This window comes from Aquarana catesbeiana, linkage group LG07 (genome assembly GCF_042186555.1).
Source record: "Aquarana catesbeiana isolate 2022-GZ linkage group LG07, ASM4218655v1, whole genome shotgun sequence".
NCBI lineage: Eukaryota > Metazoa > Chordata > Amphibia > Anura > Ranidae > Aquarana > Aquarana catesbeiana.
The window spans coordinates 6,768,416-6,840,504 of NC_133330.1; the positions used below are offsets into that span (position 1 = coordinate 6,768,416).

At 43.7% G+C, this 72,089-nt stretch overlaps 1 long non-coding RNA gene and 1 pseudogene across 1 annotated transcript; one reads left to right on the plus strand and one right to left on the minus strand.

The window, feature by feature from the left end:
* Positions 1–22,824: 22,824 nt before the first annotated feature.
* On the minus strand, positions 22,825–35,649 carry LOC141102639 (uncharacterized). The gene is made up of 3 exons (XR_012235179.1): positions 35,030–35,649; positions 29,471–29,524; positions 22,825–23,100 (listed from the first exon to the last, which is right to left on the minus strand). It is a non-coding gene; the product is annotated as an uncharacterized lncRNA (long non-coding RNA).
* A 1,194-nt stretch (positions 35,650–36,843) lies between these two features.
* Positions 36,844–48,609, plus strand: LOC141102479 (C-reactive protein-like; annotated as a pseudogene).
* The last annotated feature ends 23,480 nt before the right edge of the window (positions 48,610–72,089 follow it).

Here is a 72,089-nt window from a genome sequence, read left to right on the forward strand (position 1 = left end):
AGCAGTGATTTTAATAATGCTTAAAGTGAAACAATAAAGGTGAAATCCTTTAAATATTGTGCCTGGGGGGTGTCTATAGTATGCCTGTAAAGTGGCACGTGTTTCCCGTGCTTAGAACAGTCCCTGCACAAAATGACATTTCTAAAGGAATAAGAGTAATTTAACCACTTGCCGACCGCCTCACGCATATATACGTGAGCAGAATGGCACGGGCAGGCAAAATCACGTACCCATACGTGATTGCCTTCCCGCGGGCGGGGGGTCCGATCGGACACCCCCCCGGTGCCAGCGGCGGTCGGCATTCGGCTAGGAGCGATGAGAGACGAGGGGGAGACCATTCGATCGTGGCCCCCCCCCTCGCGATCGCTCCCAGCCAATGAGGAACATCCCCTGCCTGTGTATAGTACACACAGGCAGAGGATGTGATGTCATCTCTCCTCGGCTCGGCAGTTTCCGTTCTAGCGCCGAGGAGAGAAGACATGTAAGTGCACCAACACACACACACACAGTAGAACATGCCAGGCACACAAAACACCCCCAATCCCCCCCCGATCCCCCCCCAATCATCCCCCCCCTCCCTGTAACACTGACACCAAGCAGTATTTTTTTTTTCTGATTACTGCAGGGTGTCAGTTAGTGACAGTTACTGTGGTAGGACAGTGAGTGTTACCCCCCTTTAGGTCTAGGGTACCCCCCTAACCCCCCTAATAAAGTTTTAACCCCTTGATCACCCCCTGTCACCAGTGTCACTAAGCGATCATTTTTCTGATCGCTGTATTAATGTCGCTGGTGACGCTAGTTAGGAACGTAAATATTTAGGTTCGCCGTCAGCGTTTTATAGCGACAGGGACCCCCATATACTATCTAATAAATGTTTTAACCCCTTGATTGCCCCCTAGTTAACCCTTTCACCACTGATCACCGTATAACCGTTACGGGTGACGCTGGTTAGTTGGTTTATTTTTCATAGTGTCAGGGCACCCGCCGTTTATTACCGAATAAAGGTTTAGCCCCCTGATCGCCCGGCGGTGATATGCATCACCCCAGGCAGCGTCAGATTAGCGCCAGTACCGCTAACACCCACGCACGCAGCATACGCCTCCCTTAGTGGTATAGTATCTGATCAGATCAATACCTGATCCGATCAGATCTATACTAGCGTCCCCAGCAGTTTAGGGTTCCCAAAAATGCAGTGTTAGTGGGATCAGCCCAGATACCTGCTAGCACCTGCGTTTTGCAACTCCACCCAGCCCGGCCCAGCCCACCCAAGTGCAGTATCGATCGATCACTGTCACTTACAAAACGCTAAACGCATAACTGCAGCGTTCGCAGAGTCAGGCCTGATCCCTGTGATCGCTAACAGTTTTTTTGGTAGCGTTTTGGTGAACTGGCAAGCACCAGCGGCCTAGTACACTCCGGTCATAGTCAAACCAGCACTGCAGTAACACTTGGTGACGTGGCGAGTCCCATAAATGCAGTTCAAGCTGGTGAGGTGGCAAGCACAAGTAGTGTCCCGCTGCCACCAAAAAGACAAACACAGGCCCGTCGTGCCCATAATGCCCTTCCTGCTGCATTCGCCAATCCTAATAGGGAACCCACCACTTCTGCAGCGCCCGTACTTCCCCCATTCACATCCCCAACCAAATGCAGTCGGCTGCATGAGAGGCATTTTCTTTATGTCCTCCCGAGTACCCCTACCCAACGAACCCCCCCAAAAAAGATGTTGTGTCTGCAGCAAGCGCGGATATAGGCGTGACACCCGTTATTATTGTCCCTCCTGTCCTGACAATCCTGGTCTTTGCATTGGTGAATGTTTTGAATGCTACCATTCACTAGTTGAGTATTAGCGTAGGGTACAGCACTGAACAGACTAGACACACTTTCACAGGGTCTCCCAAGATGCCATCACATTTTGAGAGACCCGAACCTGGAACCGGTTACAGTTATAAAAGTTAGTTACAAAAAAAAGTGTAAAAAAAAAAAACAAAAAAAAACACATACAAAAATATAAAATAAAAAAAAATAGTTGTCGTTTTATTGTTCTCTCTCTCTCTATTCTCTCTCTATTGTTCTGCTCTTTTTTACTGTATTCTATTCTGCAATGTTTTATTGTTATTATGTTTTATCATGTTTGTTTTTCAGGTCTGCAATTTTTTATACTTTACTGTTTACTGTGCTTTATTGTTAACCATTTTTTTGTCTTCAGGTACGCCATTCACGACTTTGAGTGGTTATACCAGAATGATGCCTGCAGGTTTAGGTATCATCTTGGTATCATTCTTTTCAGCCAGTGGTCGGCTTTCATGTAAAAGCAATCCTAGTGGCTAATTAGCCTCTAGACTGCTTTTACAAGCAGTGGGAGGGAATGCCCCCCCCCACCGTCTTCCGTGTTTTTCTCTGGCACTCCTGTCTCAACAGGGAACCTGAGAATGCAGCCGGTGCTTCAGCCAGCTGACCATAGAGCTGATCAGAGACCAGAGTGGCTCCAAACATCTCTATGGCCTAAGAAACCGGAAGCTACGAGCATTTTATGACTTAGATTTTGCCGGATGTAAACAGCACCATTGGGAGATTGGGAAAGCATTTTCTCACACCGATCTTGGTGTGGTCAGATGCTTTGAGGGCAGAGGAGAAATCTAGGGTCTAATTTTTTCAAAAAAGAGTACCTGTCACCACCTATTGCTATGATAGGGGATATTTACATTCCCTGAGATAACAATAAAAATGATTAAAAAAAAAATATATAAAACAGTTTAAAAATAAGATAAAAAAGCAAAAAAATAATAAAGAAAAAAAAAAAAAAAAAAAAGCACCCCTGTCCCCCCTGCTCTCGCGCTAAGGCGAACGCAAGCGTCGGTCTGGCGTCAAATGTAAACAGCAATTGCACCATGCATGTGAGGTATCACCGCGAAGGTCAGATCGAGAGCAGTAATTTTAGCAGTAGACCTCCTCTGTAAATCTAAAGTGGTAACCTGTAAAGGCTTTTAAAGGCTTTTAAAAATGTATTTAGTTTGTCGCCACTGCACGTTTGTGCGCAATTTTAAAGCATGTCATGTTTGGTATCCATGTACTCGGCCTAAGATCATCTTTTTATTTCATCAAACATTTGGGCAATATAGTGTGTTTTAGTGCATTCAAATTTAAAAAAGTGTGTTTTTTCCCCAAAAAATGCATTTGAAAAATCGCTGCGCAAATACTGTGTGAAAAAAAAAAATGAAACACCCACCATTTTAATCTGTAGGGCATTTGCTTTAAAAAAATATATAATGTGTGGGGGTTCAAAGTAATTTTCTTGCAAAAAAAAATAATTTTTTCATGTAATCAAAAAGTGTCAGAAAGGGCTTTGTCTTCAAGTGGTTAGAAGAGTGGGTGATGTGTGACATAAGCTTCTAAATGTTGTGCATAAAATGCCAGGACATTTCAAACCCCCCCCAAATGACCCCATTTTGGAAAGTAGACACCCCAAGCTATTTGCTGAGAGGCATGTCAAGTCCATGGAATATTTTATATTGTGACACAAGTTGCGGGAAAGAGACAATTTTTTTTTTTTTTTTTGCACAAAGTTGTCACTAAATGATATATTGCTCAAACATGCCATGGGAATATGTAAAATTACACCCCAAAATACATTCTGTTGCTTCTCCTGAGTACGGGAATACCACATGTGTGGGACTTTTTGGGAGCCGCACACGGGACCCCGAAAACCAAGCACCGCCTTCAGGCTTTCTAAGGGCGTAAATTTTTGATTTCACTCTTCACTGCCTATCACAGTTTCGGAGGCCATGGAATGCTCAGGTGGCAAAAAAAAACCCCCAAATGACCCCATTTTGGAAAGTAGACATCCCAAGCTATATGCTGAGAGGTATAGTGAGTATTTTGCAGACCTCACTTTTTGTCACAAAGTTTTGAAAATTGAAAAAAGAAAAAAAAAATTTTTTTCTTGTCTTTCTTTACTTTCAAAAACAAATGAGAGCTGCAAAATACTCACCATGCCTCTCAGCAAATAGCTTGGGGTGTCTACTTTCCAAAATGGGGTCATTTGGGGGGGGTTTGTGCCACCTGGGCATTCCATGGCCTCCGAAACTGTGATAGGCAGTGAAGAGTGAAATCAAAAATTCACGCCCTTAGAAATCCTGAAGGCTGTGATTGGTTTTCAGGGCCCCGTACGCGGCTAGGCTCCTAAAAAGTCCCACACATGTGGTATCCCCATACTCAGGAGAAGCAGCTAAATGTATTTTGGGGTGCAATTCCACATATGCCCATGGCCTGTGTGAGCAATATATAATTAAGTGACAACTTTGTGCAAAAAAAAAATTTGTCACTTTCCCGCAACTTGTGTCAAAATATAAAACATTCCATGGACTCAACATGCCTCAAAGCAAATAGCTTGGGGTGTCTACTTTCCAAAATGGGGTCATTTGGGGGGGGTTTATGCCATCTGGGCATTTTATGGCATTCAAAACTGTGATAGGTAGTGAGGAGTAAAATCAAAAATGTACGCCCTTAGAAATCCTGAAGGCAGTGATTGGTTTTCGGGGCCCCGTACGCAGGCTAGGCTCCCAAAAAGTCCCACACATGTGGTATCCCCATACTCAGGAGAAGCAGCTAAATGTATTTTGGGGTGCAATTCCACATATGCCCATGGCCTGTGTGAGCAATATATCATTTAGTGACAACTTTTTGTAATTTTTTTTTTTTTTTTCTTTTTTGTCATTATTCAATCACTTGGGACAAAAAAAATTAATATTCAATGGGCTCAACATGCCTCTCAGCAATTTCCTTGGGGTGTCTACTTTCCAAAATGTGGTCATTTGTGGGGGTTTTGTACTGCCCTGCCATTTTAGCACCTCAAGAAACGACATAGGCAGTCATAAATTAAAGGCTGTGTAAATTCCAGAAAATGTACCCTAGTTTGTAGGCGCTATAACTTTTGCGCAAACCAATAAATATACACTTATTGACATTTTTTTTACCAAAGACATGTGACCGAATACATTTTGGCCTAAATGTATGACTAAAATTGAGTTTATTGGATGTTTTTTAGAACAAAAAGTAGAAAATATCAATTTTTTTCAAAATTTTCGGTCTTTTTCCGTGTATAGCGCAAAAAATAAAAATGGCAGAGGTGATCAAATACCATCAAAAGAAAGCTCTATTTGTGGGAAGAAAAGGACGCAAATTTCGTTTGGGTACAGCATTGCATGACCGCGCAATTAGCAGTTAAAGCGACGCAGTGCCAAATTGTAAAAAGTGCTCTGGTCAGGAAGGGGGTAAATCCTTCCGAGGCTGAAGTGGTTAAAACTGCTTGCGGCTGTAATGTAATGTCTGGTCCCCGCAATATAGATGAAAATCATTGAGAAAAATGGCATGGGTAACCCCCCAGCCCATTACCTGGGCCTTTGGGTCTGGTATGGATATTAAGGGGAACCCTGCACCCAAATTACAAAAAAAAGGCGTGGGGCCACCAGGCCCTATATACTCTGCACAGCAGTGTACAGGTGGTCCCCGGGTTACAACCAAGATAGGGACTGTAGGTTTGTTCTTAAGTTGAATCTGTTTGTAATTTGGAACAGGTACATTTTTTAAGTGTATCTCCAGCCAAAAAAATCTATTTTTAAGCTTTTTGGATAACATAGGGAAGGGTTATCACCCCTGTAACATTTGTTTTGCTGTCTGTGCCCCTGTTCAGAAGATTTCACCTCACTTTCTGTCCCAATGACAATTGGATTTTGAAAATTTGGGGTTATTAGGGAAACAAGGATTGGTGATAAAGCATCAGCGGAGACACCTTTTTTCCCATAATAACTCTTACAGGAGAGAATTTTCCTTCCTAGGGGTAGATTTCCTCTCACTTCCTGTTGTCTCCCTCTGTTTGTAAGAAGGAGTCGTTTGCAAGTCGGATGTTTGAAAATAGGGGACCGCCTGTATATACTATACGGCCTGCCCTATACACTCTGTGGAAAATTGGGCCTTAGATTTTGTTGGAACCAGAACACTGTAAACTCTCACAGTTACTCTTGGTGGGTGCTGGAACGGGCCCTGCTGTGAAATATTATATCAAGAATTGTAATTACATGCCACTGTTAAACAGGGGCAGAAAAATTGGGCCTTTGGTGGTGGTAATGATGGTGCCACAATAATGTAAGCTCTCACAGTTACTCTTGGTGGGTTCTGGAATGGGCCCTGCTGTGAAATATTATATCAAGAATTGTAATTACATGCCCCTATTAAACAGGGGCAGAAAAATTGGGCCTTAGGCATTGGTGGTGATGGTGGCACAACACTGTAAAGCCTCACAGATACTCTTGTTGAGCACAGAAACGGGCCCTGCTGTGAAATATTAGAGCAAAAATTGCATGTCACTGGGCCCTGCTATGGAACGGGCCCCGCTGTGAAAATATTATATCAAGAATTGTGATTACATGCCACTGTTAAACAGGGGCAGAAAAATTGGGCTTTAGGCGGTGGTGTTGGCACAACACTGTAAAGCCTCACAGATACTCTTATTGAGCACAGGAACAAGCCCTGCTGTTAAATATTTGATCAAACATTGTAATTACACACCCCTTTTAAACAGGGGCAGAAAAATTGGGCCTTAGGCAGTGGTGGTGGTGAACTGAACCAAAAATATTCTTAGAAGCTATCATCATGAAGATTGAGGAGGAATTATTATTATTATTATTAATATTATACAGGATTTATATAGCGCCAACAGTTTGAGCAGCGCTTTACAACATGGGGGCAGACAGTACACTTACAATACAAATCAATACAGGAGGGATCAGAGGGCCCTGCTCATTAGACCTTACAATCTAGAAGGGATGGTCAAGTGGAAACAAAAGGTAATAACTGTGGGGGATGAGCTGATGGAAAAAATGAAAATACAGTTGTTATGTGTGGGTAGGATAGGCTTCTCTGAAGAGAAGGGTTTTCAGGGATGGTCTGAAAGCTAATAAATTAGGAGATAAGCGAACAGATTGGGGTAGGGCATTCCATAGGATTGCAGAGGCTTTGGAAAAGGATTGGAGGCGAGCATGGGAGGAGGTGACAAGGGAGCTAGAGAGCAGGAGGTCTTGAGAGGAAGGAAGAGAGCGAGTAGGTTGGTATTTAGAGACTAAGCTAGTGATGTAGCTGGGGGTGAAATTGTGGATGGCTTTGTACGTAGTTGTTAGAATTTTGAATTTAATTCTTTGGAGGGAGGGATGGAGGGATTGACAGAGAGGAGTGGCAGACACAGAGCGATTGGTAAGGTGGATGAGTCTGGCAGCGGCATTCATAATGGATTGAAGAGGTGATAGACTATGTAGAGGTAAGCCAATGAGGAGGGAGTTGCAGTAGTCGAGGCGAGAGATGACCAGCCAGTGAATTAAGAGCTTTGTTGTGTCATTGGTTAGAAAGGGGCGTATTTTGGAGATGTTTCGGAGGTTGAGGCGGCAGGATTTGGACAGTGATTGGATGTGTTGCTTGAAGGAGAGTTCAGAGTCTAGGACTACACCTAGAACCTTGGCATGTGGGGATGGGCTTATAGTTGTGCCATCGATTTTGACAGAGAGATCAGGGGAAGAGGCATATGGGGGAGGAAAAATTATAAGTTTGGTTTTGGCTAGATTGAGTTTGATGAAGTGGTGTGACATCCAGACTGATATATCTGATAGTAAATTAGTGATACGTGAGGAGACAGAGGGAGTGACCTGAGGGGTAGAGAAATAGATTTGGGTGTCATCAGCAAAGAGGTGGTATTGGAAGCCATGGGAGGCTATCGGTTGACCCAGGGAGGCGGTGTAGCTTGAAAATAGTAGAGGTCCAAGAACAGAACCCTGAGGGACCCCAACAGAGAAAGGAAGAGGAGAGGAGGAAGTAGAGTTATAAGAAACGCTTAAGGTTTAGTAGGAAGATAAGTAGGATAAGTAGGAAGAGAACCAGCAAAGTGTACAGTCACGGAGACCAAAGCTGTGTAATTTTTTGAGGAGGAGGGGGTGGTCAACCGTATCAAAGGCAGCAGAGAGGTCCAGGAGTAGGAGTACAGAATAGTGTTGACTGGTTTTGGCCGTTAGTAGATCGTTTGTTAGTTTTAGGAGAGCAGTTTCTGTGGAGTGTTGAGGACAAAATCCAGACTAAAGGGGATCAAGAAGGCCATTATCAGCGGGGTGGATGCTCAGTCAGTTGTAGACCAGACGTTCGAGGAGTTTGGATAAGAAGGGGAGCAAGGAGATGGGGCGTAGGTTGTTAAGATTGGATGGGTCCAGTGAGGGCTTTTTAAGTATGGGTCTGACAAGTGCATGTTTTAGAGAGTTAGGGAAGATGCCAGAAGAGAGGGAGAGATTGAAGATGTGGGTTAGAGAGTATAGCATAGGGCCAGAGGGTGAACGTAGCATTTGTGAGGGAACAGGATCCAGAGGGCAGGTGGTAAGGTGGACATTAGCAAGTAGTTTAGCAACTTTGTCTGTAGTGGTGGGGTTGAAAGAGGGAAATAATGATTGTGCCTGTGGGCATGAAGTGTAAAGCGTGGATTGTGTCGGCACAGTAGAGATCTAAGCGCGAATAGTATCAATCTTCTGTTTGAAGTGATTGGCGATCTCCTAGGCAGTGAGTGAGTTGGCGGGTGGAGGTGGTAGAAGAGGAAATAGAGAGTTGAAAGTGGAGAAGAGTTGACGGGGACAGGATGATAAGTTGCTAATGAGAGTGGTAAAATAGGTCTGCTTGGCAGAGAGGAGGCTGGGATTGTATTTTTGGAGGGCAGATTTATATTGGTTGAAATCTCTCTGGGACTTAGTCTTACGCCACAGGCGCTCAAGAGCACGATTACGTTTTTTCAGACTTCTAGTATCATCTGTTTGCCAAGGTTGAAGGGGTCTGGGCTTGATTCTGTGTGCCAGTGAGTTCAGTGAGGCTAGAAGTGAAGCGTTGTACACAGAAGTGGCTAGGTTGGTGCAGGATAGGGGTGAGATTTTGTCGTAGAGGTTGTTGATAACAGAGTAGAGAAGAGAAGGGTTGAGATGACGTAGGTTTCTGCTGGTAACTTTAAGGTGGTTGGAGGGAGAGGAGGTGAAGGAAAGGGAGAGAGTGAAACTAATAAGGTGGTGATCAGAGAGAGGCAATGGATAGTTAGAGAGGTTGCATGGAGTGCAAAGGTGAGAGAACACGAGGTCAAGGATATTGCCTTCTGAGTGAGTTGGAGCATGTATCCACTGCTTCAGGTCAAAGGAGGATGTTAGGCTAAAAAGTTTGGAAGTGGAAGGAGTGTTAGCATTAATAGGGATGTTGAAGTCCCTGAGAATGATTGTGGGGATTTCAGAAGAAAGAAAGTGGGGTAGCCAGGCAGAGAAGTCTTCAAGAAAGGTTGATACTGGTCCAGGGGGCCTGTAGATCACAGCTATCCTTAGAGAAATTGGAGTGAAAAGACAAATGCAGTGTGCTTCGAAAGAGGAGAGTGACAGAGAGGGAGGTGGCTGAAGTACCTGAAAAGTGCTATGTGGGGCTAGAAGGATTCCGACACCTCCTCCCTTAGGAATAGGATAATCACTCAGCATAATAGGATAGTTACTCAGCATATGCAGTTTTCAAGGGATCCCACATCCATAGAAAAATCAATCGGTTACATCAGCATCAGGTGATTGGTAGCTAGTGATCCAAGACTGATTAATTTTTATGAATGTGAGCTGATCAACAAAGTCTGTGGACAGGCACACTCTGTGATCGGTTACAAAGCCTCCAGCAGCACTGAATGTGCGTTCAGAAAGAATGCTGGATGCAGGACAGGCCAGTAGCTCAATGCATATTGAGCAAGCTCTGGCCAGTGGTCCATCCTCAAGACCCAGTAACCCAGTGGATGTTCTATTGGAAAGGTCTCCAAGTCTGATGTTGCCCCTAGATATTCCTGCACCATGTAATTCAGATGCTGGCATTGGTTGCTGGAACCGATCAGACCTTGGCGCTGAGGACTGAAGAATTGTCTGAAGGCATCGGTCAGCCAGCCACCTTCTCCACCGTTCTTTCTGTGACTGAACGAAGCCTCAGCAACACGTTGTTCAGCACCAGGAAGTTGTAACCTCCCAGGCTCTGGAAACGCATTGCACAAACTTTTCTGCAAGGCCTCCCCAAGATGTTTCATCCTCAGCCCCCTCTGCGAAGGCTGGATAAGTTCTGCAACCTTACCCTTGTAACGTGGGTCAAGAGGGGTTGCCAGCCAATAATGATCCCTCTCCTTGATACCACGAATCCTAGGGTCCTTTTGCAGGCTTTGCAGGATCAGGGAGGCCATGCAGCATAAGTTTGTAGAGGCATTCGATCCTGAGTCCTCTGAGTAACTAAGGATCACATAATCCTCAACTACCTCCTCCCAGCCACGTACAACCCCATGGGTTTCTGGGGACTAAAAACGATCCCTTGAAGACTGCTGCTGATGCTGAGTGTTATCCTCCACCTCCATGCTGACACAATCCTCCTCCTCTTCTTTTTTCTGTGTGATCACTGGGCCCGCAGGAATACTATCAAGGGGACCTTGAGAGGTAAGGAAGTCCTCCTCTTCCTCCCACTGTTCTGCCTCAAGTGCCCCGTCCATTATTCCACGAAGCGTGTGCTCCAACAGGAAGACAAGAGGGACAGTATCACTGATGCATGCACTGTCACTGCTCACCATCCTCGTGGCCTCCTCAAATGGTGACAGGACAGTGCATTCATCCTTGATCAATAGCCACTGGCGTGGCGAAAAAAAGCCCAGCTCCCCTGACCCTGTCCTGGTGCCATACTCACACAGGTACTTATTGATGGCCCTCTGCTGCGTGTGCAGCCGCTGTAGCATTGCCAACATTGAGTTCCACTTGGTGGACATGTCACAAATGAGACGGTTCTTGGGCAAGTTGCATTCCCTTTGAAGGTCAGCCAGCCGAGCACTGGCATTAAATGACCGGCGGAAATGACCACAGACTTTCCTGGCCTGCCTCAAGAGATCCTGTAAGCCCGGGTACCTGCTCAAGAACCGCTGCACCACCAAATTCAGGGCGTGAGTCAAACAGGGAACATGGGTCAAGTGTCCCTGTCAGAGGGCGGAGAGGAGGTTGGTGCCATTGTCGCATACAACCATTCCTGGCTGAAGCTGGTGGGGTGTCTACTACCTCTGAGCCTGCCCCTGCAGAGCTGCCAGAATCTCTGCCCCAGTGTGGCTTCTGTCCCCTAAGCAGACCAACTCAAGCACCACATGGTATCTTTTTGCCTGAGTGCATGTGTAGCCCCTTGAACACCTACGGAGCACCGCTGATTCAGAGGGCAAATCTGCAGAGGAAGAGGCCATAGAGGAAGAAGAGGAGGGAGTGGAGGAGAGAACTGTGGCAGAATCACCACTACTAGCATTTTGGAGGCGTGGTGGCGGAACAAGCTCCAACAATACTGAACCCTGTCCTGAATCCTTCCCAGCTGCCAGCAGAGTTATCCAGTGCGCCGAGAAAGAAAGGTAACGTCCCTGTCCATGCCTGCTGGACCATGAGTCAGCGGTAATATCCCTGTCCAACGAGGCCAAGACATTGCCTTCCACATGCTGGTAGAGAGCCGGAATGGCCTTCCATGAAAAGAAATGGCGTTTGGGAACCTGCCACTGAGGTACCACACATTCCACAACTTCACGAAAGGGGGCAGAGTCTACCAGCTGAAAAGGCAGCAGTTGCAGTGCTAGCAACTTGGCCAAGCTAACATTCAGGCGCTGAGCATGTGGATGGCTGGGACTGAATTTCTTTCGACGGTTTAGCAACTGGGGTAGGGAAATTTGCCTGCTAAAATCGAATGTTGGTGTACCGCTAGCAGATTGGCCGCAAGTACTTGGGACACCTATTTCTATACCTTCATTCCTCTCAGTGCAGGTTTCTGAGCGGACTGGAGGTATAGTGGGGTTTGAGATCCCAGCTGATGAGGAGCAAGGATAGGTCCACTTTGTTCTTTCATGTGGGTCTTTGAAGTGCTGTTGCCAACGGATTGCATGGGAGGTCGTCATATTTCTGGTCAAGCATGTGGTGCCCAGGTGGCTGCTGTTTTGGTCACGCTTGATATGCTTCAGACATATGTTGGTGTGAACTGCTGCACATGTGTCCAAAAAGGCCCACACCAAAGAACTTTTCAAAATATGCAGGGAGTCAGCAGTGCCCTGCACCTGCTTAGCTCTGCAGTGTGATGCAATAGGGTGGCTTCTCTTAAGCTGCCCCCTGGATGGCATCCTGCCTCGTTGGAGAAGTGCCTCCTCCTCCTCTCTTCTATCAGGCACCCAAGTAGCGTCAGTGACCTCATCATCCCCTCCCTCCTCGTCACTGGAGCAAACCTGGCAGTATGTTGCAGCTGGGGGAACATGACTGCCAGTTTCTTGACCTTCTTGGGCACCCCCTTTCTCTAGGCTCACATTACTCCATTCCTCAATCTGGGTACCATCATTGGAGCCTTCAAATCACTGCGCATCCTCCTGCAGCATGTACCTGATACTGTGGTCGAATAGTTTGGGGGACTCCTCCGTGCATGATGGTGGGGCTACAGAAGGAATGACTGTGGACAAGGAGCCGGTGGAATAGGCTGCTTTGGAAACTGCATTAGAAGGCAAACTACTCTGAGCCTGGGTGACAGAGGATGAGGATTGCTTTGTTATCCACTCCACCAACACTTCTGAATGTTCTGGCTCAATAACATGGCCAGCAGCAGAAAAATAGGACAAGCGTGCCCCACGGCCACATGCAGAGGATGCACCATGTCCACGACCAGCACTGTTGACTGTAGACACAGAGCCTGCTTGCCCTCTTTTAGTGGCCTGTGAGCGTCTGCCTCTCCTTGGTGGCCTTCCGGACATGATGTATATTTTGTTTTGCAACACCAAACTACACTGTATTAGATACTGTGTACACCACCAGAAGTGTAATAGCAACTGCACTACGACTGCACTGTATTGTGTACTGTGTACATCACCCGAACAGTAGTAGCAACTGCACTATGGGTGCACTGTATTGTATGCTGTGTACACCACAAGAAAAGTAGTAGCAACTGCACTATGGGTGCACTGTATTGTGTACACCACCAGAAAAGTAGTAGCAACTGCATTACTGGTGCACTGTATTGTGTACACCACCAGAAGTATAGTATAGAGAGAGACTGTATATATATATATATATATATATATATATATATATATATATATATATATATATAAAAAATACACCGCCTGAAGTATATTAGAAAAAGTACACCAGGAATGCACTACAGATATAGGCTACACTGGATGCAGAGTATATATATATATATATATATATATATATATATATATATATACTAGACCGGCTGTATATATATATATATATATATATATATATATAAATTATCAATCAAATACACTGCAGCTAACTGAATAACCTGCCTGCTTAATCTAAATCACAATATCTCCCCGTCCACACCAACAACATTACACAGGGCCGCCGTGTAGGCAGCCCTTTATAGTGTGTGGCGTGGACTTGGTCCTCCTGAGCCATGGTTGGCCAAAGGCACCCTGCCTTTGGCCAATTATGGCTCTTTAGCAGAGGGCGCTGGGATTGGTCAAAGCATGCAGGTCATGGTGCATGCTTTGGCCAATCATCATACAGCACTGCACTGCGATTTCGCAGTGCATTATGGGGCCTTCCATGGCGCTCGAATTTGCCGCAAATGCTCCATAATGTTTGTTTTTCGATGAATGGGTGAACAACCGATGTTCGCGCCAAACTTATGTTCGACGCGAACATCGAGCTCATCCCTACTCAGAACTCATCCTGCCCTTGAAAAGGGAGCACAGGATGAAATATCTTGAGAACACCCTAAAGAGGAGTTTGTAATGCCTTTCCAGACCCTGGTAGGTTGCAGTCTGGTGAAAAAGGTAGTTTTGAGGAATCTGTTGGTCAAAGTAGGAGCAGTGGAGAAAGGGGCCACCTCAGTGATGCACTTAAAAAATGTTTTAGTCATTGGCATCCAGAGCTGTCAGATTCACATCAGTAGCATCTGCAGCAAATGGTGGAAGATTATCTACAGGCAAAAACTGACATGGAGCTTTCCAGTAGATGATCCACTGGTTTACTATGTCATGAGAATAGACCATTGGCCAGAACGTGCCCAGTATGCAATTGAGCTGCTGAGCTGCCCTGTATCCAGCGTGGTTTACAAATGGTGATTCAGTGTTGCCGGAGGTTTGGTGACAGGTAAAAGAGCACATATGTCCTCAGACTCCATTGACCGGCTGACATTTGTCAAAATCAGTCTTGAATTTGCAGCAGCTATCAAGCTCCTGATGCTGATGTCATTGATTAAGTGTTTTTGGGATCTGGAATATCTGCAAGACTAAGCTGCCTAGCTCTGTGGGTGTTTATTTTAACTCAAAGTAATTTTTTGGTATAGGTTTCATGGGCACAATTAACAACCAAGGATCATTTTTTCCACACCTGTTTGACAGGTACATCAAATTTACATTTTTCACAGCAAGGCCAATTCTGGCTTTCATCCAGAGTACCTCTATAGGGTTATGGTGTAACGTGTAATGTGGGCATCAATTTTCAAGTTTTTACAGCAAGGACAATCCTTACTTTTATGAAGGGTACCCCTTTAGGGGTTATGGCGTAAAGGCGCCACCAACACCCAAAGCCCAATTTTTGCTGCAACTGTTACTTCTATCCAAAGTCCGCGAAAGAGACACCAGACTTTATCTAAAAAAAAATTGTTAGTCTTGGCCTGAGTTACTATAATTTGGATTCTGAACAGGCTTGCTCACTGTGGTGCAAAACTTTGTTATTTCCATCCAATGTCTGCCAAAGAGACACCATAATTTATCCAAAAAATCTCTTATCTTGTTTTTGAGTGCACTACATTGTGACCTCATCATACAGACTTGCTCCCCAAGCCATTGTTTTACAAAATAAGGGAAGCTTGCTGGAAAAATCTATGTAAATGTCATTTTTTTCTTTACAAATGTCAGTTTTGCTGCAGCAGGTTCATACATGGTATAGATGTGCCACTTTAAGGGCAGACTAAGGAGGCCCCCAAACCACTATATTTGAAGGATTTTTACATTTTTATTGTTTCACTTTAAAATCACTGCTCCTTTAAAAGCCATCTTTTTAAAAAAACATTTTTTGCATTGGTACATGTCCCCCAGGGCAATACCCGGCCCATACCCTTTTTATGGCCAATAACTTGCATATAAGCCTACAGAATGGGGACTTTTGATTTTTCAAGTTCGGGTCCCATAGACTTTAATAGGGTTCATGGTTCGGGTCTGAACGTTTGTGATGTTCGAGAGTTCTGGTGCAAACTGAACGAGGAGGAGTTTGGTCCAACTCTAGTGACAATATCCCCTTATGTATTTATACATGGTGACCATATATCCTTATATGTATTTATACATGGTGATTATATCCCCCTTATGTATTCATACACAGTAATCATATCCCCCTTATGTATTTATACATGGAGATCATAGCCCCCTTATGTATTTATACATGGTGATCATATCCCCCTTACGTCTTTATACATGGAGATCATATCCCCCTTATGTATTTATACATGGAGATCAATTCCCACTTATGTATTTATACATGGTGATCATATCCCCCTTATATATTTATACATGGAGATCATATCTATGTCATGTCTGGAATGGGTAGTTTGTTCAGCTACTATGCCCTCTGACCAATCACAGCCTGCGTCTTACCTCAGGCAGAACAGACTCTGGAATACAGGCACACAGTGTACCTGAACAGTATCCTATAACCCCGCCCCACCCACGTTCAGGAGGAAGAGATGATTGGTCACATGACAGATGTTTTTAACTTCGTAACAATGTAAGAAAAATCACTTCATTAAGTAAGCAATGCAGTCATGGTGCCGGTGTTTCGTCATTTTAGACGACCCATCAGAATTTGTAATGGGAGTGACAATCTGTTGCCACCATCTTTCTACACCCCACACTCCTCCACAATAAGGATACAGTGAGAAGGCGGCAAGCGGACATCTTGTTACACCCACCGGAGTCTTGAATTTCGCAAGTAATTTTAATAGTAAGCTGAGCTTATATGGTGAAGTTCAGTATTTAGAAATCCGTTGGACTGTTTAGATGTTGATTTTTGAGTGGTGTTCTGTCAGATTAGCAAACCTGTGCGATCGCCAGGCTCACCACTGCTTTTAACCGCCTCCCGACTGCCTCACGCAGATATGCTGCGGCAGAAGGGCACATACAGGCAGATTCATGTGCCTGTACGTTGCCCTTGAAGAGGCGGCTTGCCGGCGCGCGAGTGTGCGTGCCCGCCGGGAGCTCCATGCACGTGATTGCGGGTCCCACGGACCCGATGTCCGCGGGGATACCCGCGATCGTCTCATGGTGAGGAAGAACGGGGAGATGCTAATGTAACAAGCATCTCCCCGTTCTGCCTAATGACACTGTCAACGATCACAGCTCCCTGTAATCGGGAGCGGTGATCAGTGATGTGTCACACACAGCCCCTCCCCCCCACAGTTAGAATCACTCTCTAGGACACACTTAACCTCCTACGGCGCCACATAGTGGTTAACCCCTTCACTGCCAGTCACATTTACACAGTAATCAATGCATTTTTAATTGCACAGATTGTTGTATAAATGTGAATGGTCCCAAAATCACGCCAAAAGTGTCCGATGTGTCCGTCATAATGTTGCAGTCATGATAAAAATCGCTGATCGCCGACATTACTAGTAAAAAAAATATCAATAAAAATGCTATAAAACTATCCTCTATTTTGTAGACACTTATGTCACGTACACACGGTCGGATTTTCCGACGGAAAATGTGTGATAGGACCTTGTTGTCGGAAATTCCGACCGTGTGTGGGCTCCATCACACATTTTCCATCGGATTTTCCAACACACAAAGTTTGAGAGCAGGATATAAAATTTTCCGACAACAAAATCCGTTGTCGGAAATTCCGATCGTGTGTACACAAATCCGATGCACAAAGCGCCACGCATGCTCAGAATAAATAAAGAGATGAAAGCTATTGGCCACTGCCCCGTTTATAGTCCCGACGTATGTGTTTTACGTCACCGCGTTTAGAACGATCGGATTTTCCGACAACTTTGTGTGACCGTGTGTATGCAAGACAAGTTTGAGCCAACATCCGTCAGAAAAAATCCTAAGATTTTGTTGTCGGAATGTCCGAACAAAGTCTGACCGTGTGCATGGGGCATAAAACTTTTGTGCAAACCAATCAATAAACGCTTATTGCGATTTTTTTTACCAAAAATATGTAGAAGAATACGTATCGGCCTAAACTGAGGAAAAAAAATGTTTTTTTATATATTTTTTTGGGGATATTTATTATAGCAAAAAGTAAAAAATAATGTGTTCTTTTCAAAATTGTCGCTATTTTTTTGTTTACAGCGCAAAAAAGAAAAACCGCAGAGGTGATAAAATGCCTCCAAAAGAAAGCTCCATTTGTGGGAAAAAAAGGACGTCAATTTTGATTGGGTGCAACTTCGCAGGACCGCGCAATTGTCAGTTAACCACTTGCCGACCGCCTGACGACGATATACGTTGGCAGAATGGCACGGGCAGGCAGAATCACGTACCTGTACGTCATCTGCCTCCCGCGGGTGGGGGGTCCGATCGGACCCCCCCGGTGCCCGAGGCGGTCGGCATTTCGCCATCCATTCGTGGCCCCCCCTCGTGATCGCTCCCGGCCAATGAGATCATTCCTCTGCTGCTGTATAGTAAACAGCAGCAGAGGAAATGATGTCATCTCTCCTCGGCTCAGTATTTTCCGTTCCGGCGCAGAGAAGAGAAGACATAGATGTGAGTGCACAAGCACTACACACACAGTAGAACATGCCAGGCACACAATACACACCCCTTTACCTCCCGATCCCCCCCTGATCACCCCCTAATCACCCCTCCCCCCCCGTCAACTGCATTGGTGTCAGTTTGTGACAGTTAGTGTGGTAGGGCAGTTAGTGTTAGCCCCCCTTTAGGTCTAGGGTACCCCCTAACCCCCCCTAATAAAGTTTTAACCCCTTGATCACCCCCCGTCGCCAGTGTCACTAAGCGATCATTTTTCTGATCGCTGTATTAGTGTCGCTGGTGACGCTAGTTAGGGAAGTAAATATATAGTTTCGCTGTCAGCGTTTTATAGCGTCAGGGACCCTCATATACTACCTAATAAAAGGTTTTAACCCCTTGATTGCCCCCTAGTTAACCCTTTCACCAGTGATCACTGTATAACTGCTACGGGTGACACTGGTTAGTTCATTTATTTTTTATAGTGTAAAGGCACCCGCCGTTTATTACAAATAAAGGTTTAGCCCCCTGATCGCCCACCGGTGATATGCGTCGCCCCAGGCAGCGTCAGATTAGCGCCAGTACCGCTAACACCCACGCACGCACCGTACGCCTCCCTATAGTGGTATAGTATCTGAACGGATCAATATTTGATCCGATCAGATCTATACTAGCGTCCCCAGCAGTTTAGGGTTCCCAAAAACGCAGTGTTAGCGGGATCAGCCCAGATACCTGCTAGCACCTGCGTTTGGCCCCTCCGCCCGGCCCAGCTCACCCAAGTGCAGTATTGATCGATCACTGTCACTTACAAAACACTAAACGCATAACTGCAGCGTTCGCAGAGTCAGGCCTGATCCCTGCGATCGCTAACAGTTTTTTTGTAGTGTTTTGATGAACTGGCAAGCACCAGCGGCCTAGTACACCCCGGTCGTAGTCAAACCAGCACTGCAGTGACACTTGGTGACGTGGCGAGTCCCATAAATGCAGTTCAAGCTGGTGAGGTGGCAAGCACAAGTAGTGTCCCGCTGCCACCAAGAAGAAGACAAACACAGGCCCGTCGTGCCCATAATGCCCTTCCTGCTGCCAATCCTAATAATTGGGAACCCATCACTTCTGCAGCGCCCGTACTTCCCCCATTCACATCCCCAACCAAATGCAGTTGGCTGCATGAGAGGCATTTTCTTTATGTCCTCCCGAGTACCCCTACCCAACGAACCCCCCTCAAAAAGGTGTAGTGTCTGCAGCAAGCACGGATATAGGCGTGACACCCGCTATTATTGTCCCTCCTGTCCTGACAATCCTGGTCTTTGCATTGGTGAATTTTTTGAACGCTACCATTCACTAGTTGAGTATTAGCGTAGGGTACAGCATTGCACAGACTAGGCGCACTTTCACAAGGTCTCCCAAGATGCCATCGTATTTTGAGAGACCTGAACCTGGAACCGGTTACAGTTATAAAAGTTACAGTTACAAAAAAAAGTGTAAAAAAAAAAAAAACACACAAAAAAATATATAAAATTTAAAAAAAATAGTTGTTGTTTTATTGTTCTCTCTCTATTCTCTCTCTATTGTTCTGCTCTTTTTTAATGTATTCTATTCTGCAATGTTTTATTGTTATTATGTTTTATCATGTTTGCTTTTCAGGTATGCAATTTTTTATACTTTACCGTTTACTGTGCTTTATTGTTAACCATTTTTTTGTCTTCAGGTACGCCATTCATGACTTTGAGTGGTTATACCAGAATGATGCCTGCAGGTTTAGGTATCATCTTGGTATCATTCTTTTCAGCCAGCAGTCGGCTTTCATGTAAAACAATCCTAGCGGCTAATTAGCCTCTAGACTGCTTTTACAAGCAGTGGGAGGGAATGCCCCCCCCAACCGTCTTCCATGTTTTTCTCTGGCTCTCCTGTCTCAACAGGGAACCTGAGAATACAGCCGGTGATTCAGCCAGCTGACCATAGAGCTGATCAGAGACCAGAGTGGCTCCAAACATCTCTATGGCCTAAGAAACCGGAAGCTACGAGCATTTCATTACTTAGATTTCGCTGGATGTAAACAGCGCCATTGGGAAATTAAGAAAGCATTTTATCACATCGAACTTGGTGTGGTCAGATACTTTGAGGGCAGAGGAGAGATCTAATAGACCCCAATTTTTTGAAAAAAGAGTACCTGTCACTACCTATTGCTGTCATAGGGGATATTTACATTCCCTGAGATAACAATAAAAATGATTAAAAAAAAAAAAAAAATGAAAGGAACAGTTTAAAAATAAGATAAAAAAGCAAAAAAATAATAAAGAGAAAAAAAAAAGCACCCTTGTCCCCCCCTGCTCTCGCGCTAAGGCGAACGCAAGCGTCGGTCTGGCGTCAAATGTAAACAGCAATTGCACCATGCATGTGAGGTATCACCGCGAAGGTCAGATCGAGGGCAGTAATTTTAGCAGTAGACCTCCTCTGTAAATCTAAAGTGGTAACCTATAAAGGCTTTTAAAGGCTTTTAAAAATGTATTTATTTTGTTGCCACTGCACGTTTGTGCGCAATTTTAAAGCATGTCATGTTTGGTATCCATGTACTCGGCCTAAGATCATCTTTTTTATTTCATCAAACATTTGGGCAATATAGTGTGTTTTAGTGCATTAAAATTTAAAAAAGTGTGTTTTTTTCCCAAAAAATGCATTTGAAAAATCACTGCGCAAATACTGTGTGAAAAAAAAATGAAATACCCACCATTTTAATCTGTAGGGCATTTGCTTTAAAAAATATATAATGTTTGGGGGTTCAAAGTAATTTTCTTGCAAAAAAAAAAAAATCATTTTATCATGTAAACAAAAAGTGTCAGAAAGGGCTTTGTCTTCAAGTGGTTAGAAGAGTGGGTGATGTGTGACATAAGCTTCTAAATGTTGTGCATAAAATGCCAGGACAGTTCAAGACCCCCCCAAATGACCCCATTTTGGAAAGTAGACACCCCAAGCTATTTGCTGAGAGGCATGTCGAGTCCATGGAATATTTTATATTGTGACACAAGTTGCGGGAAAAAGACAATTTTTTATTTTTTTTTGCACAAAGTTGTCACTAAATGATATATTGCTCAAACATGCCATGGGAATATGTGAAATTACACCCCAAAATACATACTGTTGCTTCTCCTGAATACTCACCATGCTTCTCAGCAAATAGCTTGGGGTGTCTACTTTCCAAAATGGGGGGTTTGTGCCACCTGGGCATTCCATGGCCTCCGAAACTGTGATAGGCAGTGAAGAGTGAAATCAAAAATTTACGCCCTTAGAAAGCCTGAAGGCGATGCTTGGTTTTCGGGGTCCCGTACGCAGCTAGGCTCCCAAAAAGTCTCACACACGTGGTATCCCCGTACTCAGGAGAAGCAGCAGAATGTATTTTGGGGTGTAATTCCATATATGCCCATGGCTTGTGTGAGCAATATATCATTTAGTGACAACTTTGTGCAAAAAAAAAAAAGTGTCACTTTCCCGCAACTTGTGTCACAATATAAAATATTCCATGGACTCAACATGCCTCTCAGCAAATAGATTGGGGTGTCTACTTTCCAAAATGGGGTAATTTGGGGGGGGGTTTGTGCCATCTGGGCATTTTATGGCCTTCAAAACTGTGATAGGTAGTGAGGAGTGAAATAAAAAATTTACACCCTTAGAGGGCCCCGTACGTAGGGGCCCCGTACGCAGCTAGGCTCCCAAAAAGTCCCACACATGTGGTATCCCCGTACTCAGGAGAAGCAGCTGAATATATTTTGGGGTGCAATTCCACATATGCCCATGGCCTGTGTGAGAAATATATCATTTAGTGACAACTATTTGTAATTTTTTTTTTTTGTCATTATTCAATCATTTGGGACAAAAAAATTAATATTCAATGGGCTCAACATGCCTCTCAGCAATTTCCTTGGGGTGTCTACTTTCCAAAATGGGGTAATTTGGGGGGGTTTGTACTGCCCTGCCATTTTAGCACCTCAAGAAATGACATAGGCAGTCATAAACTAAAAGCTGTGTAAATTCCAGAAAATGTACCCTAGTTTGTAGACGCTATAACTTTTGCGCAAACCAATAAATATACACTTATTGACATTTTTTTTACCAAAGACATGTGGCCGAATACATTTTGGCCTAAATGTATGACTAAAATTGAGTTTATTGGATTTTTTTATAACAAAAGTAGAAAATATCATTTTTTTCAAAAATTTCGTTTTTTTCCATTTATAGCGCAAAAAATAAAAACCGCAGAGGTGATCAAATACCATCAAAAGAAAGCTCTATTTATGGGAAGAAAAAGACGCAAATTTCGTTTGGGTACAGCATTGCATGACCGCGCAATTAGCAGTTAAAGCGATGCAGTGCCAAATTGTAAAAAGTGCTCTGGTCAGGAAAATCCTTCTGGGGCTGAAGTGGTTAAAATTGAGCATCTAAACAGTCCGATGGATTTCTAAATACTGAACTTCACCATATAAGCTCAGCTTACTATTAAAATTACTGCTGAAATTCAAGACTCCGGTGGGTGTAACAAGATGGCCGCTTGCCGCCTTCTCACTGCGGAGGAGTGCGGGGTGTAGCAAGATGGAGGCGACGGAACGTCACTTCCGTTACAAATTCTGATGGGTCACCTAATCTGACGGAACACCGGGGCATAGTTATCGCTGGATTGGAACGTGTCTATAACATTGGATGGTCACAACTTTAATAAAGGAGTAGAGAATGTCCAATATGGAAAGTGAATTTTCCCTCAGCTTATTGAATGAGCTGAACTGACTCTGACTTTAATCATCCAATCATGTGCCAACAAAACTTCCTTGCACATGATTGGCTAGTGAATTTCGCCTTCATTAAGTGATAATTCCCTCTTTGGGGTCTGTGGGGTACAATGCTGGAGATAGGATGAGTATTGATGTGAGTTCTGGACTTTACGCCGATTTTAATCAAATAATTAATAAAATGAATGAAATGATCGGTTTACAGGATTACAGATATTTGATAAGAATATTGATTAGGAATAAACAGTGAGACTCTTATATATCACTGCATATGATTTTTATTATGAAGGTGATGATCAGATAATATAACATTGATGGATATCGGATGAGATTTATATATCAGGCAGGAAATGAAATGATTGATCACATCATTGGTGTGGTGAGCTCCGCCTCCATCCAATCACATTTCTTCTGGATCTCCGGATCAGATGTGACAGATGGCTGTAAAGCAGCACACTAATTGAGGATGAATGAAATTATATTTCAGACATTCTTTATGTGTGGTACACCCCGCGATGCTCCACTTTATACCTGAAAAACAACAGAATGTAATAAAAAGATGATTAGAAACGAATAAAAGGAAATGATTCAATAATAGCGACAAAGGGAAACAATTCTCTGTCAGGTGAGTCAGGATTTCGTGTACCATTTAACCCCTTTGCTACCAAGGTATGTTTATAGCTGTCCTGGGATTTAAGTGGTTAAAGCAGTGGTGGTCAACTTGAAAATTATAGAGGGCCTCCAGCTAGGAGCACCAAGATATTTATAATTTAACTAGTTGTATATTAAATGAATTCTGATTTTTCACTTCATGAATTGAATATAGCACATTCACAAGATACCATAGAGGATTTAGAGGAACAGCGCCACACTCTTCTCTCCAATTAACTGATCTAGCTGTCTCCATTACATACGGTGATTGCATGTTGGGGGGCAGCAGTTCCTAAATCATTTTAATTAAATCTTCACTATTTCCACTGCGCGGGTTCATTACTACATTTTCTATTTTCTGCTGTTTTAGCTCTTAGAGCTAAACAGAAACCTGCAGCAATGGATATTTTTAAATATCTAAACAATAGAAACATCAATCTTACAGAAGTTTTTAACCAGGAACAAGTGGTTAACCGTCAAGTTATTGATAGTCTCTTCAAACACCTTAAACATAGCATCGAAAAACAAATAAGAGTCTGGTGGGCCATAGCTACAATAGAGATGTACATTATAGAGAAAATTACCCCAAGACGCTTGAGGTGGAATATCTCACCAAATGGCGCGGTTAATGACAAGGGATTGATGGAGGATTGGTATCGGTTCTTTAATGAAAGTGAAACCGCACTGCTTGGGAAAATAGTAGTGAGGAGATGACACAAACTAAAGAACATAGAAACAGAAATCTTACAAATAAGAGACCAATTAATACCTTTCCTGGAATCAAGAGAGTACAAAGATAAGGAGAAGAACCTACAAGAAGCTGTGACGAAATACGACAAGGAGATACAGCAGAAAAAACAAAAAAAGTTCAGAAGAGACGTGCTGGACTACAAGAACCAGCAGGTATACAAGTGGCAAATAGAGGAAAACTATATGGAGGACGACCACAACATTTCTATGATAGACAAGTCCAGAGAAAGTTCAGTAATAGAAGAAACAACAACATGGCAAGAAACAAGACCGACAGGAATTAGAACACCACGAGAAAGACCTGAAGAAATACCAACACCAGGAATCAGAAGGGAGGGGTACAGCCCGGAATGTAGGTACTACAGACAACAAGCAAGAGATGGGGGTAGATTACAACAACGCAATAATGTCCCAAACACACAGAGGACACCAAGATATAGGAATAGATACTCTCCTTTAAGAAATGAACATCAACACACTCCACGCTCCCGTAGACGTCCAATGACGAAACGCGTAGGGAGTGGCCTAATCTGTGCTTCCCAAACAACACTGAACAGCTGATGGTTAACCGAGAACTCTGTTTTTTCGCTTACTACTTGTTTTTAAATTGTGAGTACCGCTCTGCTTGTTTTAATAAACTTTTTTAAAAACGATCTTACACTATGGGCACCCCTTCTCTTTTTATATGACACACCACGATCCTGAGACTGCCAGGGATTGCCACTAGGGATGAGCCGAACACCCCCCTGTTCGGTTCGCACCAGAACATGCGAACAGGAAAAAAGTTCGTTCGAACATGCGAACACCGTTAAAGTCTATGGGACACGAACATGAATAATCAAAAGTGCTAATTTTAAAGGCTTATATGAAAGTTATTGTCATAAAAAGTGTTTGGGGACCTGGGTCCTGCCCCAGGGGACATGGATCAATGCAAAAAAAAGTTTTAAAAATGGCCGTTTTTTCAGGAGCAGTGATTTTAATAATGCTTAAAGTCAAACAATAAAAGTGTAATATCCCTTTAAATTTCGTACCTGGGGGGTGTCTATAGTATGCCTGTAAAGGGGCGCATGTTTCCTGTGTTTAGAACAGTCTGACAGCAAAATGACATTTTGAAGGAAAAAACTCATTTAAAACTACTCGCGGCTATTGCATTGCCGACAATACACATAGAAGTTCATTGATAAAAACGGCATGGGAATTCCCCAAAGGGGAACCCCGAACCAAAATTAAAAAAAAAAAATGACGTGGGAGTCCTCCTAAATTTCATACCAGGCCCTTCAGGTCTGGTATGGATATTAAGGGGAACCCCGGCCAAAATTAAAAAAAAAAAATGACGTGGGGTTCCCCCTAAATTCCATACCAGACCCTTCAGGTCTGGTATGGATTTTAAGGGGAACCCCGCGCCAAAAAAAAAAAAAAAAAAACGGCGTGGGGTCCCCCCAAAAATCCATACCAGACCCTTATCCGAGCACGCAACCTGGCAGGCCGCAGGAAAAGAGGGGGGGACGAGAGTGCGGCCCCCCTCCCTCCTGAACCGTACCAGGCCACATGCCCTCAACATTGGGAGGGTGCTTTGGGGTAGCCCCCCAAAACACCTTGTCCCCATGTTGATGAGGACAAGGGCCTCATCCCCACAACCCTGGCCGGTGGTTGTGGGGGTCTGCGGGCGGGGGGCTTATCGGAATCTGGAAGCCCCCTTTAACAAGGTGACCCCCAGATCCCGGCCCCCCCCCTGTGTGAAATGGTAAGGGGGTACATAAGTACCCCTACCATTTCACGAAGAAAGTGTCAAAAATGTTAAAAATGACAAGAGACAGTTTTTGACAATTCCTTTATTTAAATGCTTCTTCTTTCTTCTATCTTTCTTCATCTTCTGGTTCTTCTGGTTCTTGTGGCTCTTCTGGTTCTTCCTCCGGCGTTCTCGTCCAGCATCTCCTCCACGGCGTCTTCTGTCTTCTTCTCCTCGGGCCGCTCCGCACCCATGGCATGGGGGGGAGGCTCCCGCTCTTCTCTTCTTCTTTTCTTCTCTTCTTCTCTTCTTCATTTTCTTCTCCGGGCTGCTCCGCAATCCATGCTGGCATGGAGGGAGGCTCCCACTGTGTGACGGCGCTCCTCGTCTGACAGTTCTTAAATAACGGGGGCGGGGCCACCCGGTGACCCCGCCCCCCTCTGACGCACGGTGACTTGACGGGACTTCCCTGTGGCATTCCCCGTGACGTCACAGGGAAGTCCCGTCAAGTCACCGTGCGTCAGAGGGGGGCGGGGTCACCGGGTGGCCCCGCCCCCCCGTTATTTAAGAACTGTCAGACGAGGAGCGCCGTCACACAGCGGGAGCCTCCCTCCATGCCAGCATGGATTGCGGAGCGGCCCGGAGAAGAAAAGAAGAAAAGAAGAAGAGAAGAAGAGAAGAAAAGAAGAAGAGAAGAGCGGGAGCCTCCCCCCCATGCCATGGGTGCGGAGCGGCCCGAGGAGAAGAAGATAGAAGACGCCGCGGAGGAGATGCTGGACGAGAACGCCGGAGGAAGAACCAGAAGAGCCAGAAGAACCAGAAGAACCAGAAGATGAAGGAAGATAGAAGAAAGAAGAAGCATTTAAATAAAGGAATTGTCAAAAACTGTCTCTTGTCATTTTTAACATTTTTGACACTTTCTTCGTGAAATGGTAGGGGTACTTATGTACCCCCTTACCATTTCACACAGGGGGGGGGCCGGGATCTGGGGGTCACCTTGTTAAAGGGGGCTTCCAGATTCTGATAAGCCCTCCGCCCGCAGACCCCCACAACCACCGGCCAGGGTTGTGGGGATGAGGCCCTTGTCCTCATCAACATGGGGACAAGGTGTTTTGGGGGGCTACCCCAAAGCACCCTCCCAATGTTGAGGGCATGTGGCCTGGTACGGTTCAGGAGGGAGGGGGGGCCGCACTCTCGTCCCCCCCTCTTTTCCTGCGGCCTGCCAGGTTGCGTGCTCGGATAAGGGTCTGGTATGGATTTTTGGGGGGACCCCACGCCGTTTTTTTTTTTTTTTTTTTGGCGCGGGGTTCCCCTTAAAATCCATACCAGACCTGAAGGGTCTGGTATGGAATTTAGGGGGAACCCCACGTCATTTTTTTTTTTAATTTTGGCTGGGATTCCCCTTAATATCCATACCAGACCTGAAGGGCCTGGTATGGAATTTAGGGGGACTCCCACGTCATTTTTTTTTTTTAATTTTGGTTCGGGGTTCCCCTTTGGGGAATTCCCATGCCGTTTTTATCAATGAACTTCTATGTGTATTGTCGGCAATGCAATAGCCGCCAGTAGTTTTAAATGAGTTTTTTCCTTCAAAATGTCATTTTGCTGTCAGACTGTTCTAAACACAGGAAACATGCGCCCCTTTACAGGCACACTATAGACACCCCCCAGGTACGAAATTTAAAGGGATATTACACTTTTATTGATTGACTTTAAGCATTATTAAAATCACTGCTCCTGAAAAAACGGCCGTTTTTAAAACTTTTTTTTGCATTGATCCATGTCCCCTGGGGCAGGACCCAGGTCCCCAAACACTTTTTATGACAATAACTTGCATATTAGCCTTTAAAATTAGCACTTTTGATTTCTCCCATAGACTTTTAAAGGGTGTTCCGCGGCATTCGAATTTGCCGCGAACACCCCAAATTGTTCGCTGTTCGGTGAACTTGCGAACAGCCAATGTTCGAGTCGAACATGAGTTCGACTCGAACTCGAAGCTCATCCCTAATTGCCACACAGTGGCATAGACTGTGACTGCCTGATACCCCAGCAGGGGTGAAAGGAGCTGGTGGGTGGCTGCAGATTTAGAGCACAGGATCCAATTACAAAAAGAATCAAGAGCACGAATATTACACGAATTAATTTGTTTTATGAAAAAGGACTTTTTATATACTTTTGTATTTGATTGCACAGGTGCACTTTAATTGGATGAACTTGCACTTACAGTGGAACATCCCGATTTACCTTTGTTTTCTATCACATCCTTTCACCCTCCCCCTCTTCCCCCCTTCCCTTCCCCTCTCCCTGCCCTTACCTCTCTTCACCTTCCTTCCTCCCCCTGGTGTTGCACTGGTATAAATATAAGGAGCACCAAGATATTTATAATTTAACTAGTTGTATATTGAATGAATTCTGATTTTTCACTTCATGAATTGAATATAGCACATTAACAAGATACCATAGAGGGTTTAGAGGAACAGCGCCACACCCTTCTCTCCAATTAACTCTCCAATGTGGCCCCCCGACACGTCCAGAGGGCCACACGATAGCAATGTATTTTCACACGTCAACACCCAAATTTTTATCCTGCTGCACTTTTTAACTGCAGTATGCACTTAGGAGGTTGAAGTACTACAACCCTGAGCATGAATAATTTATACTTTAATACTGCTGCCCAACCGCACAAAATAATTATACACCCAAAAATGAAGATTTTTTTGAAAAAGAAAATTAAAATGACCTGTGTACTGCGAATGATATGTAATACTAATACTTATATTAAAGCGGAGCTCCACCCAAAAGGAGAAGCTCTGCTTGTTTGTACCCCCACCTCCACTGTCACATTTGGCACTTTTTGGGGGGGTATTGCTGATTCTCCCAACATCCCAGCCCCTGTATACATCACTGAGGATGTTCTTGCTTCGGGTTTAGTTGGCTTAGAAGAGAGGTTAGCTTCTTTAATCACTAAATCTTCCGGAATTGGGGGAAAAAAGCGCATGAGGTCCCCTTCCCCCACCCTGGAACCCCAGATGTGGGGACAATGGGCAGATGATGTTGAGTCACCATCAGAGGGCCAGGAAGAGGGAAAGTCTGATGACTCTTCCTCAGAGGAAACAATCTCAGAGGAACTTTTCTCAGCCTCGCAATCTCAAAAAGTTACCCTCTGCTGAGGTGACCAAAACCTCTGGGATCTCTAAGGCCTCCTCAAGCCTTACATGCTTTTGCACTCCATCCGTTATTGGAACAGCTTTTATATGCTGATTGGGAGCACCCAGATAAGCATTTTATTCCTCCTAAAAGGTTTTCTTTATTTTATCTTATGGAGGAAAAATTCACCAAGAAATGGAGTGTGCCAGCAGTTGACGCCGCTATTTCTTGCGTGAATAAGAGTCTAACTTATCCAATGGACAATGTCCAGGTGTTTAGGGACCCAGTAGATAAGAGACTGGAATCTCTGCTTAAAACCTCCTTTTCTATGGCCAGTGCGGTGATTGAATCTGCAGTGGCAGCAATTGGTGTTTGTGGTGTTTGGACTACGGTCCAAGGGAAATGGTCTGAAGTTGAGAAGACCTTGCCCATCAACATCCTAGAGATTCGGGCGGCACGTCTGGCTCTGAGGGCCTGGACATCCAGGTTTGCGGGATTGTCCCGTCAGGATTCAATCCGACAATGCCACAGCAATGGTCTACATCAATCACCAAGGGGGCACCAGAAGTCACGCAGCCCAGACGGAGGTGAAGCATATTCTGGCTTGGCCAGAGAAGCATGTACCTTGCTTATCTGCAGTTTTCATTTCGGGGGTAGAGAATTGGCAGTTCACCATAACTGAAAAAAGAAAAGAAAAACATGAAGTTGTTGGGCAGGGGTAGACCATAGGGGAGAACCCCCCTTTTTTCTTTTTTTTTGGGGGGTTTCCCTCTGGCCAAATTATAGGGGGACATAGGGATTGGTGTTTTTTCTATGTATTATGCTTTTTTAGGCCAATAAACAATTGTAGTTTAACTCATGCAGGTGTGTGGAGATCTTATTGTTTTTTTTTTGTTTTTTTTTTTCAGTGTTGATGTAGTCTAATTATTGATCACACCTCCTGAAATTCTTTCAGTGAGTGCTACTATCATGAACAGGCAGGACTCCCATCTGTGCTCTCTTTTTGTAGATTTCTTAAGCCACCAGCAGCTGTTTCCAGAGGAATGGTCTCTACACCCCAATATCTTTCAGGCGATTTGCCAAAGATGGGGCACCCCGGATGTGGACCTATTAGCATCCAGGTTCAACAAGAAGTTAATCAACTTTGTATCAAGAACAAGGGACCCACTCGCATGCGGAACAGATGCGTTAGTTTTCACTGATTTATGCGTTCCCCCAGTTCAGTTGATACAGTGACCTCTTTGCAGAATCAAGTAGAAGGGGAAGCCAGTAATTCTGGTAGCCCCGGCGTGGATCGTAAAGATGGCAGTTGTGGACCCATGGTCCCTTCCGCTGCCCCCAGACCCACTTTTGCAGGGACCAGTATTCCATCCTACCTTACAAATGCTAAATTTAACAGTTTTTCTCTTGTGAAAAAAAAAATTAACAGTTTGGCTATTGAAGCCCATATTCTAAAGAATCACAGGCTTTCAGGTTCTGTGGTTTCTACCCTGATTAATGCGAGGAAGCCAGCCTCCAGAGTCATTTTACTATAGGGTCTGGAGGTCTTATGTCTCTTGGTGTGAGTCCAAGAAATGGCATCCCCGGAAGTATGTCATAGATAGAATTCTTGCCTTTCTACAGCTGGGAGTAGAAATGAAGCTGGCCTTGAGTACTATCAAGGGTCAAATCTCGGCCTTATCAGTGTTGTTTCAAAGACCACTTGCTTCACATTCCCTAATCTGAGCCTTTATACAAGGGGTAATACGTATAAATACACCAGTTAGACCACCCTTGTGCCCATGGGATTTGAATCTAGCTTTGTCAGTAAATTACAAAAACAACCGCGTGAGCCGATACGCCATATTCCTTTGGTCCTTTTGACAAGGAAATTGTTTTTTCTGGTTGCTATATCTTCTGCTAGAAGAGTATCAGAGTTGGCTGCTTTTTCTTGTAAAGAGCCATAATTAATTATTCACAGGGACAGGGTGGTGTTGCGTCCTCACTCGTCCTTTCTTCCTAAGGTAGTGTCAGGGTTTCATCTGAACCAGGATGTGACCCTGCTTTCATTTTTTCCAGAACCAAGTTCTGCGAAGGAAAAGTCATTGCACTCGCTTGATGTAGTGAGAGCAGTCAAAGTCTATCTGAAAGCGACAGTTCAGATACGGAAATCTGATGTTTTGTTTGTGCTGTCAGAAGGTCTCAGGAAGGGGCAGGCAGCATCAAAGTCTACTATTTCTAAGTGGATTCAGCAAGTTAATATCCAGGCTTATGGTTTGAAAAGTTAGAGCGCACTCCACCAGAGCAGTGAGTAGACATGTGCGATTAGTTTCATATGAATTGAAAATTCGTACGAATTTCCATAAATTTGTACATTCGGGTTGATCCGAAAAATGAATTGCTATGCTTCCGAATTTTGTACAAAATACAAAATTACGAATTTCCGATTCAAATTCCTAACGAACATTCGCAATTATTACAAAAAGTTAACAAACCTAAAAGTTAAAAACCCAGGAAGTCAGCACAGCACAGGGATGGTGGGTGCCCCTCATAATGATAAATTCATCATAACAAACTTTTGCAATTGTTACAAAAAGTTAACGAACCTAACAAAAATTCATATTTCGTATGAAATTTCAGACACGAATTACAAATTAATTCTAAAATGAAACGAAACGAAACTAAACTAAACAAATTTATTGACGGCGCACATGTCTAGCAGTAATTGCTTCCTAGGCAGTGCATCACCAAGCATCCATGACTCTGTATAGACATTTATATACACACAATACTTGTTGTTCCATATACCCCATTACTACAGGAGAGGAGCCGGTACAACTGTGCCAGGCTGAAGGGGAGGCCAGAGGGAGGATTATAAAAAAATGTTGTCTGGATTGCGACTTTAAATGATAAAGTAGTAAGCACGGGTCTAATAATATAGAAGACACTTACAATGGAAAATGTCAAACGTGTTTAACCTGAAGCATCGGTCCTGATCTTTTGTACAGTTTTGCACTGTTAAGATACTTCTTTTTGTCTCAGTACAGGATAACCTATAGCACTGCTGAGCCTCACCTAGAAGAAGATATACAGAGATTAGCAACACACAGACAGGGAGCCTCTAACCTCTTCTACTGACAACACACTGCCTCTCATCCACTGACATCCCAAGCTCCGCCCAGGACTATAGAACACCTCCACCTAATGGTACCCGAAGGAGAGAACTTGTAGACACATTGTCCTCATCAGAGAATAATGTGTTTTGCCTGGGGAGGGGGGGGTACCCCATATAAAGCTACCTTCCCCATACTGGGGGCATATGACCAGGTATGATTGGGGGGAGATGTTCACCGCCTCTCTTTCCTAGCTATCCAGTCTGCATGGGTCTGGTGTGGATCTTTGAAGGAGACCCCACTCTTTTTGCCATGATTTTTGTGTGGGGCTTCCCCACTAAAATCCATACCAGGCCAAGGAGGAACCCCATGCCAATTTTTTCCTTTTTTTCTCATCTATGATTCGGGTCTGGTATGGAGGAATGCAATCTGTCATTTTGCCAGCAATTTAACCACTTGACCTCCGGAAGGCTTTACCCCCTTCATGAATGGGGCATGTTTTGCTATTCAGCACTGTGCTACTTGCTAGCTGGTAATTGCTCGGTCATGCAACATTGTACCCAAATTAAATTGATATCATTATTCACCCAAATAAAGCTTTCTTTTGGTGGTATTTGATCACCACTGTTTTTTTTTTTTTTTTATCTTTTTGAGATAAAAGCAAAAAAAGAATGAATATTTAAAAAAAATGATATTTTCTTATTTCTCCCAGAAGACATCCAAAAGAATCAAATTTCTTCATAGATTTAGGCCAAAATGTATTCTGCTACATGTCTTCGGTAAAAAAAATCACAATAAGTGTATATTGATTGGGTTGTGTGAAAGTTATATCATCTACAAACCATACAGTGCCTTGAAAAAGTATTCATATCCCTTGAAATTTTCCACATTTTGTCATGTTACAACCAAAAACATAAATGTATTTTATTGGGATTTTATGTGATAGACCAACACAAAGTGGCACATAATTGTGAAGTGGAAGGAAAATGATAAATGATATAAATAAATATGTGAAAAGTGTGGGGGGGGGTATTTGTATGCCCCCCCCCCCCCCCCCCCCGGAGTCAATACTTTGTAGAACCCCCTTTCTCTACAATTACAGCTGCAAGTCTTTTTGGGGATGTCTCTACCAGCTTTGCACATCTAGAGAGGGACATTTTTGCCCATATTTCTTTGTAATATATTTCAAGCTCTATCACCTTCTTCCACATGTTTGCTGTGTCCCCCACATGGCTTCTCACAAACTGAAAATGGGACTTCCTATGACTTTATTTAAACGATGGCTTTTTTCTTGTCACTCTTCCATAAAGGGCAGATTTGTGGAGAACACGACTAATAGTTGTCCTGTGGACAGATTCTCCCACCTTAGCTGTGGATCTCTGCAGCTCCTCCAGAGTTACCATGGACCTCTTGGCTCTTCTCTGATGAATGCTCTCCTTTCCCGGTCTGTCAGTTTAGGTGGACGGCCATGTCTTGGTGGGTTCGCAGTTGTGCCATACTCTTTCCATTTTCCGATGATGGATTGAACAGAGCTCTGTGAGATGTTCAAAGCTTGGGAGATTTTTTTATAACCTAACCCTGCTTTATACTTCTCCACAACTTTATCCCTGACCTGTCTGGCATGTTCCTTGGCCTTCATGATGCTATTTGTTCACTAAGGTTCTCTGAGAGCTTCACAGAACAGCTATATTCATATTGAGATTAAATAACACACAGGTGGACTCTATTTACTAATTAGGTGACTTCTGAAGGTAATTAGTTAAACTAGATTTTTAGTAGATCAGAGTAAAGGGGACTGAATACAAATGCCCCCCCCACACACACACTTTTCACATATTTATATGTAAAATATTTTGAAAAACATTTATAATTTTCCTTCCACTTCCCAATTATGTGCCACTTTGTGTTGGTCTATCGCATAAAATCCCTACAAAATACATTTACGTTTTTGGTTGTAACATGAAAAAATGTGGAAAATTTCAAGGGGTATGAATACTTTAAGGAACTGTATATACTGGAATTTACACAGTTATAGATCTGCACGATTCTGGCTAAAATGAGAATCACAAATTTCTCGCTTAGAATAAAGACCACGATTCTCTTACGATTCTCGTGGCGTATCACCATCTTTCACATTATACAAAAAAATTGGACTAACTTTACTGTTTCGTTTTTTTTTTAATTCATTAAAGTCTATTTTTTCCAAAAATATTGCATTTGAAAGACCGCTGCACAAATACAGTGTGACATAAAAAAATTGCAACAACCGCCATTTTAGTCTCTAGGGTCTCTGCTAAAAAAAATATGTATAATGTTTGGGGGTTCTAAGTCATTTTCTAGCAAAAAAATACTGATTTTAGTTTGTAAGCGACAAAAGTCAGAAAAAGGTTTAGTCTGTAAGTCTTTAAGATCTACATACAGACGTTCTTTCCTTTGATCATTAAAAGAACAAAATGTTACAATATTTCTCTTTATCTCGCCTGAGCAATGTTGTGATAAACTTGTCTGTTTTTTTTTTCTTGACAGCTGTCAGCTGGAGCAGAGAACTCTCTGCACTGAATCGGGAAAATTCTGTGATAAGATCACAAGGGGGGTAGAATCACAATCTCTATTCTTTAACGATTAATCGTGCAGCTCTAAACAGTGATATACGCTATACTGTAATAATGGTGATCAGTGAATTAAAGTGTGACTGTGATAGTGTGGTGAGTGATCTGCCACTAACAGACACTATCTGTGAGGGTCACTAACGGACTAACTGACACTGACATCGATAGTGACACTAATACAGTGATCAATGCTAATACTGTATATTGTCACTGTACTAATGACACTGGTTTGGAAGGGGATAACATCTAGCGGCAATCAATGGGTTAACTATGTGCCTAACATTGTGTAATGTGGGCTGCTTTTCATTTCTTCCCGGCAGGAGCTTCAATATAAAGTAACAAATATTCAGCAGAAGAAATTGGAATGAAAACAAAGTCAGTGTGCTGCTAGTATAGATGTTGGACTATGGACAATGCATTGTTATACACTGGACTCTAGGATAGTAAGACAAAATGTATAATATGGAAATGTTCTTACTTACCATGGATGAAGAGGAGCCCCAGGATTAGGAGAGTGATCACAGCTTTCATCATGATGTTCTGCAAGCTCTGCTATGAACTGTGTAGTGGCCCCAGGCCCCTATATTTATAGGACTGGGGGGCGGAGCTATGTCACTGCTGGTCACATTTCAGAACTTGTTTTTCTTTTTTTTGCGCAGGTCCTGTTGGCAATATTTGATCAATATTGCTAATCAGAATCTGTTCACTTCCTGAGACAGTACAATGATTCCTCTGTAGTAAGGGAAGCATGGAGAAGGTACTGGTCATTATTCCAGAAGGAATGTTCTGTATTCTGGAACATGGTTGTGTTTAAGTGTTTCCATTCCAGAACAGGTGAGGTTAGGAAAATCACAATGTGTATTAGAGGAGTGCACAGTGTATGACAAAAGGAAATATGTGTAGGAGAGAAGTGCAGAAGGTATGAGAGTGAGCAGTATATACAGGAGAGGAGTGTGGAGGGTATGACATTAGGCAGTATATACAGGAGAGGAGTATGGAGGGTATGACAGTGAGTAATTTGTACAGGAGAGGAGTGTGTGGGTATGACAGTGGGCAGTATGTATAGGAGAGGAATGTTAAGGGTATGACAGTGGGCAAAATGTACAGGAGAGGAGTGTGGAAGGTATCACAGTGGGCAGTATTTACAGGAGAGGAGTGTGAGGGTGTAACCATGGGAAGTATGTACAGGAAAGGAGTGTGGAGGGTATGAAAGAGAGCAGTATGTTCAGGAGAGGAGTGTGGAGGGGATGACAGTGGGCAGTATGTAGAGGAGAGGAGTGTGAAGGGTATGACAGTGGGAAAAATGTACAGGAGAGGAGTGTGAGAGGTATAGCCATGGGCAGTATGTGCAGGAGAGAAGTGTGGAGGGTCTGACAGTGGGCAGTATGTTCAGGAGAGGAGTGTGGAGGGTATGACAGTGGGCAGTATGTTCAGGAGAGGAGTGTGGAGGGTATGCAGCTGGTAGTATGTAAAGGAGAGGAGTGTGGATATTATGAAGGTGGGCAGTATGTAAAGGATAAGAGTTTGGATGATATAAAAGGGGACAATATGTACATGAGAGGAGTGTGGAGGGAATGACAGTTTGTCAAATAAAGTGAAAAAAAATAACATAGATACATCAGTAGAGCAGACAGACCTAAGATCGTTCATTTCATATCCATTTGATAATTGACTGTAGTGTCTTCATGTAAAAGAATAAGAAAAACGTCTCATCGCAGATCATTCATTTTGGACTCAGTCTCACAGTCACTTTCTGTCATGGGGGAGTCTTCCTCCATAGAGCTGGGTGGTTCTTCTGCTGCTGCTGTGGTTTGTTTAAATGATGCCATCATGTTACTCCTGTTGTCTGTTATAACGCTTAGGCTCATGGGTGTCCGCAGAACTTTTTTTTAAGGGGGGGGCGCTTCAGCAGCAGCAATACACAGTTGCATTTAACCCTTTCTTCAACCACTAGTGGGGGGTTAAAAGCGCCCTGCTAGTGGCTGAATAACGTCTCTAAAATGATGGTAAAAGCGCCACTAAAACTAGCGGCCCTTTACAGATAATGCGGCCAGATGGCAGTGTGAAATAGCTCTTGAGATAATTCAGATTCACTCCATGCCCATATAAATATAGCCTAGAGAATGTACATCTTTCTATTTGCAATGTATTGCAATACATCTGTTGTGGCCATATTTTGATCTTATACAGTATAGGTTGTTTTCATCAAGATCAAAATATGGCCACAACGGATGTATTGCAATACATTGCAATATAGAAAGATGTACATTCTCTAGGCTATATTTATATGGGTATCATGGACTGGTATGCCTGAGAGACTGAGTAACTTGCATACAAAGTGAGGAAGATATTATAACACACAAACACACAACACAAATACATTTTTCCAGCAATAGCTCAGCTGCCCAACTTTCCAAGCCATATATATATATATATATATATATATATATATATATATATATTCTTCTCCTAACTGGCACAGTGACACTGCAATTCTGTTACCTGTGGTTCTTCAGTGATGCGATAGCACTGGCAGCGTATTCTCTCTCGGTCACTGCACACACCTGTGGGAGGAGCTGGCACCACACCGGCCGGATTGGCATAGCGACGTTACAAAGGCAGGCTGAGGCAACAGCCGAGATGTTGAGCAGAGGCCCGAGCGGCAGTCAGAGCCAATCCGATAGTCAGGCCAGGGGTGAGGGAGGGAGGGACGGATGTCTGTATCAATCTGTGATAAGTCGGAACAGACTGAGAACAGCCCCAGGCCAGCAGACGAGGTGGCAGCCATTGCGTTACACAGGGCAACTATCTTCACTCTTCAACACCTTCTTATAGAGGTCGACCGATATGGGTTTTTCTCTGGCCGATGCCGATATTTAGAAATCGGGCGGCCAATGGCTGATATATGATGCCGATTTTTGCGGCCGATATTTTAGGCCGATTTTTTTTGGCAGGTGGCACTGGCAGGCACTGACAGGTGACACTGGTTTGCACTGGCAGATGGCACTGGTTGGCACTGGCAGGTGGCACTGACAGGTGACACTAGCAAGTGGCACTGGTTGGCACTGGCAGGTGGCACTGATTGGAACTGGCAGGTGGCACTGGCAGGTGGCACTGACAGGTGGCACTGACAGGTGGCACTGCTTTGCACTGATTGGCAGGTGGCACTAATTGGCACTGGCAGGTGGCACTAATTGGCACTGGCAGGTGGCCCTGGATGCCACTGGTTGGCACTGGCAGGTGGCACTGGTTAACACTGGCAGATGACACTGATTGGCACTGGCAGGTGTCACTGGCAGGCACTGATTGGCAGGTGGCACTGATTGGCACTGGCAGATGGCACTGGCAGGTGGCACTGGATGGCACTGGCAGGTGGCACTGATTGGCACTGGCAGGTGACACTGGTTGGTACTGAAAGGTGGCACTGGCAGGTGGCACTGGAAAGTGGCACTGGTTGGCACTGATTGGCAGGTGGCACTAATTGGCACTGGCAGGTGGCACTAATTGGCACTGGCAGGTGGCACTTATTGGCACTGGCAGGTGACACTGGTTGGCACTGGCTGATGGCACTGGATGGTAATAATTGGCACTGGCAATGGCAGGTGGCACTGACAGGTGGCACCGGCAGGCACTGATTGGCACTGGCAGGTGGCACTGATTGGCACTGGCAGGTGGCACTGGATAGCACTGGCAGGTGGCACTGGATGGCACTGGCAGGTGGCGCAGGCAGGTGGCACTGGCAGCTGGCATTGATTGGCACTGGTTGGCAGGTGGCACTGGCAGGTGGCACTGGATGGCAAAGGCAGGCTTCAAAGTTGACAGTGTAACTGTGAGAAACTGTATGGAGAGAGAGATGGGAGCTGACAAATTCAGCGTGATGTCAGAGGTGGGCGGGACCCAGCAGCTATCCAGCCAATTATTGGGCTGTTTAAGAAAGGGGCAGGGCCACATACACATAGCGGCCCACCCAGATCTCATTCCATTGGCTGGTGTTGGATAGCTGTGTCCCGCCCCCGGGTCCCGCCCACCCCCGACATCCAACCTCAATTTTGACAGCTCCTCTCTCTCTCCATACAGTTTCACACACCACTGCTCTGCCAACAGCGTGTGGAGAAGGGAGGAGGAACCCCACGTTCCTCCTCCCTTCTCTGATATATCGGTCAACCTCTACCCTCTTATGATTGCCCTATGTTGTGGACGCCCATGCTTAGGATCTTCCTCTTTGGTATGTCCCACTCGTGCAATCTTTTGTCCACACAATGATTAAATTAACTGTGCAGTGTGTGGGTGGGCTTTGGGCTACTTGTTCTCAACAACAGGAAAGTAGCATACACCTATAGCAAGGAATGAAGCTGTGACTCAAAAAAAAAAATGTTATAATGGAACTTGGTTTTACAGAGTAAAGACGTTATATAACGGTTAAATCTGTGTCTGTGTAGTTTGTTCAAACCATAAATAATAACATGATATTATGTGTTTTTTTTATATGCTAGGCGTGTATAATGAGTTTTGAAATTCTATAGAAATGCTTAAATGATGTATTATTTAAGTAAAAACATTAGATTCTAGTTGACTAAAATGATTTTCCCAAAGTTAACAATGGATTTTATGAACACATAAGCTAATCCAAATAAACATGTACAGAACCTTACATAACAGTTTGTGCCCAAGGCAGACAGAAACAATAAAACAATGGGATAGAGCCACTTTACAATAAACACATAACAACCCCACCCCCACATCAAACTCTCTAGCAATGGTCTAGAGTAGGGATGATCCGAACACCCCTCCGGTTCGTTTTGTGGCAGAACATGCGAACAGAGAGAAAATTCATGCAAACTTGTGAACACCGTTAAAGTCTATGGGACTCGAACGTGTAAAATCAAAAGTGCTAATTTTAAAGGCTAATATGCAAGTTATTGTCATAAAAAGTGTTTGGGGACCCAGGTCCTGCCCCAGGGGACATGTATCAATGCAAAAAAATGTTTTAGAAATGGCCGTTTTTTCCGGAGCATTGATTTTAATAATGCTTAAAGTGAAACAATAAAAGTGAAATATTCCTTTAAATATCGTACCTGGGGGGTGTTTTTAGTATGCCTGTAAAATGACACATTGTTCCCATGTGTAGAACAGTCCCTGCACAAAATGACATTTCTAAAGGAATAAAAGTCATTTAAAACTGCTTGCGGCTTTAATGTAATGTCAGGTCCCGGCAATATAGATGGAAATCATTGAGAAAAACGGCATGGGTAACCCCCCAGCCCATTATCAGGCCCTTTAGGTCTGGTATGGATAGTAAGGGGAACCGCATCCAAATTACACAAAAAAAGGCGTGGGGCCCCCAGGCCCTATATACTCTGAACAGCAGTATACAGGCGGTCCCTGGGTTACAAACAAGATAGGGACTGTAGGTTTGTTCTTAAGTTGAATCCGTTTGTAATTTGCAACAGGTACATTTTTTGTAGCTACAGCCAAAAAATCTATTTTTGAGATTTTTGGATAATATAGGGAAGGGTTATCACCCCTGTAACATTAGTGTTGCTGTCTGTGCCCCTGTTCAGAAGATTTCACCTCACTTTCTGTCCCAATGACAATTGGATTTTTATAATTTTGGCTTATTAGGGAAACAAGGATTGGTGATAAAGCATCAGTGGAGACAACACTTTCCCATATTAACTCTTACAGGAGAGAATTTCCCTTCCTTGGGGTAGGTTTCTTCTCACTTCCTGTTGTCTATCTCCGTTTCTAAATAGGAGTCATTTGTAAATTAGATGTTTGAAAATGGGGGACCGCCTATATATACTATACAGCCTGTCCTATACACTCTGTGGAAAATTGGGCCTTAGGTGTTGGTGGTACCAGAACACAGTAAGCCCTCACAGTTACTCCTGTTGGGCGCTGGAACGTGCCCTGCTGTGAAATATTATATCAAGAATTGTAATTACATGCCCCTATTAAGCAGGGGCAGAAAAATTGGGCCTTTGGTGTTGGTGGTGGCACAACACTGTAAAGCCTCCAATACTCTTGTTCAGGGCAGGAATGGGCCCTGCCGTGAAATATTAGATCAAGAATTGTAATTACATGCCACTGTTAAACAGGGGCAGAAAAATTGGGCCTTAGGCGGTGGTGGTGGTGGCACAACACTGTTAAGCCTCACAGATACTCTTGTTGAGTGCAGGAACGGGCCCTGCTGTGAAATATTAGATCAAAAATTGTAATTACGCGCCCCTGTTAAACAGGGGCGAGTAATTGGGCCTTAGGTAGTGGTGGAATTGGGCCTTAGGCAGTGGTGGTGGTGCCACAACACTGCAACCCCTCACAGATTCTCTTGTTGAGCGCAGGAACAAGCCCTGCTGTGAAATATTAGAGCTAAAATTGTAATTACATGCCCCTGTTGACAGGGGCAGAAAAATTGGGCCTTAGGCAGTGGTGGTGGTGCCACAACACTGCAACCCCTCACAGATACTCTTGTTGAGCGCAGAAATGGGCCCTGATGTTAAATATTTGATCAAAAAATTGTAATTACACACCCGTTAAACAGGGGCAGAAAAATTGGGCCTTAGGCAGTGGTGGTGGTGGTGCCACAACACTGCAACCCCTCACAGATACTCTTGTTGAGCACAGGAACCAGTCCTGCTGTTAAATATTTGGTCAAAAATTGTAATTACACGCCCCTGTTAAACAGGGGCAGAAAAATTGGGCCTTAGGCGGTGGTGGTGGCACAACCCTGCAACCCCTCACAGATACTCTTGTTGAGCTCAGGAACAAGCCCTGCTCTTAAATATTTGATCAAAAATTGTAATTACACGCCCCTGTTAAACAGGGGCAGAAAAATTGGGCCTTAGGCAGTGGTGGTGCCACAACACTGCAACCCCTCACAGATACTCTTGTTGAGCGCAGAAATGAGCCCTGCTGTTAAATATTTAATCAAAAATTGTAATTACACACCCGTTAAACAGGGGCAGAAAAATTGGGCCTTAGGCAGTGGTGGTGGTGCCACAAGCCTGAAACCCCTCACAGATACTCTTGTTGAACACAGGAACGAGCCCTGCTGTTAAAAATTTGATCAAAAATTGCAATTACACACCCCTGTTAAACAGGGGCACAGAAATTGGGTCTTAGGCAGTGGTGGTGGTGCCATGAACCAAAAATATTCTTAGAAGCTATCATCATGAAGATTGAGGAGGAATAGGATAGTCACTCAGCATAATAGGATAGTCACTCAGCATATGCAGTCTTCAAGGGATCCCACATCCATAGAAAAATTAATCAGTTACATCAGCATCAGGTGCTTGGTAGCTGGTGATCCAAGACTGATTAATTTTTATGAATGTGAGCCGATCAACAGAGTCTGTGGACAGGCGCCCTCTGTGATCGGTTACAAAGCCTCCAGCAGCACTGAATGTGCGTTCAGAAAGAATGCTGGATGCAGGACAGGCCAGTAGCTCAATTGCATATTGAGCAAGCTCTGGCCAGTGGTCCATCCTCAAGACCCAGTAACCCAGTGGATGTTCTGGTAGAAAGGTCTCCAAGTCTGATCTTGCCCCTAGATATTCCTGCACCATGTAATTCAGACGCTGGCGATAGTTGCTGGAACCCATCAGACCTTGGTGCTGAGAACTGAAGAATTGTCTGAAGGCATTGGTCAGCTGGCCATCTTCTCCACCACTCTTTCTGTGACTGAACAAAGCCTCAGCAATACGTTGTCCTGCACCAGGAAGTTGTAACCTCCCAGGCTCTGGAAACGCATTGCACAAACCTTTCTGCAAGGCCTCCCAAAGATGTTTCATCCTCTGCTCCCTCTGCGAAGGCTGGATAGGTTCTGCAACCTTACCCTTGTAATGTGGATCAAGAAGGGTTGCCAGCCAATAATGACCCCTCTCCTTGATACCACGAATCCTAGGGTCCTTTCGCAGGCTTTGCAGGATCAGGGAGGCCATGCAGCATAAAAGGCATTCGATCCTGAGTCCTCTGGGTCACTAAGGATCACATGATCCTCAACCACCTCCTCCCAGCCATGTACAACTCCATGGGTTTTTGGGGACTGAAAACTATTCCTTGAAGACTGCTGCTTATGCTGAGACAATCCTCCTCCTCCTCTTCTTCTTCCTGTGTGATCGGCAGGCCCATAGGAATACTATCTAGATAAAGGGGGCCTTGAGAGGTAAGGAAGTCCTTCTATTCCTCCCGCTGTTCTGCCTCAACTGCCCTGTCCATTATTCCATGAAGCGTGTGCTTCAACAGGAAGACAACAGGGTCAAGTGTCCCTGTTGGAGGGCAGAGAGGAGGTTGGTGCCATTGCTGCATACAACCATTCCTGGCTAAAGCTGGTGTGGCGTCAACCACCTCTGAGCCTGCCCCTGCAGAGCTGCCAGAATCTCTGCCCCAGTATGGCTTCTGTCCCCTAAGCAGACCAACTCAAGCACCGCATGGCATCTTTTTGCCTGAGTGCTTGCGTAGCCCCTTGAACTCCTATGGAGCACCGCTGGTTCAGAGGACAAATCTGCAGAGGAAGAGGCCATAGAGGAAGAAAAAGAGGAGGTGGTGGAGGAGAGAGCTGTGGCAGAATCACCACTACTAGCATTTTGGAGGGGTGGCGGCAGAACAATCTCCAACAATACTGAACCCTGTCCTGCATCCTTCCCAGCTGCCAGCAGAGTTACCCAGTGTGCCGTGAAAGAAAGGTAACGTCCCTGTCCATGCCTGCTTGACCATGAGTCAGCAGTAATATGCACTTTACTGCTGACTGCCCTGTCCAACGGAATGGCCTTCTATGAAAAAAAAGGCGTTTGGGAACCTGAAACTGAGGTACCGCACATTCCACAGATTCACGAAAGGGGGCAGAGTCTACCAGCTGAAAAGGCAGCAGTTGCAGTGCTAGCAACTTGGCCAAGCTAGCATTCAGATACCGAGCATGTGGATGGCTAGGACAAAATTTCCTTCGATGGTTTAGCAACTGGGGTAGGGAAATTTGCCTGCTAAAATCGGATGTTGGTGTACCGCTAGCAGATTGGCCGCAAGTACTTGGGACACCTATTTCTATACCTTCATTCCTCTCAGTGCAGGTTTCTGAGAGGACTGGAGGTATAGTGGGGTTGGAGATCCCAGCTGATGAGGAGCAAGGAGAGGTCCACCTTGTTCTTTCATGTGGGTCTTTTAAGTGCTGTTGCCAACGGACTGCATGGGAGTTCGCTATATATCTGGTCAAGCATGTGGTGCCCAAGCAGCTGCTGTTTTAGCCACGCTTGATACACTTCAGACATATGTTGCAAACAGCAACGGTGTGATCTGCTGCACACGTGTCAAAAAAGACCCACACCAAAGAACTTTTCAAAATATGCGGGGAGTCAGTAGCGCCCTGCACCTGCTCAGCTCTGTGGTGTGAGGCAATAGGGTGGCTGCCCTTAAGCTGCCCCCTGGAGGGCATCCTGCCTCCTTGGAGATGTGCCTCCTCCTCCTCCTCTCTTCTATCAGGCACCCAAGTAGAGTCAGTGACCTCATCATCCCTTCCCTCCTCATCACTGGAGCAAACTTGGCAGTATGCTGCAGCTGGGGGAACATGACTGCCAGTTTCTTGATCTTCTTGGGCACCCCCTCTCTCTAGCCTCATGTTACTCCCTTCCTCTTCCTGGGTACCATCATCGGAGCCTTCAAATTGCTGCGCATCCTCCTGCAACATGTACCCGACAATGTGGTCAAATAGTTCGGGGGACTCCTCTGTGCATGATGGTGGGGCTAGGGAAGGAGTGACTGTTGACATGGAGCCGATGGAATAGGCCACTTTGGCAGCTGCATTGGCAGGCAAACTACTCTGAGCCTGGGTGACAGGATGAGGAGGATGAGGACGGCTTTGTTATCCATTCCTCCAACTCTTCTGCATGTTCTGGCTTAATTACATGGCCAGCTGCAAAAAAAAGGACAAGCGTGCCCCACGGCCACATGCTGAGAATGTGCCGTGTCCACGACCAGCACTGTCGACTGTAGACACAGAGCCTGCTTGCCCTCTTTTAGTGGCCTGTGAGCGTCTCCCTCTCCTTGGTGGCCTTCCGGACATGCCGTAAATTTTGTTTAGCAAAACCACACTACACTGTATTGTGTACTGTGTACACCACCAGAAAAGTAGTAGCAACTGCACTAGGGGTGCACGGTAATGTGTACACCGACAGACGTGTAATAACAACTATGTGTGCACTGTATGTATTGTGTACACTACCAGAAAAGTAGTTGCAACTGCACTAGGGGTGCATGGTACTGTGTACACCAAAAGAAGTTTAACAACAACAATGGGTGCACTGTATGTATTGTGTCCTGTGTACACCACCAGAAAAGTAGTAATAACTGCACTAGGGGTGCACGGTACTGTGTACACCAACAGAAGTGTAATAATAACTATGGGTGCACTGTATGTATTGTGTACACCACCAGAAAAGTAGTAGCAACTGCACTAGGGGTGCACAGTATTGTGTACACCACCAGAAGTCTAATAGCAACTATGAGTGCACTTTATGTATTGTGTACTGTGTACACCACCAGAAAATTAGTAGCAACTGAACTAGGGGTGCACAGTACTGTGTACACCAACAAAAGTGTAATAACAACTATGGGTGCACTGTATGTATTGTGTACACCACCAGAAAAGTAGTAGTAACTGCACTAGGGGTGCACGGTACTGTGTACACCAACAGAAGTTTAATAACAACTATGGGTGCACTGTATGTATTGTGTACTGTGTACACCACCAGAAAAGTAGTAGCACTAGCAACTGCACTTTGAGTGCACAGTACTGTGTACACCAACAGAAGTGTAATAACAACAATGGGTGCACTGTATGTATTGTGTAAAGTAGTAGCAACTGCACTAGGGGTGCACAGTACTGTGTACACCAAAAGACGTGTAATAATAACTATGGGTGTACTGTAATGTGTACACCACCAGAAAAGTAGTAGCAACTGCACTAGGGGTGCACGGTACAGTGTACACTACCAGAAGTGTAATAACAACTATGGGTGCACTGATTACACCACCAGAAAAGTAGTAGCAACTGCACTATGGGTGCACAGTACTGTGTACTACTGTACACCGCCTGAAGTACATTAGAAAAAGTACACCAGGAATGGCCTGCAGTCAGATATAGGTTTGGCTACACTGGATGCAGTGTGTGTATATATATATATATATATATATATATATATATATATATATACAGAAGACTGTCTGTATATATATATATATTAAATACACAGCAGCTAACTGAATCATCTGCCTGCCTGAAGTACATTAGAAAAAGTACACCAGGAATGGCCTGCAGTCAGATATAGGTTTGGCTACACTGGATGCAGTGTGTGTATATATATATATATATATATATATATATATATATATATATATATATATATATATACAGAAGACTGTCTGTATATATATATATATTAAATACACAGCAGCTAACTGAATCATCTGCCTGCCTGAAGTATATTAGAAAAAGTACACCAGGAATGGCCTGCAGTCAGATATAGCTAAACTGGATACAGTGGATATATACATATTTTTTTTTATATGGGACTGTCTGTATATTTGTTTATACGAGACTGTCTTACGTATGTATATACATCTATATATATATATATATATATATATATATATATATATATATATATATATACACACATAAGACTGTCTGTATACAAATATATATATTAAATACACTGCAGCTAACTGAATAACCTGCCTGCCTGCCCAATCTAAATGACACTCTCTCTCCATCCATGCCAACAACACACTACCGACGTGCAGGCAGCCTTATATAGTGTGGGGCATGAACTTAGTCCCCCTGAGCCATGATTGGCAAAAGGCACCCTGCCTTTGGCCAATTATGGCTCTCTTAGCCGAGGGCACTGGGATTGGCCAAAGCATGCAGGTCATGGTGCATGCTTTGGCCAATCATCATACAGCGCTCCCGCAGTGCATTATGGGCCGTTACACGCCGCTCGAATTTGACGCGAACGGCCCATAATGTTCAGTTTTTTGACAAACGGGTGAACAGCCAATGTTCAAGTTGAACTCATGCTCAACTCGAACAGAAAGCTCGTCCCTAGTCACCTGTGTTCCCTGCATGTGAATATAAATGTGAAATTATTTTGAATATAAACCCCTTCACACCTAAGGGTAAAACAAATCTAAATGTCTAGGCACAATTTTGTAACTTTGACATGTGTTAGTAAAACAGTACATATCATCACAAGTAGTTTGTGTATCCAGATATACCACGTTTATTTCAGGACATATTGGGCTTTCTTTCGGTGGTAAATTGTTTTGGCCATCTTCTGATTTTTTTTTATTATTAAAGGAAAACTGGCCCAAAATTGTAAAAAAAAATCTTTTTTTTAAATTTAGTTGTATATTTCCTGCTATTATCATAATTTACCACCAAAGAACAACCCAAATGAAATTATTCAGCTTCTGATCATTGCAGCAATACCACATCTATGTGTATTTTAGTTATTGTTTGTACCCATAGTACAGCCCAGAAACAATAGTGAGCATTTTGCATTTTATTTAATCCTACCTAAAGCACACCGACACTAACTGACACTGATACCAATTAAAAAATGTTTATTTTTTTTTAAATTCTACCCAAAATATGCAAACTGTGACCTTTGCTCCTGACCTTGACCCTAACACTAACCCTGGCAAACCTGGATCTTGTTATTTTTTTTAATTTATTTTTTATTCTTTACTTTTTCTTTTTTTTTTACACGCTTTGGTTTGTTTACATTACCTCTCCTGCAAAAGAGGAAGATGCAATGTTTCTTTCTCTTCATTCAGAAGAGGAAGTAAACACAGGGACAGGTTTACAGTGACTGATCAATCAGAGGCTTTCACAGTGATCGGGTGACCCGAAACCGACGGTACCAGGTCCTGATTGTTAGTACGAGACCCAGGGGGTCTTGGTGAGAGCACGGTCTCTGTGCTGGGAGTGCGCTGTGTGGCGCATATACACCTATATGCGGCCCAACAGAAAAAATGCCCACTTCTGTGAGGCCGCAAAGATGTGTTAAAGGTAAAAAGGGGTTAAAGGTCAAATTGAAAATGAAACCAGGAGATGTATACAGGGAGCAGAGCCCACCTGCTGAGCAGTTACATTTTTCACTAAGACAGCATTGCATTTCTGACTCCTCCCTCTGACATTGGTGATGTCATAGTACCAAAGCCAAACAGACAACTTGACTTTTCAGAAGCAGATCTGCGATGATCTTCTTTCATTTCTTCCAGTATAGGTTTCCTTTAAAACAAGGCACAAAGCCATACCTTCTTGATGACTGCCTTATTGGTGTGCTCCTTGGTGCATTCCTTTAGTGGTCATCCAGGTCCTCCTTGGTGTGCTCTACATCTAAGAATTAAACCTTTGTTTGCCATGTTCACCATAGGCATTTTGTTGAGCAGTCTTAATTCTTTTGCATTTTTTTAGTGGAAAATCACTGGTATTTCTGGAAGAAGGTGTTCAGGATTACACAATCTTACACCCAAGAGTACCAATAGACTTAACTGAATTAACCCTTTGTCTCCGTGTCTCCACTGAGTTGTCCGGCCGTCGGGAGATCATCTTATTCTCCTATCACAATGACCGAGATGAGTTAAACGTTTAGAGAGAAGTAGACGTCAGCTTTCCCTGTATCTCGGCAGCAGTAAACCTGGAGCAAAATTCCTTTTACCCGGCCTCAGCACCTTTGGGACACATATCTGCGTGAATTGGGAGTCTTCATCAGGCTTGACGGTCTTTTGGTTTGATGGCAAGCGCTCTGCGCTAAAACTTACCATGAAGGTTATCAGGTTCCTCCAGGTGGAAGGGTGATCCTGGGCCAAGATCAAGACAAATTTGGATCCGGTTTTCATGCCAAACAAAGTTTTGTGGGTGAAATTTCAGATGTCCAACTGTGGAATTATGTTTTACTTCCCCATGCCATCAAAGAGGTTTATGAAGGAAAGTCAAAGTCTTTGGGGAACATCATTAACTGGAAATCTATTAAGTACACTTTGTATGGAAATGTAATAGTAAAGTAAGAGCAAATATATCCGTGAAAGTTCAGGGTTAATTTCCTGGTTAGAGGAGATGTTTAATTCTTTTATAATTCATGAAGCTTGACTTCAGGATATGGACAATCTGAGTCGTCTTTTGTATTAAGCATTTCAGTTTGTTCATTCACACAGTTGGTGAGGGAAGTAATATGCTTTGTTTTGTAAGCTGATTCTTTTGTGATTGTTGCATATGAAACCGAATCATACTGATACTAAATACAGTCAAATGTCTGATTATAAATATATAGAAAATAAAGTGATACATTTAGAGACATTGTACTGGTCTTATTTTTGTTGCAGATTCCTACCCAGAATTTAACTATATGGACCATTTTTGACATTTTGAAATTGAAATTTAAAGAGTAACAACAAAAAGGGGGGGTGGGTAGTGTGGCGCTGTCCAAAAAAAAGATAAAATTACATAAGGTGATTCCTACAGGTATAGCCTGTATTTCAAAATGTGTTTTAAAAAATCCACGTATGTAAACAAAACTGGTAATTGTGAAAATGAGTAACTCCAATAATAAAGTGATATACAATCAATGATGAAGTCACGTGACCGTGACGATACGCGTAGGGAGTGAAGGAGTCCCGGAAGTGACGTCGCATAGGAATGAGTTTGGCACTCGTGGATTTTTGCCGACATTTGGCTTTTAAATGTGAGTTTATGCTGTTTACATTTTTTAATAAATACCAGTATTTTATAAAATGTTATCACACTACGAGAAGTGTTCCTCTTTCTCCATCTACACCTATCTGGGAGTCCACTGGAAAGGAACGTCCCTGCAGGACTAATAGAGACCCAGTACCCCTTACAATATACAGCACATTGGAAAACATATAGACATGTGCAATTCCTTTAGTTACAAATTCATTTTTTAACGAATTTAGACAAATTCGTTAATTCGGTAATTTGGAAATATTGGAAATTCGGAAATATCGGAAATTCTGAAATTCTAAATTCCGAAAATTCGAAATTTCGCAAATTCGGAAATTCGGAAATCCAAAAATAAGAATGAAAATCAGAAAATTAAAAAGAATGAAAATCAGAAAATTAAAAAGAATGAAAATCTGAAAATTCAAAAACCCGAAAACTTGAAAAACTGAAATAATAACTAACTAATATTAACTTAACTATTACTAACTATTAAAGTATAGGTATTGGATTTTCCTTTCAAATTTGACTGTTAGTGAACGTAACAAATAAGAATTTATCCGAAGTTACGAATTATTCGTAATAACGAATGCAATATCTAAACGAATGGAACGTAACAAATTAATAATAAAAAAAATAATAATAACTTATTATTATATATTATAATTTAGTTTTGTTCCATTTGTTTAGATGCAGCATTCTTTATTTCGGATAATTTGTAACTTCAGATAAATTTGTATTTGTTACGTTCACTAACAGCCAAATTTGAAAGGAAATTCCAATACCTATAATTTAATAGTTAGTTTTTATTAGTTAGTTAGTTAGTTAGTTAGTTAGTTAGTTAGTTAGTTAGTTAGTTATTATTTTGAATTTTTTGGATTTTTGAATTTTCGTACTTTATAATTTTTGGATTTTCCTTTCTTATTTTTGGATTTTCTAATTTTTGAATTGAGGAATTTCCGAACTTCGAATTTATGAATTTTCGAATTTTCACATTTTCAAATTTACGAATTCACGCATTCCGAATTTTCGAATTTCCGGATTTCTGAATTTTCAAATTGCCGAATTTTTAAATTTACAAAAAAACGAATGAAACGAAAACGAACAAATTTTTCAGTTTCAATATATTTTTATTTTCAAAAAAAAGGGAAAATTAGAGGGGGAAAAGGGGGGAGGGGAGAACAGTGCATGACATGACTACATCTCGAGTCAACGTAATACAGACGACCAACACGGTCGCTTGACAAACAACTTAATGAAGTTTAGGAGAACAGAACATTATAATACAGAATAGGCTTAGTTAGACATCAACTTTGTATTTGGTAATCGTGAGAAGACATATGATCAGATATAGTAGATAATATATGCGATACTGGGAGGAAGTGGTCCGCCACCCCAATTGGGGACACACTGTGGCGGGACCTCACCGCCTCCGACCTCCCTCCAACTAGAGAAAGAAAAACAGCGATTCTCTGAGAAGGATGGAGGGGATATTATCCGAGGCTACTAAATTTATTCTCACCGCAGTGGGTGTGTGAGTTGATCCGATGTCTTCTGATCCATAACGAGTTCTTATAGCAACTGTTCTACAATAATAACTAAATAGTTGATAATGAAAATGAATGCATTGGGAGACAGGAAGTATGAACTCCAATATGGCTGTTACAGTCTGGGCCAGGGCTGGGAGCCAACACAAGATGGCCTCCAGCCGAGGCCCAGGTCATGGCCGTTTGAGAACAGTCCAATGCCCGAGACCAACAGTAAGGAGGGAAGGTGGGAAGAGAAAAGGACGAAAGGCATATGGAGAGAAGAAAGAGAGAGAGAATAGAAAAAAAAAGGGGAGAGAAGGCAGAGGAGATAAAGGTTGAAAGAAATGCATAGGAGTCGACTGGGGGGGTGTAGACATATCCAAATGTGGCTGCTCTGTGTGAAAGTCAAAGCGTGACTCCAATGTAGTTTGCCCAGGGTTCCCAAATTAGTTTGAACTTGGTTGAGCTTTCCAGGATTACACTAGCCATTTTTTCTTGGTTCATAATCCAAGAGATCTTTCTCTTGGCTAGGATTGTTGAGACTGAAGGTTTTTTCCAGGCTTTGGCCAGAGTAATTTTAGCTCCTAGAATGATGAAGAAGATGAGGCGTTGCGTAACCCTGGGGACTTCTCTTACTGGGAAGTTGAGAAGTGCTACCAGCGGGGACACCTGCACAGGCCTTTCGGCTATCCTACTAATCCAACCGAAAATCCTGTGCCAGAATTGTCTAATCCTAGGACAGGTCCACCATGTGTGAAGCATGTCTCCCCTCAGGCCACATCCCCGAAAACAGAGGGGTGAAGCCGAAGGGTAGAAGCGAGCTAATTTGGAGGGCACCAGGTACCATCTAGTTAGCACTTTTAAGCTAGCCTCAACTAGACCAGTGTTTAAAATGCCTTTGTAAGACTGGGAGAAATTCCTGTGCCAAGTTTCCAGCTGCCAGCTTTGAGAAAGATCCCCTTCCCAGGCTAGCATGTAGGGTGCCTTGAGTTGCGCAGAGGATAGTGCCTTGTAAATCACCGAGATGCCCCCCCTCTGCTCGCAGGCCTGGCCACACCATATTTCATAAGGAGTCATTTGGGGTCCATTTGGTAGGGACCTACATTTATTGTGTAAATAGCTTGAAATTTGGGAGAATCGAAAGGATTCTGACTGTGGCATGTCGAGTTTGCTGACACAGAAAGCTTTAGAGAGAGGACCTAAAGGTCTAAGGAAGTGTCCTATTCTGTACATCCCTTTGTCGAGCCACCATTTAAAAGCGGAGATATTGAGGCCTGGGGGGAAATCGGGATTGTGGAACAGGTGCTGTAATGGTGTCGTTGGGGATATTAAGCGGTTGTTGCTTTTCATTCTGTCCCATAATGTAAAGGAATGTGACAATGTTGGGGAGAGGATGGGGGGTCTACGTTTCTTTGGGCTCCAGAGGAGGAAGTCCAGGGTGTGGTGGGGGACTGCTTGCCTCTCTATGTGGATCCAATCAGGATGTTCCCATCGAGAGTAGACAGTAGAGATCTGGGCTAATTGAGCCGCTTGTAGGTACCAGAGTAGGTTTGGTAGACCCAAGCCGCCCTCTGACCTAGGTCTAAACAGGGTCATTTTAGAGAATCTGTGTCCCCCTTTACCCCAAATGTATTTAACAATGTTGGCCTGGAAGCGTTTTAGGCGGGTAGTGTCTACTGGTATCGGAAGAGCTCTAAAGTAGTATAGGATGCGGGGGAGCAGTGTCATCTTGATCGTGTTGATCCTGCCTAGCCAGGTCAGGGACAGCCTGGACCAACGAGATAGGTCCTCCTCCAGTTTTTTATAAAGAGGGGGAAAATTGGCTTGATAGAGGAGTTCAATCTTAGGAGTCAGCTGTATCCCTAGATATGAAATGGAAGAGTCGCTCCATGAGAACCGAAAGCCGTCCCTGAGCCTGGCCAGGAGAGGATCTGGGATATTGATATTAAGTGCCTGGGATTTGTCATAATTTACTCTAAGGCCTGAGATCTTCCCAAAATCATCCAAAAGACGGCAGATAATGGGGAGCGATGTCAGCGGAGAAGATACAAATAGTAAGATGTCATCAGCAAATAATGCACATTTATGACACTTGGGGCCGCTTTGAATGCCTTGAATGTTTGGGTTGTTTCTGATGGCAATCGCCAGGGATTCGATTGCTATGGCGAAGATCAATGGGGAGAGTGGGCACCCCTGTCTTGTACCTCTGGCTATGGGGAAGGAGTCTGAGTAGAACCCCTGGAGACGCACCTGCGCTGATGGAGTTGAGTATAATGCATGAATGACATTGAGAAAAGAATCCCCGAATCCCCATTTTTGTAGTAGATGGAAAATGTAGGGCCATTGGACAGCGTCAAACGCTTTTTGTAAGTCCAGAGACAGAAGACACCCCTGCCTGGGTGAGCCTCCATCCCAGTTGGAATTTATAAGGGAAACTATGTCTATCGCTCTTCGTATTTGGTCGGGCCCCTGTCTCCCCGGTATGAAGCCCACTTGGTCTTTATTAATGTATATACTGATGAAGGAAGCCAGGCGGTCCGCAAGTATCTTAGTCAAGATCTTTAAATCATTGTTGATGAGGGATATTGGTCTGTAGTTGCTGACCGAGCTGGAGTCTTTGTCTGGCTTGGGGAGGACCATGATGTAGGCCGTGTTAAGTGATGAATCAAGGGGATCCCCCTTCCTAAGAGCATTGAAGAATCTAGCCATGTATGGGGCGAGTAGGGTAGAAAATGATTTGTAATATGGTATGGAGAAGCCATCTGGGCCAGGGGCTGAGTGTGATTTCAGGTTTTTGATGACCGTGCAAATTTCTTCAGCAGAAATAGGAGAGTCCAGAATCTGGCGGTGCCTAGCTTCTAATTTGGGAATCTGAATGCTGTTTAGGAAGAGGTCCATGGCCTCAGGAGAAGGGCTGCTTCCACTACTGTATAGGGATTTATAGAAGGTTAGGAATTCTCCCATTATCCGTTGTGGGTTTTGGGACAGGGTACCACCCTGAATCCTGATCTTTGGTAGGGCCGGAGAACGAAATTTCGGGGATAATTTGCCTGCCAGCATAGGACCGATGCGGTCGCCATTGCTGTAGAATCTGTTTCTATTCCACCTAAGCCATTTTTCAGCCTTAGTGGTTAAGGCGAGGTTTAGGGCTGTGCGTGCTGCATCCAGCTGTGTGGTAGGGACTGCATTTCGGTCCGCTTTGTGTCGTTTAATTAAGGCTGTATATTCCCTATCCAGCTTTTCTATGTCTGTTTTGTTTTCTTTATTGATTTGAGAGGCTAATTGGATCAGGTGTCCTCTTATCACTGCTTTATGAGCTGCCCAGAGACAAGAGGGGCTAGTGTCTGCTGTATCATTATTGAGGAAGTAGTCGCGTATGTTGGTCTCAATAGCTTTTGATCTGATCGGATCACTCAGGATGGACTCGTTAAGCCTCCATCGTCGGGTAGGTTTATGGCCCCTCGGGCGCTGAAGTACAAGAATCACCATCGAGTGGTCCGACCAGACTACGTCTTTAATATATGCCCTGTGCGTTAGTGGAATGGATGCTGAGGCTATAAGGATGTGATCGATTCTTGCGAAAGAACTGTGGGGGTTGGAGAAATGAGTGTAGTCTCGCAATGTAGGATTTACTTCCCTCCAAATGTCTATCAGACCCTGCTGGAAGATAAGTTTAGCTATGCGTAGGCTCTGTTTTGTCGGTCTAATGAGGCGCCTGCCCAGGGGGCGTGATTTGTCCATGCCCTGGTCAAAGGCCGAGTTAGAGTCGCCTCCATAAATCACTGTGCCTTCCAATAGTGGCGTTAGTGTTGAGAACATGTTTTGGAAGAAGGCAAACTGGCCCCTATTGGGAGCATAATATGAAATTAGAGAGTATAATTGATTGTCTAATTCCCCCACTAAGAGAAGGTAGCGCCCGTCCGGGTCCCTGAATTCAGATTTGGGGGTAAATTTGCATCGTTTGGAAATAAAGATACCCACCCCTTTTGTTTTGTTCTCAGCATTGGCAAGTTTAAAAAAGGGGAATTTGGAGTGGATAAATGTAGGGTTAAAACTTTTAGGAAAGTGAGTTTCCTGTAGAAGGATCACGTCTGCTTTTTGGGAATGTAGGTATTGAAAAACTTTGCGTCTTTTGGACTGGGAGTTCAGGCCTTGGGCATTATGGGATACTATTTTAATGGCCGCGTTTACAGGTGTGTCATTAGCCATTGAGCAGAGGTGAGGGCAGAGCTGGGCAATCAACAGTACTCACCATCCTGTGTCCACGGGTTCTAAGGCTCCTCAAGCGGTGAGCGGAGAGCGGTGAGAGCAGCAGTATACGTCTATAGTAGTCCCCCCAGAGGACTCCTGTGGTGAAAAACACATTAGTATATAAGCAGAGAAGGAAAGCAGGAAGGTAAAGAAGAAAGACGGGGAGCAAGGGAGATCCCCGGAGAGTGGAGGGGACAGAGTCCTCCATCAGGAAGAGTGAGTCACAGAAGAATCTCTCCAGTAGGAAGAGATTGGTCCTGTCCAGTGGCCGTTGGAGTACCAAAAACCACTAGGCAGAAAGGGGGGCATGAACGCCGCCCCAGCAGAGGGACCTTTTAGTAGATTATTGAAAATGAAGATCCTAGAAATAGGCACTTGGCCCGACACATACATCTCAACCTTCGGCAGAGATAAGCATTCATTTTAAGTAGAGCCCGGCGGAGAAGATGTACATGTCAACATAATATCAAACAAGCTAATAAACTAGTGTTAGAACTGTGCAAAGGGACCTGGAATAGCAGGGGAGATTGGGGAGAGGCAACATGAGGGGACCTCCAGAGATAGTATGGGTTATTGAGAATAAATCCCAGGGTCAGTCTAGCAGGACGGGTACCCACCCTCCTCTCTACCCACCCGGACCAACCAAAAGCTGTGGAGGCGTAGATTACAGTCAGTGTATGATAAAAAGTATGAGTTAGCAACGTCCCCAAGGATCGTGCCCCCCGAGATCGCCTCAAAAGAGGCGTAAGGGTGTCCCGACTTGACACTCATCTCGGGGGTCACAAACGGGGAGGCCCCACCCCCTCGGCGAACATCTGAAGAGGGGCGGGCAAAAGGGTGTTACTAAATATAGGAATATGTCAAAGAAGAATAAAAAAAATTGAGTTCCGAAGAAAAAGTGAGGACTGGAGTTCACGGAGGATTAGTTTCCTTGGATTTCTTGGTTCTTGTTTTTTCCCAAACCGGATTCAGGGGACTCGTGGGCAAGTGTCTCTTTGCAGCGTTGGGTTGGTTTCCTGGGTGGCGTGCAGTCGGGTCCTGGTTGATGAGGCCTAGTTGAAGGAAAAGCTTTTCTCCTTCCTGCAGGGATCCGAATGTGTATGCCTTGCCTTTGTGGAGTAATTTGAGTTGAAACGGGAATAGCCACCAGTATTTGATTTCTCTGTCCATCAGGATTTGGAGAAGTGGCTTTAGGGTTCTCCGTTTTTGTATAGTCGAGGGGGATAAGTCAGCAAATATTTGCAGGCGGTGTCCCTGGAACAAAATTTCAGACATGGATCTCGATTTTCTCATGACCTCTTCTTTGATTGAGAAGAAATGTGGTTTCACCACGACATCACGGGGGAGGCCGTCAGCTCTAGGAGGTCGGAGTGCTCTGTGAGCCCGATCCAGCTCAAGCCTGTGCTGTGGGGTGTCTGGGAGCAAATCTTTAATGAACGATTTTATAGTTTCAGGGATGTCCTTGTAGGATTCAGGGAGCCCCCTGACCCTAAAATTGTATCTTCGGTTGCGGTTTTCAAGGTCATCAATCTTAGCAGTGGCGGTTTCTAGTTGTTCCTGCAAGGTCTGTATACATGCAGTATTTTGGTTTGTTCTGGAAATCGTGGAGTCAAGATTAGATTCAATGATTTCCATGCGGGAGCCAATGTTCTGGAGATCTGCTTTAATGTCACTGGTTATTTTGTGTGCAGTATTATGAAGGCCTCTGTCCAGTAGTTCTGCAAACTTGGTATATAGGTCTGCTACTGATGCTAGCTGGAGTAGGCCTGAGTCCCCATGCTGTAGTAGCTGGTGAGACTGGGGAGGGCCTGCATCCATTGGGGAATATCCCAGGCTCGTCAGGTTATGCTCCAGGAGAGAAGCAGTGGACGCTGGGGATGCTGGGTTTGATGGGATGTTGCCTGTAGGGTGTTCTGGCTGAAGCAGGGAGGGGGAGGCCGTGTATGGGGGATTCGGCTGTGCAGCCTGAGGAGAGCTGAGGGGCGCGGTCGCCATCTTGGCAGTCTCGGCCTGCGGTAAAGCGGCTTCAAAGGCCGGTTTAAGGTTTCTTCTTACCGCTCCCGAGTACATCGGGAATGTCCCCAGGGATTCCGGTGGCCGTGTAGGGCGATTCCAGGTCCCGATCGCCGGTCCAAATGCCGAATTTTCGATCCGGTCTGCTGAGGCGGGACGGAGCTCCCGGACTACGCGTCCATCTTAGGTGCCGCCGCGCATGCGCCCCCATGAACAAATTTTTCAGCAGAGCACATGTCTAAAAACGTTTAAGCTGAGGACCCCTAGAGGCGAGCCTATATCTACACGCCACTTTTAGGAGATAAGATTATATGCTGGTTTAAAGCATATATATGGTGAGAGGCTAATTATATGCTTTCTCAGACACTGGTGAGGGGATAAATCAAGCCCACCCATCTAGATCACCGAGGACTTTTTTCATATTGATTTAATTTATGGAGATTATACTTTATAATCTTTATACTTTTATGTGTATTTGATTTAGTGTCCAGCCTTGAGACACCCGTTTACAATTATTCACATATGCACTATTAGCACTTACATAGTTACATAGTAGGTGAGGTTGAAAAAAGTGCCATCACCATAATGTCGCAGTCCTGATAAAAATGGCAGATTGCCGCCATTACTAATAAAAAATAATGTAAAATAAAAATGCCATAAAACTATCCCTTATTTGTAGACGTTATAACTTTTGCGCAAACTAATCAATATACTATATATTATTGCAATTTTTTTTTTTTACCAAAAAATATGTCGGCCTAAGCTGAGAAGAAAAAAATGTTTTTTTATATATTTTTGGGGGATATTTATTATAGCAAAAAGTAAAAAATAATGTGTTTTTTTTTTCAAAATTGTCGCTCTGTTTTTGTTTATAGCACAAAAAATAAAAAATGCAGGAGGTGATCAAATACTACCAAAAGAAAGCTCTATTTGTGGGAAAAAAAAAATTATTTTGTTTGGGTGCAACATCGCACGACCATGCAATTGTCAGTTAAAGCGACGCAGTGCCGAATAGCAAAAAGTGCTCTGGTCAGGAAGGGGGTAAAATCTTCCGGGGCTGAAGCGGTTAAAGTGGTAGCATGTGAGTAACATATTACATTACGATATTTAAAGAGTAACTCCACTTTTGTTAAGAAATACCTCCCCCCTCTGGGTGAACTCTGTACATTGCAAGGATTGTAACAAACTTTGTAGAAGATTCCTACCTTTTGTTATTCTGAAGAAATAGCTGTTTGTTTCTCTGTGTCCACGCGCAAAGTGAATGTGTGTGGGAGTGGTTTTATGATTATCAGTCAGCTGCTGCATTTGCAGTGCTCTAATGAGGAAAGTGGCAGGGTCTGCATCCCTTTAGATGTGATTTTCCTTTCGGAGTATCTTACCAAGGATGACATTTTTGTTGCAGGGGATGCCCAAAATATGACTTGCAGACGGAGATATCTGGATGCTCCCTTATTATAAAGAGGGTTTCCAACCTCTAATAAATCCCCCCCTCCCCACAATCCCCTACATGCTCTTGGGGACAGGCTGTGAGGATAAGTCCTTTGCCCCTACATGGAGACAAGGTGCCTTAAGTGCTCATCCAATGTTGAAGGCAATTGGCCTGCTATGACTTGGGGAGAGGTGCATGCTCACTATCCTACCTTTATTGGCCACCCAGGCTGCCTGGCTGGATAAGGGTCTGGTATGAATTATAGGCCAAACCCTACATCATTTTTTTATAAATGTGTACTGTCCCCTCAAAAATAATCCAAAAAAATACAGTGTAGGGTTCCCCCCAAAAACTTATCCAGGCATGCAGCCTGGGTGGCCAGGACAGGGAGAGCAGTGAACATGCCCCCCCGAAAAATACCAGACAAGGTCGGGATAAGGGGTGGGCAGGAGGGGCAGCTGCCCTGGGAAATGTGGTATCATGTGAGGTGGGGGGGGCACTGCAAGGTGAATGGGGGGGGGATTTGTGTTGGGAGGGGGAATTTGGGGGATGGCAGGGTGTAAGAATTGTTCAAGGAGAGGAAATTTGGGAGGGTGTGCTAGGAGTGGTGATTTAGGTTGGGAGAGGGGTGGGGGAAGAGGATTTGTGGTAGAAGGGGGATATTAGAGGTTTGTGTTAGAAGTGGTCATATGGTAGAGGGGGGAGGGGATTTGTGCTAGGAGGGGAAACTTGAGGGGTAGAGGATTTGTGCTAGAAGAGGTGATTTAGGGAGAGGGGGTGGGGGGAGATTTCTGCTGGGATGGGGGATTTTAGCATGAGGTTGGAATTTTACTGGAATTTTTGCTGACACATAATACTCATACATCTTGGGGGGGGGCACAGTTTGGCATGTTTGCCCTGGGCTCTGAATGACCAGATTAAATTGGGCTGTATAAACAACCTTGCTGGTGATATGCTGGGATGCATGCAGCCTACAGGAGTCTTTTCAGTAAAACCTGTGAACCAACCCCTCCTGCAGCTTCTGCCCTCGCTATCTGTCGTTTCTACAGCCCAATTTAATCTGGTCCGTCTATGCCTCCTGTGGCCACCTGCAGGTGTCACAGTGGAATTAGCACTTCAACCCTTATTGAATAAAGTTAATTTGGTCGTTCTAAATGTGGATTCAGAGACATGGGAAGGCTAAGTTTCCAGCGGATAGCACCCCCTGAAGAAGCCCACGATATAGGGTGAAACATGTCGGGATCAAATACTATACTGCCTCAACTAGTTTTCGGACCGTACTTATGGGTTTAAACTTCTGTTTTTAAACATTAATTTTATTAACAAGTTTTGTTAATACATTTTAAAAATGTTATCTAAAAAAAAAACTTCTCTGTTTGATTACTGCACCACCATAGTCCCATCCCACTTTTCTTCACTTTTTTCAACTGAATATGGTTAGCCATGAGATCTTCAGTAGGTGAGACAGACTTGATCCTTAGATCCATTCCAGTACCAGGTATCTCCAGTAGCCATCCAGCTTCTCTGGTTCTCCTCCTCAATCAGCATGTGAGGCCCCTTCTAGGCTTGAGGCCTAATCAAACCTTTCCCGCACATAAGCATTCCCACCTCCAGTCCAAGACTGGAGGTAGACTGTACTAAGACTGAGCCCATAGCAATTCTCGTGAATATACATGCACTTCCCCAGCATGCACCACAAGCCAGGGAACCCCCCAGTGATTGGCTGGTGAGCCACACACACTCATAATATTCCCCCATTGGCTGTCCCACACTACAGCCACTACACAAAAGGTGGTAGGGTCTAAACAAGCTTAATGTCACTCACTTTCTTGGGAAACAAAAATCCATGAAACATCTAGGATAGGTTTGGGGGAGCTGAAAACTTGTGTTTTGCAAAGTCTAAAGGCAATTGCTTGAGGTTTAGACACATTATGGCACAAGATTTGACAAAAAATTGTTACATCTGAATAACTTTTGGTATGATTTATCACAGGACCTGCCTTGAAATGTGTGAAGTTTGGGGGAAATTGGATAACATCCAAGTTCTTTTTTGTACGTTAGGCCACATTAAGTTCTCCAAAAAAAACAAGTTTACTGTCCCTAGTTTGCCTTGTAGGGGACCAAAATCCATGAAACTTCTAGAACAGGTTTGGGAAGTTGAGAACTTAGGTTGTGCAGAGTTTCAAGACAATTGATTGAGGTTTAGGCACATTACGGTACATTAAGCTCTTTTTACATCTTTTTACACCGAAAAAAAAAAAAGCATGAATGTTCCTAAAAACTAACCTCTAAATGGCTGTTGCTAGGGGGTCCCACGTGGTCTGCCTCCTTCAGTGCCTGGGCTGGTGAAATCACTTCCCCTCAGCGCAGGAAGGGCTCAGCTCTGTGCCCCCTCCCTCTTGTCAATCATCTGGGACACATTACAGGTCCCAGATGACTGAGCGGCCAATCACGGCGCCTGATGCCGCTCGCGCATGTGCAGTGGGTGCCCGGCTGTGAAGTTACAGCCGGCGCCCACAGTTTCAATGCCGGCGCCACCGAACGGACGGGGAGACGAGCGGAGCTTCTATCCCCCGCATCGCTGGACCCTGGGACAGGTAAGTGTCCGATTATTAAAAGTCAGCAGCTGCAGTATTTGTAGCTGCTGACTTTTATTTTTGTTTTTAAAATTGGAACTCCTCTTTAAGCTGTTAAAGGATCACTAAAGATAATTTTTTTTTTAAATAACAAACATGTTATACTTACCTCCACTGTGCAGCTCGTTTTGCACAGAGTTGCCCCGAACCTGGTCTTCTGGGGTCCCTCGGCGGCTGTCTCGACTCCCCCCGCAAGTACTCAACACCTTCATGTGAGCTCCCTTGCATGGTGTTGAGTGCTTTCCGGCACACTCCTGTGATACAGCCGGCAGCCATAGCCGCTCACTGTATCACTCGGCCCCGCCCCCAGCGCGCTGCGTCATTGGATGTGATTGACAGCAGCCCAAGCCAATGGCTGCGCTGCTTTCAATCCATCCACTGTAACCAATCAATGGCCAGGCTGAGCGTGCTGTACGTGGCATCAGAAACATCACTTTAGATGGAATTCAGCTGCAGATTTATCCAGACATCTCACAAGCAACACTAGACAGACGCAGGAAAATGAAAGAAACAACTTCAGTGCTCTTCACAGCAAGGATCTGGTACAGATGGGGGTTCCCATTCAAACTAATTATTCCTCATAATGGCACTACCTACATCGCCACCACTATCCCTGAAAGACAGGATATTCTGACTAAATTAGGCCTTCTTAATCCCAACAACCTTCCTCGCATTCCTTCTACACCGCGTCCAGCTCCCATTTGGAACACCTCAACTTCAAGGGGCGACAGACGCAGAACCAGGGATGAACGCGGTCAATGGAACTAAGAAGAATTACATACTTTTTGTGAAGAATAACCAGAAGACCATTCTTTTTTCTCATTTTTACACCTTTTCTTTTTAACATATATATGACCAGCCAGGGGGTGGCTATCGAGGCTGGAGCCCTGAATCTGGAGCCCATAGCCCTGAGTCTCTTGGGCCCCTTCCTAACCAGCGGGTCGTGGCTGGGGTGGGCGGGTGGCATTAGAGGTTAAGGAGAGACACGAGCGGGCGGACGAGCAGAGATCACATAATGTCTCTCTGTCCGCTCCACGTCACCACTCTTCCTCCCTCACAGCCGGGCCACTTCAATGTGGGAGCAATGTGCGGTGGGGAGCAGGGAGATGACATCATCTCTCACTGCCCACCACACAGCGCTCTTCCGCCCTCACAGCGTGGGCCTCTTAAATGTCGGAGGTGCGGCGGGGAGCAGAGAGATTACATCATCTCTCACTGCCCACCCTGCATCTCTGCTATCCTGCCCTCACTAAATGGACTAGTGCTGCCAGTCTGCCACCAATGCAGTGACAATGCACATTTGGTGGCACTGGCTGGCATGGCAAGTGACAATCCACATCAGTTGGCAAGCGACAACCCACATCTAGTGGCAAGTGACATGGCAAATGACAATCTGCTAATGGCAGCAGGTGACGTGGCAAGTGACAATCCGCCTCAGGTGGCAGGTGACGCGGCAAGTGATACAAATGGTGGCAGGTGACGGTGGCAAGTTAAAAAGCTGCTGGTGGCAGGAAATGTGGCAAGTGACATGCCCAGGGCTCCCACTGATTCTGGATTATGGCAAGTTGAACCACTTCATTATATATTAGAATGTAACAATAGAAACAATGTGCTTCGATCACCCTGACACCATATCAACCATGGTGCCATGATGATTGAAACACCAACACCAGCCTTTGCACGCAAAAAATTGCTTACCACCGGCGTGCCACTCCCCCCCCCCCGGCCTGCAAAAAGATTGGTGATCGCTGCTATGGGCTCTAGCCCCAGATCTTTCGTAGACCTAGCAATGCCCCTGTATATATATAGAGAGAGAGAGAGAGAGAGAGAGAGAGAGAGAGAGAGAGAGAGAGAGAGAGAGAGAGAGAGAGAGAGAGATCTACATATAGATTTATAGATGTATAGATTTTTTTTGCTTTTTATTTTTCACTTATTTTTTAATAATTCTTATTTTTTTGTCTTTTTCTACAAGAATTTTTTTTCTTTAACAGATTTATACCCAAGAATATGTAATAACTGCAATATTAGCCCTATGTACTAATTCTATGTAAAGTAATTTTTTCACAGCATGAATGGTTAAACTCAACCAAATGATGATGACATACTGACATCTACTGCCATAAAGTGGTACAACAAGCCTTACATTTTCCACATTACCTTAATTGAGTCAGATCAATATTTTTTATAATCTATTATAACCCAACACTGCCATCTTTTGCCCTATATTAGCAATGCGGACTCCATTGCAAAGACTAAAGATATGTTTACAATCAGCTACTCCTTATGGATGCTTATCACATGTCATACACCTAAATAGCAGTACCATTCGAAACAGTGGACATACCTCCCTTATTTTTATTTTATTTTTTTTTTTTTTTTATTCTAGCTTTTTTGCTTACTTTTCGTACCTAGTGATAACCACCATATATAAAAGTTGAAGGTTTTTTAGTTATATCACTCATATACGTTGATTATAAAAAAAGCTTAGACGTCGGTGGAGCAATCTATCCATAAAGCATAATAGAATCAATCATAATCATTCATCTTATTCTCCCGCCTGATGGCCGACAACACATAATTTACACGTTGATCCAGATTAATATTTTCATAAACCAACTAAAATTGCTTTGAACACGAGTGGTATGGTTTAGCGTCACTTGATGTCTTGTTGTCTGTTGATTTACTTTTTTTTTTTCTTCACGGTTTCAAGAACAGAAACATTTATAGCCTCTTTAAATTTAAATGTATCTGTCAAAAGTTGCACGGTTATTCATGATATTGAAAATTGATGTGGCTACTCGCCCTATGCCGACATGATTTGCCCCCACTCAGTCGTTACATATTTCCTCACTAGTGAGATTTTTTTTGTTCTATTTCAATGTTTACTCACATATTACTTCGGATTTTTTTTTTGGTTATTTTTGGTTAAGTTCATAAATATTGATCTAAGAGTTTAACCGCTTCAGCCCCGGAAGAATTTACTCCCTTCCTGACCAGAGCACTTTTTGCGATTTGGCACTGCGTCATTTTACCTGACAATTGCGCGGTCGTGCGACGTGGCTCCCAAACAAAATTGACATCCTTTTTTTCCCACAAACAGAGCTTTCTTTTGGTGGTATTTGATCTGTGGTTTTTATTTTTTGCGCTATAAACAAAAAAATAGCGAGAATTTTGAAAAAAACGCATTATTTTTTACTTTTTGCTATAATAAATATCCCCCAAAAAATAATTAAAAAAACATTTTTTCCTCAGTTTAGGCCGATACGTATTCTTCTACATAGTTTTGGTAAAAAAAAAAATCGCAATAAGCGATTATTGATTGGTTTGCGCAAAAGTTATAGCGTTTACAAAATAGGGGATAGTTTATGGCATTTTTATTAATTTTTTTTTTTTTTTTACTAGTAATGGCGGCGATCAGCGATTTTTATTGTGACTGCGACATTATGGCGGACATGTCAGACATTTTTGACACATTTTTGGGACCATTGTAATTTATACAGCAATCAGTGCTATAAAAATGCACTGATTCCTGTGTAAATGACACTGGTAGTGAAGGGGTTAACCACTAGGGGGCGGGGAGGGGTTAAGTCAGTACTAGGGAGTGATTTCTAACTATAGGGGGGATGGGCTAGCTGTGGCACGTCACTGATCTCTGCTTCGATCACAGGGAGCAGAGATCAGTGATACTGTCACTAGGCAGAACGGGGAGATGCTTGTTTACATCAGCATCTCCCCGTTTGTCCTCTCTGTGAGGCAATCGCGGGTATCCCCGTGGTGAACGAGTCCGCGGGACCCGCGACCCGACTCACGGAGCTCCTGGCCGGCACACGCAATGGCACGGCAGGGAATTCAAATGGGACTTACAGGTACGCCCATTTGCCCAGCCGTGCCATTCTGCTGACGTACATTGGCGTGCGCCGGTCGGGAAGTGGTTAAGACCATTCGGTCTCATTATGTTTGACGGTCTGTTGGAAAATCTTTTTTTTTCCAACCCCATACAGTTTTGTTTTTTTTTACAGATATATGTTACACTTGATTAATGTGAAACCAATTTCTGATTTTATAAACAAAAATAATGATGGTACATTCATTTTACTATGTCTTGAGTTGCACATGGTAGAAAAAAAGTTGTATTAATTCCTTGTACACCTGCTTGACCGTATCTATATTTAGTAGAGATGGACATCTATACATCATTCACCATTTAAATTATCTTACATCATCACTTCCTGATGAATCCCCAAAATTGATACTAAAACCATGACCATCACCGTTTTATCACACAATGTCCAAGGATTAAATTCCTCATACAAAAGGAAAAAAGCCTTCTTACAATGTAAAAAACGAAATGCCAAAATATTAATGTTACAAGAAACACATTTAATGAAAGACGGCCACCCTACATTTTTTCACAAAGCCATTAATCAATCCTTTTATACCTCAACCTCCTCCAAAACCAAAGGAGTGGCTGTCTTTATCCATCAATCTTTCCCATTAGAGGTTCAACAGGTTTACATGGACCAAGATAGTAGGTTCATCATTATCAAAGGCACTTTATCGGGAACAGAATTAACGATTGCCAATGTATTTGCACAAAATGAGACACAGACCACTTTCTTCACACAATTTTTTAATACATTTCAACAATACCATTCACCACATATTATTTTGGGAGGAGACTTTAACTCAGCTTTCCAACCTAACCTTGATCGTAGTAAACAAAACCAAAACTCAAAAAACATTTTCACAAACAACTATTACACACAAAAATGATTTACAACTAAAAGACTCCTGGAGAGCATAAAATGTAGGCGCACAAGAGTATATCTTTTATTCTCACCCACACGAATCATATTCACAAATAGACTACATATTTTGCACCCCAATAATCCTAGCCAACACCCATGATGCCTCAATACACCTTTGTTCCTGGACAGACCACCATACCACCACCTCATACACACGATCAGACTTTCCGACGGGAAATGTTCGATGACAGGCTGTTGTTGGTAAATCTGAACGTTTGTACGCTCCATCGGACAATTATTGTCGGACTTTCCGCCAACGAATGTTGAATGGCAGGTTTTCAAATTTTCTGCGGACAAATGTGTGTTGTTGGATTTTGCTAGCGTGTGCACACAAGTCCGTCTAACAAAAGTCCAAAGTACAAACACGCATGCTCGGAATCAAGGACGAGGCGGAAGCGGTCGGTCTTGTAAACTAGCGTTCGTAATGGAGAATTAACATTCGTGACACGGCAAATTATGAAATCTGGAAATGCAGCGCACAATTCTCTTCTACTTTAATGGGATAATAATGAAGCTGCTTTGCTGGTGATACTGATGGAGTTATTGCAAACTAATTTTCAAAGGCTTTTTTCTATCAAGAATAATATTATTATGCTTTTTTTTTTATTTGGGCAAGTTACCACAACACCATTATAAGATCAATGATACAACTATGTTGGTGTCCCTTGTTAATTTTACATTGTATTTTTTTAAATGTAACTGCCAACTCCCAAACTGTCATTTGAAGTAAAACACACAGCCAAGTATTATTCTACACAATTTTTTTATTGTGCATTAAAAAAAAAATAAATAAAATTTGACATGCTATCTGCCAATAGAACTTAACCAAAAAGCATCCAAAAATATAGAAAATATACCAAAACAAATCATTATTACTCAACCAAGAAAAAAATGTCAAAGCAATAACTCCAAGGCCAATAATAAATAACACGCTATCTCCTCCGATTCCGCAACATGTCTGGTTGACGAACGGCCGTTTAGAAACAAACTGAAAAGCACAAACTGAAAAGCGTGAAATGAAAAGCGCCAAAAGAAAAGTGCGAAATGAAAAGCGCAAATCAACAATCACCAAACTTCTACTAACACAAAATTAGCAGAAGGAGCCCAAAGGGTGGCGCTAAAGAGCTGAAAAACAACGTAGTACGTCACTATGTTCGTATTTGTTGGCCGACAATTGTGTGGCTGTGTGTATGCAAGACAAGTATGGGCCAGTGCCCTTCGGACAAAAGTCCACGGTTTTGCTGGCCAACAATCCGATTGTGTGTACGAGGCTTAAGTACTCAATTTATAGGCCTTATTTCTACCCCATATTCATGGAGAATTAATGAATCATTATTAACAGATACCACACACCAAAATCAGATTGCATCAGAAATACAAGACTATTTTACATTAAATTCAGCTCCAGATATTTCTCCAACTACACTATGGCTAGCCCATAAAGCTGTATTGAGAGGACACTTCATTAAAAGAGCAGAACAATGTAACAAGAAAGAATAGGAAAAAATTCACTCTCTCACCAAAGATCTCCACAGCCTATATAAAGATCATACCAATTCACACGATCCAGACACCTACAAATTACTTTCTCAAAAACGTAATGAGTTGGACTCATTACTCACATTTAAAGCAGAAAAGGCACTCCGCTGGTCAAAAGCAAAATGTTTCCTGTCCAGTAATGCATATTCTACTATGTTTGCCTGCAAACTTAATCAACAATAAAACCCGCCCACGTTTATAAACTCAACTGGTCACTCATCCCCAAGAAATTCTGTCTATATTCAAAAAATTCTATTCTGATCTCCTGTCGGCACCCACTTCTTCGATTTCACCCTCAGCACTATCTTAGTTAGACAAACTCCCTATTCCAAAACGAACCCAAACACAAATAGATCAATTAAACGCACCTTGCACAGATGAGGAACTACTTCTTATGCCCCGTACACACAATCGGACATTGCGACAACAAAATCCTAGGATTTTTTCCGACGGATGTTGGCTCAAACTTGTCTTGCATACACACGGTCACACAAAGTTGTCGGAAAATCCGATCATTCTGAACGCGGGTGACGTAAAACACGTACGTCGGGACTATAAACGGGGCAGTAGCCAATAGCTTTCATCTCTTTATTTATTCTGAGCATGCGTGGCACTTTGTGCGTCGGATTTGTGTACACACGATCGGAAATTCCGACAACGGATTTTGCTGTCGGAAAATTTTATAGCGCGCTCTCAAACTTTGTGTGTCGGAAAATTCCATGGAAAAAGTCCGATGGAGCCTACACACGGTCGGAATTTCCAACAACACGCTCCGATCACACATTTTCCGTCGGAAAATCCGATCGTGTGTACGGGGCATAATTTAAATCCCTTAAGAAAAATTTGGCTCCTGGCCCAGACGGATTTTCCTCTTTTTATTATAATCAATATCACCATCTTCTAATACCAAATTTGACAAAATTATACATTAACATCCTTAAGGCTCGGTTCACGTTGGAACCCGCTGCGGATCGCACAGGAGAGCTGTGCGTCCCTGTTCCCTGTCTCAGGGATGAATCAGGGCCGAATCTATGCCTGAATTTGGCCCTTAAACAGAGCCAAAGATGTACAGCGTTTTTTGCAGTGCGCTTCACAGCCGCAACAGAGATATGTGAACCGGCTCCATAGAGAGCCAGTCACATTCTCCTGCTATGCGAATTGGATGCGGGGAAACCCTCATCTAATTCGCATAGGTGTGAACCCGGCCTAAAGGAGATCAGTTCCGAGAAGAAATGTTACTTGCCAACGTGTCTCTCATTCCAATACCAAACAAAGATCATACATTGCCCCAAAATTATAGACCAATTTCAGTAATAACCACGTCAGCCCCGGACCATTTTGCTGGCCAAAGACCAGAGCACTTTTTTGCGATTCAGCACTGTGTCACTTTAACTGACAATTGCGCGGTCGTGCGATGTGGCTCCCAAACAAAATTGACGTCCTTTTTTTCCCACAAATAGAGCTTCCTTTTGGTGGTATTTGATCACCTCTGTGGTTTTTATTTTTTGCGCTATAAACAAAAATAGAGCGACAATTTTGAAAAAAAAGTAATATTTTTTACTTTTTGCTATAATAAATATCCCCCAAAAATATATAAAAAAAACAAATTTTTTCCTCAGTTTAGGCCAATACCTATTCTTCTATATATTGTTGGCAAAAAAAAATCACAATAAGCGTTTATTGATTGGTTTGCGCAAAAGTTATAGCGTCCCCACAAACAGAGCTTTCTTTTGGTGGTATTTGATCACCTCTGTGGTTTTTATTTTTTACGATATAAACAAAAAAATAGATGACAATTTTGAAAAAAATGCATTATTCTTTGCTTTTTGCTATAATAAATATCCCCCAAAAATATATAAAAAAAAACTTTTTTTCCTCAGTTTAGGTTGATACGTATTCTTCTACATATTTTTGGTAAAAAAAATCGCAATAAGCGTTTATTGATTGGTTTGCGCAAAAGTTATAGCGTCTACAAAATAGGGGATAGTTTTATGGCATTTTTATTAATATTTTTTTTTTTTACTCCTGGCCCAGACGGATTTTCCTCTTTTATTATAAACAATATCACCATCTTCTAATACCAAATTTGACAAAATTTTACAATAACATCCTTAAGGCTCGGTTCACGTTGGAACCCGCTGCGGAATGCACAGGAGTGCTGTGCGTCCCTGTTCCCCGTTTCCGGGATGAATCAGGGCCGAATCTATGCCTGAATTCGGCCCTGAAACTGAGCCAAAGATGCACAGCCGCAACAGAGATATGTGAACCGGCTCCATAGAGAGCCAGTGACATTCTCCATACGTGTGAACCCGGCCTAAAGGAGATCAGTTCCCAGAAGAAATGTTACTTGCCAACGTGTCTCTCATCCCAAAACCAAACAAAGATCATACATTGCCCCAAAATTATAGACCAATTTCGGAAATAAACAATGATCTTAAGATATTTAGCAGATTGTTAGCCAATAGATTGGCATCGATAATCCCTTCCCTGATTCCCCCTTATCAATCAGCTTTCATACCAGGTAGACAAATTACTGACAATATAAGATTAGTATCGAACAATTCAAGATGCAAATCTCAACTCTAGATCAGTCCTATTACTTAGCCTTGATATTAATAAGGCATTTGACAGTGTATCCTGGAATTTCCTTGATATAATACTGAAAAGATATGGATTCAAAGGAGAATTTTTTCACACAGCTTTTCACACAAAATTCCACGCATGCTGGGAATCACTGGCTATTGAACTTCATTTTTCTCGGCTCATCGTACGTCTTGTACGTCACCGCGTTCTTGACGTTCTGAATTTCCGACATTTGTGTGACTGTGTGTATGCAAGACAAGTTTGAGTCAACATCTGTCGGAAAAAAATCCAGGATTTTGTTGTCGGAATGTCCGATCATCTGTACGCGGCATAAATGTCTTCAAATCTATCGGTATGCCAATAAACATCCCACCATCTCATCTAGACTCCTTACGTACCTCATTCAATTTTACTGGTCAATGGAGTCTCTCCCATATTTAGGGATCTTTCTCACTCCAACCATTAATAATCTATCCTCAAAAAAACTATTTACCCATAATCCAAAAATTAGATCGATGCTCAAAATGTGGAGATCTTTCAAAATATCATTATTTGGCAGAATCACAGCAATTGAAATGACAATTCTACCAAAGATATTATACCTATTTAGGGCACTCCCAATTAGACTAAATAAAGTAATTATCACTAAATTCCAAACAGAGATTAACAAGTTTATATGGTTAGATTCTCACCCACGTCTATCGAGATTAGTATTATATAAATCACAAAAGAACGGAGGTCTGGGTCTCCCAGATTTCTGGTTATATTACTTAGCTGCTAGTGGTCACAAATTGCACAATGGCATAATCCCAATCCCAAGATCCTATGGGTCAGGTTTGAAAAGACTAAATTCTACCATATTCGATTTCAGGTATCTTATGGGGAAATAAGATTTCTATACATACCCTAGAGTAGACACTCTTAACCAACTAGTCTCACAATCAAACCATATATGGAATCTACACAACAAAAAATACAAACAGATATCTAACACACCCAACAGGCTTCTTTGTTAGAGATCCTAAATTTTCCTGGAATACTGGAGACTTCTCATGGTGGATAAACAACCTGACATCCCTCTTCCAAATTCATTTTTTTAATGAATTTTAACAAATTTGTTAATTTTTTCAATTTCTGAAATTTCGAATTTCTGAATTTCCGTATTTCGAATTTTCGAATTTCCGAATTTCAAATTTCCGAATCTAGAATATCCTAATTTCAGATTTCCGAATTTTTTCGACATTTCATGTTTTCGACATTTCGGAAAATGGAAATTTTGGAAATTCAAAATTTCGGAAATTGGAAATTTCCAAAATTGGAAATTCAAAATTTGGAAATTTGAAATTTTGGAAATTCAGAAATTCGGTACATTCTCTCGGAGGAGAGAGAAGGGGGGAGGGGAAGGGGGGAGGAGAGAGGAGAGAGAAGGGAGAAGCGAGGGGAGGAGAGAGAAGGGAGGGGGAGGAAGGAGGATTGAGAGGGAGGGGGAGGAGGTAGGGGGGAGGCGAGAGAAGGGAGGGGGAGGGGGAGGAGAGTGGAGGGAGGGGGGAGGAGAGAGGAGAGAGAAGGGTGGGGAAGGAGGGAGGAGAGAGAAGGGAGGGGGAGGAGAGAGGAGGGAGAAGGGAGAAGGGAGGAGGGAGAAGAGAGAAGGGAGGAGGGAGGTAGAAGAGGGAGGGGACAGAGGGGGAGAGAGAAGGCAGGGCGGAGGAGAGAGAAGGGAGGGGAGAAGAGAGAGGAGGAGGGGGAGGAGAGAGGAGGGAGGGGGAGGAGAGAGGAGGGAGGGGGGAGGAGAGAGGAGGGAGAAGGGAGGGGGAGGAGAGAGTAGGGAGGGGGAGGAGGGATGAGAGAGAAGGGATGGGGAGGAGGGAGGAAATAGAATGGAGGGGGAGGAGGAAGGAGAGAGAAGAGATAGGGGAGGGGAGGAGGGAGTAGGGAGGAGAGAGAAGGGTGGGGAGGGGGAGGAGAGAGTAGGGAGGGGGAGGAGGATGAGAGAGAAGAGATGGGGAGGAGGGAGGAAATAGAA